Consider the following 60,948-nt stretch of genomic DNA (forward strand, 5'->3'; position numbering starts at 1 on the left):
CATATTTGGAACAACCACATCATGTTTGGCACATAGTGAAGAAACTTTAGTCAGAAGACTATCCCATCCATCATCTTTCATCGCCTGTAAGCGTACCTTTGTTATTTTAACAAGAGCCATGGCATTGACAATGTCTTGGTCTTCACGCTGCAAAGCCTTTGACAAATCATTGCTAATTCCTAGTATCGTTTTCATCAAATGCAAATTGAAGATAAATTCAAAAGATTGCACTGAATCCAATAATCCGTAAGCCTCACCTCTTTGTTCCGAGCTTGAACCATTTTCTGCTACATTATCAAGCACATCAACTACTGAACCACAAGTGGTTATCATGCCAAGAAGTGTATAATAGTGTGAGCCCCATCGAGTGTCACCAGATCGTTTAAGACTAGTCTCTTGATTCAACCCTTTGCCACTTGAAATTTCTCCGCTTTGTAATGTTGCAACAACTCTAGCCTTCATTGCATCGCGCAACATATCTCGTCGCTTACATGATGCTCCAATAGTATTTACCACATTAGAGAGAATACTAAAAAGGTTAGCGATTGACTCATGGTTCTTTGCAACTGATATAAGGGCTCTGAAGCTGATGAGCAAAACAATGAACATAAAATGCAGACTCATTCTCCTTCATTACAAGTGCTTTTAGGCCATTCAAATCACCTTGCATATTGCTGGCCCCATCATACCCTTGTCCACGCAGTCTAGATATGCTCAACTCATGCTTGGAGAACAACTCATCGATTGCCTTTTTAAGTGTTACTGCACTAGTTTCCTTAACATGCACAACTCCAAAAAATCTCTCAATCACGCAACCTTTCTTGTCGACATAACGTAAAACAACTGCCATTTTCTCCTTAATTGATATATCACGTGCTTCATAAACTAAAATAGCAAATAATGAATTTCCATAATCTTTTAGAATAGTATTTGTAGTTTCCACAGTAGCCGAATTCACTATATCTTTTTGGATATCAGGTGAGGTCAATTTCCGATTTTTAGAAGCATTATCAAGAACTTTCTTAATGACTTTGTTATGATATTTCAGAAACTATATAAGTTCAAGAAAAATACCTTTATTGATCTACTCATCTGATTCATCATGGCCACGGAAAGCTAAACCTTGTCTCAAAAGAAACCTAATGCAATCAGTTATTGCAGTTAGGTGTATTCGATAATCCCTTTGAACTTGGTCAGATTGTCTGTGAAGAAATGTCTCGATATGCTGCTCTTGATTTAACAAAGCTTGTGCTGCCCTGTAAGCAATATTATGAGCACTATTTGGTCCTCCAATGTGCTCTTTTAATTTGGTTTTCCTTTCCCAATTAGTAAATCCCCTGTGAGAAAAAACATCCCCACCTCCTTGTGCCCCCTTATTAGGTTTAAAGAGATAACAATATAGACAAAACGCGGCATCCTCGTGAATACTATATTCCAACCAACTAAACTCCTCATACCACTCTTTTCAAAGCGCCGGATTTTCTTGCCTCTTGTTCTTGGAGGAAAAGCATGATTAGGCTGGCAAGGACCCCTAAGCAAATACGCTCTTCTCATCGAGTCTTGATCATTAGGATGATAATCTGAAATTTTTTTCCTCAAGATGGGGGTCTCCCCGAAGACTAGACAAGTCAAGTTCTTCACGTTGAACCCTCTTTTTGACGGGGTTGTTCAACACCACCATCCTCGTTTCTTGGTGACTTCGGCTTTGAGGAGGATCCTACTTCAACACTAGCAACATCATTTGTGTTATTAGGTGGCTGAGTAGGTTGAGCGGGCAACGACTTTCCTTTGATAAAAAACTTTAACATATCTGTTTAAATAATTAAAATAAACCATTAATCAATTGAATTGAAATTGCACTAATTAAAATAAACCACCAATGTTATTATGATATTCACAAAATAAAATTAAATAAAAATATGTGGTTTAATGAATTTACAAAAAGAATATAAAAAAATTAAAAAAACATGATTTAGGAATCAACATGAAAAGATTAAAAATAAGACAAGAAGTTTAATAATATTAGATTTACCTAGAAGACTTTAGAATAAAAAGGCTTTAAAATAAAAAAGCAAAGAGTCAAAATTGAGTACCGGGATTTTTGTTTCGTTATTTATCTTGGAGTACTGGAGTTTTTTGTTTCGGTGTATGCTATGCTTTTTTTTTGTCTTTTTGTGGGTTATGGGTTTGGGTTTGGGTTTTTATTTCGAGGCAATTATGCAAATACTGTTGAGTGATAATATTTTTAAATTTGTCCTGACTCGTGAGAAAGTGAAGAGTACGATGGGATTTCGTCTTTTATACTGTTTTTGGGTTACCGGTTTTTAGTTTCCGCCAAACACTCAAAGTACAACTTTTTTTTTTTTTTTGTTTACCGAAAGTTGAGGGTGAGCCAGGGCGTACCCTGCCCCCCTGGCTCCGCCATGCATGGTGTATCTCTTTTGGGCACGAGCTTGAATTGTTAATCAAGCTTTTTTCAGCTGTAAGTTCTAAGTTCGATCTAACAAATGGGTGTTATGTCATCCATTTAAACGGGTATCAAGATAGCATAAGGTCTATTGCTTAAGAGACCAGATCTGCTGATCTTCAAAAAAGATATTCTTCTAACTCGGGGCAGTGATCCAGTATATCTCTGTTGTTAATCGAGAAATGCTAATAATTAAATGACACTTCAGAATGAGTACTCCTTCAGAATATTCAATGTTGGATGTGAATTTGAGTTCTCGAGTTCACAGACACAGGTGATCTCTATGCAATTCATTGAAGACTTAATTTGTCTAAATTCCTTTTGACAATATATACATATCTTTAGGCTACATTCATTCCTCTTGTATTAGGATCTAACTTCTGGAAAGGGTGAAACTGTTAGTGCAGTGTTGAGGTGTATGGTGCTGTACTAGTTTACCCTTCACTCCTTCAGGAGGATTTGGTTACTAAGGTCGGCCTCATTGATGAATCAAATAGATGTAAGGAATTTGCAACATGACTCCTAGGTGCAGAGTGATACTCCTACCAACCAAGTTTGGCATTTTAAGAGTACGTGAAAGTGTGAAACTATGTATGACACTCTGACACCATGCCTGGTAGACTGGTTGGTTACTATTTGGTTGGTGTAGTGTATGCTTCACGACCAAGAGCACTATGGGGGGTGGCTGATTGATGGTGTTTGGGCATGAGTGACTTGCCCCAAGGTACTTAGGTAGTGACCTTGTTCCGGCAACCGCACCAGATAGAAGAACGGCATGTACCAAAAAAAAAAAAGCGCCATCATGCATTGGCGCATGGCTGCACTATGGCTACGTCCACATACATAAATTACATACGGAGTTAACATACGCAATCGTACTTACCTACATATATAATTATTTTTTGCGACCTAAGTGGAAATTGTATTAAAAAAAATAAGAGGAAAAAACTGTACAAACTGGATTAGGACAGCTCATAGCTAATCCTTTGACAAAACGTCAACTAAATATCAAATAAACTAGATCATACAATATGGGACCAGAAATATATCATTTAGATTCGCATCAAGTGAATCCAAAGACATTTTCCATCAGTATGATGTATATGGTAGATACAAGTATATTTAACAGCATTTTCTCATCATTATTCTTAGAAGTAAGGTACAGGGAGTATGATGTATATGGTAGATATATACTATATTTAACAGTATTTTCTCATCATTATTCTTAGAAGTAAGGTACATCCCTGTGGAGGTTATAGTGCCTTAATGTTGACAACAATGAGCAACTGAAACTCTTCAAATCAACACATTTTGTCAGAAAATTAAAGATCAATATGTGGTTGGTCGGCAGTTCTAATTACCAATCTTCATCCATATCCTATTGAAGTATTGAAGTTAATGCCCATAGACAAATAAAACAACACACATGTTTTCATTATGTTTTCGTAAATGATCAGCAGAAAAAAATCTTTATAACCATAAACTCCTGCGACCGCCTACTTATACGGAGTACAAACAATTTGATCTTCTTTTGGGACCAGCAGGGTTTGGAAAAACTACGTACTGCATTAGTACTTGCTACAAAAATGGCCAGACTTAACAGATCTTCATTGATTTTGGGACCAGCAGAATAGGAAATCAAGTAAACAAGTGAGCAAAATCCTCCCAACACTTACAGAAATTGGATTACAGAGGTAGGGATTCAGTCTTGAAGTTACATTAAACAAACCCAAAAGGATATGTATATATAAAAACAGAATGCTAACACTCATAACTTCACCTTATTCTACACTAAAAACTGTAAAAGGACATTGTATATTTGCAGTAACTACATTATATCTCCATTATCTATGCGACTATGGATTCATTCGAGCCTGCTGATTCATCCTGGCAGCTGCTGCCATAGAATCAGCCACGCCACCAGGATATGTAGACATATTTGGATTGTTCCTCAGTTCCGTGCCTATCACTCCTTCAGCGTCTTCCCTTGTCACCTCTTTGTCAGCTGGAAGCTTTGTTCTTGCATACGAGAGTACATCACCGAGCTTAGTCTTGACCTCGTCTTGCATCAACTTGCATTAACATCTGCTGTAGTCTGCAGATTGAGCACTAGCAGCCACACCTCCTGCTCCTGCTCCTGGTGTGATGATGTTGATGCCTGTTACTTCAGCTGCTTGTATTGCTGCGGCATCACTTTGATCAACTGGTTTATTTCTGGCTGTAAAAGCTGTTGCTTCCAAAGCTTCTCCAATAGTGACTGCGTCTCCGTCTAGAGCAGATGCTGGGGCTGTAGCTCGAATTGGAGCTGTCGCTGAGTAATCTGCTACAACCTACGTACCGAAAGTTTTGATTAAGCAATAAGCTTCTTAAGTTGCAAACTAGCATATTATTACTAATTATTGAGTACCTGTGGCCAATGTTTTGAAAACCGAACCGGTAATCGAACCGATTTTTTGTTAAAATGGTTCAACCAGATTCACCCATGGTTCGACTCGGTTGGACCGATTGATGTTTATTTAGCAAATTTTTTAATAATTATAATAATAAAATAAATAAATACATGTTTTAATTCAATATTAATTAATATTATATATCAAAATAAATTTCTTATACAAGAAATACATAGTAGTATGTTGGTTTGGAGTTTAGATTATCTTGTTTAGGTGTTAGGTTCAACTCCCCACATTATCAATTTTTCAAAAAAAAAAAAATTTACCAGTTCCGATCGGACCCCAGTCCAACCACCGGTCTGGTCCGGTTTTCTAAACACTGCCTGTGGCACTATTTTTAAAATTTTTAAATAGCTTCAGTATATATTCAAAACATGCAAGTATGCGAACGGTGCTACATATTGGTGTTGTGTCGATTTTATGAATTCTAGTTCTAATTTTAAAAACAATATAAAAATATTCGGAGGAGTTGAATATAATTTTAGTGTCGTAAAAGAAGTTTTCTAAATTATTTTAAATAATATGAAACTAATTCTAATTTTAATAAAATAAAAGAGTTTTTTTGTAAATTATTAAAAAAATTAGAAATTGATTAGAATAATTAAAAAAAATGGTTTTAAAATCTTAAAATAGAGAGATTAAAAATGCACTGTTCGGTTGAGAAGTATACCTCCTAAATACCCGGCTATTATATAGTGTAGAGATTATAAGACGAGTTAAGACGTTGAAATATCATAAGCTTATATCACCTATCGAATTTCATAAAATCGGTATAGTCTACACTACCGCTAGTTCTTTGAAATGTTTAATACCTGTCCAGCAACGAACTCAGTAATTATCCGTCTATCAGCAACCTCGGTTTCAGTGACAGTAACACCTTGATCAGCTCATCAGCAGCAGCAACCTCAGTTTCTGTATGGGCCATAAGCCCAGCCCTTTCATTAAGTGTTGCAGACTTGCAGTAGATTGCATTGTTGCAGCAGGCCCACCTTTTTGGGTTTGCCCAAGAACCATATTCTCAGCGGCTTGCATCATGCTGCAACTCTTGGTGCTACGGGCTTCTCTGCAAGATCGCCAGATATGTCAAACACTTGACCATATTTGATGGGCTCTGCTTTCTCAGCATCTTCAGGCCTTCTTGGTTGTTCTTGACTCATTTTTGAAGATATAGTGAGTCGGTTTCGAATCTCTGGCAAAGATAAGTTTGAGATTGCCATTTGAAAATGAGGTTTTTATGGGTGGACTGATGGAAGTGAGAAATGGACACCTGGGTTGTGAAGTGAAATGTGGAAGTGTCTATGTAGGACAGTTTCACTGATTTTTCATGTGGCAGCTTGTTTGGATGTTGTGTGAGCATTGCTACTATTATGGCGCGTAGTGGATTCCTTATGCAATTTTGTCAATTTTATTTTTTATTTTTTTTTATTGACAAATCTGTTTTAAATTAGATCAGTAACTCTTTAATGTTTACGGGTTTGAGCCCCAGGTATCATCACCTGGCCAAAGATTTTACTGACTTTGCTAGTCAGTACCTGCCAATTTTACCTATTCCCTAGTCTCTACATGAATCTTTGTTTTCCTATCTATTTTAGGGTTCTAAAACAAAATCAAAATGCTATAGGGCCTCTTCAGGGGCTGCTTCCAAAGAAGGGGCAGATCTAGGGTGGGGCGCACACCCAATTTTTCCGTTGAAAAAAAAAAATATTAGTTATAATAGTATAATTCTTCCAAAAAAATATTTGTAGTGTATGCTAGTTGTAGCCGCCCGTCTTGAGTGGCAATCCTGAATATTTGTGGTATATGTTAGTTGTAGCAGCCCCCTTGAGTGGCAATCCTGGATCCGCCCCTGCTTCCAGCTTGTATTTTTTGAAACTACTATGAGAGGTTCACCGAAAACCCTTGCGACTCAACTCCAAATCTCTAATGGCAGACTCTATTATCCATGTTGCCTATCTTAAAAAAACTTTATTTTAAAAGTTGCGGGTAACAAGTATATGGGGCGCGGTATTTACACCCCAACTAATGGGATTGACACCCTTTTGACAAATTCCTTGGCACCCCTCCATTAATCATATAAGTTGACGTACACCTCCTACATCTCTCCATTCTCATGACAACAAACTTTTGCAATCTTTATATACTCGTTGCAGCGTATTATCGTGGTTTTGGAGATATCATGGTATTTGTATGTCGTGAGTATTCAAAACTATAGGAAAAAAAAAGAAAAAAAGTCGTTATTTGCAACAAAGATTTGCCATAAGATGTGAGAACCCACGACAACTCACTGTCGTGAATGTGAGAACTCACACCAATTCGGTGACGTGGGACTATCGAGCATATTGGGTGTAAAAGGACATATAGGAAATAACTATTATTCTTCTACCATTTTGCCAAAGGAGTATCAATCCCATAAAGTGGGTGTAAATACCACCGCCTAAGTCTCTACACTATATAGTTGACTTTCTTGGAAGCACCCCTCAACTAGGAAATTTTTTATTTCCTACATCTTACAATTTAGAAGCACCTCCCTCAATTATTATAATCAGCTTCCCCCTTTTAAAAATTATTTTTAAAAAAAAACTCCCTCACTTCACTAAAATTAGAAAAACGTCCCTCCCAAAATTAAAATCAACTCTTTTTTTTTTAAAATAATTTCGAAGAGTCTCTCTCATGTCACAAAAATCCTTAGATATATATTATAGCTGTACCCTCTTGGCTCTATTTTTTGAGCCTTTAGAGAGTGTCCACATCATACAACTAAATTACTAAAAATCAGAGCGAAAAACCAAAAGTTTCGAAAACGTATGAGACCAAAATAAGAAATATGGGTTTCCTTCTTTACGAGTGGGTTCTTTCTACTTCATATACAAAAACTCTCTTCTGCAGCTTTGTTAAAAAGAACTTTACACCACTCCTATCTAGGACTTACCTGAAAAACTCTGTTGTATAGTACCAAATCAAATGAAGGATCATGTGAAATATGTCATATTTCACAGGCTTTGGGTTCCAAAGAAAATGTCGCTGCACCCTCCTCACTCTCAATTGTAGTTTTTTACACTTCTCCTCTAGTATTGAAAGGAAAATATTTTTCAAGTTTGGAATGTCTTTCTCAGGGATGAATACTGCAAGTGCCTCCCAGTTCAAAACCTCAAAGAAGCGAGGCACGAAATTGTCTGATATAATCACAAGGACACATTCATAAAAGATGGCCTCAACCACTCTTGGGATGTTCACCTCAAAACCCTTTGCGCAGATACAATACTTGCTGTTCTTCATGTGCTTCCAGCCAGGGGCAGATCTAGGGGTGGGGGGCACACCCAATTTTTCCGTCGAAAAAAAAAATACTAGTTATAATAATGTATATAATTCCTCCAAAAAAATATTTGTAGTGTATGTTAGTTGTAGCAACCCCTCTTGAGTGGAAATCCTAGATATTTGTGGTGTATGTTAGTTGTAGACTTGTAGCATCCCCCTTGAGTGGCAATCCTGGATCCACCCCTGCTTCCAGCTTGTATTTTTTGAAACTACTATGAGAGGTTCACCGGAAACCCTTGCGACTCAACTCCAAATCTCCAATGGCAGACTCTATTATCCATGTTGCCTATCTTAAAAAAACTTTATTTTAAAAGTTGTGGGTAATAAGTATATGGGGTGTGGTATTTACACCCTAACTAATGGGATTGACACCCTTTTGACAAATTCCTTGGCACCCCTCCATTAATCATATAAGTTGACGTACACCTCCTACATCTCTCCATTCTCACGGCAACAAACTTTTGCAATCTTTATATACTCATTGCAGCGTATTACCGTGGTTTTGGAGATATCACAGTATCCATTTGCTGTGGGTTTTGGGATATCATGGTATTTGTATGTCGTGAGTGATAAGTGCTCAAAAAGTGCTATTTAACCCTCGATTATGCCTCATGTTTAGTTATCTTAGTGGACTAATAGTGTTTGTAAGTTATGTTTTATGATTCTACAGGTCAAAGAGAGAGTTTTGTGGAATATTAGAGAAAAAGGGATAAAACGGAGCAATTCGGAGCATTAAGGATCACATGAGAAGCCCGTGGACAATCATGGAGAAGGCCAAGGAATTGGAGCTATTAAAGATGCGACTTGGACCTATTTTAAAGCCTATTTGGAAGCCCAAGGCCAAATAATTCGTTGCTTGGACCAAAGCCCACAAAAGAGGATAGAAGGATAGAGCAGAAGAGATAAAATAGGCTTACGCGTCTGGGACGCATTGATCGCGTTTGAGACGCATGAATAGTGCGTTCAGACGCATGGATCGATACTGTAGCCAATTCCTTCTCAATTTTGGAGACGAAGTTGGACTCGGAAAGAAGTCTATTTGTATTAGGAAACAAATGACGGTTTGGAATGCTTCTAGAGCTCATTGTAACCCCTATAAATAGAGGATCTAAGTGCCTCATGTAATTGACCAATTCACTTATATTCTTGTCTCCTAACTTTGAGGCGAGAGAGATTAATAATAAAAGATCGGTTTTAACTAGCTGAGTCTTAATAAATTAGTCTTTCTAGTCTTATGTTCTTCGACTCTTCTTCTTCTTCTCGTTCTTCGTGTTCTTCCTTCTTTATGGAAGGCTAATTTTCTCCTTCAAGGGAGAAGATGAAGCCGGTGCTTAGGGTTTGTTGATTCTTATGGTTTATGGTGTTCTTCAATCAGGTTAGTTCTTTATGTTTTTAGTTATTAGTTCTATTGCCCAGACCAGGGGATGGAAGTATAGATTAAAGTTTTTATTTATTGCAATCGAATATCATGCTAGTTTAGGATTTTATTTATTGCAATTAAATATTTGCTAGTGACATGCTTTTATTTATTGCAATTGAATATAATACTAGAATAGAATTTTATTTATTGTAATTGAATATTATACTATTATTCTCTACTTTTCTTCTAGTTGTGTAATGTTTTAGAGTAAGGGAAGTATTCCTTGTGTTTGCCTTAGATGGTGATTCATTGAATAGCTACCCAAGCTCACATAAAAGGAAAGAAGATACTAATAACATGAACATAAGAACAACCTTGTCACGCCCCGAGACCCATCACACATCCCGAGGACGTGGAATGAATCTTGAGGCAAACACCTATCCCGATTCTACCGAAATTTCGGCAGAGTTTCCTTTGTTTGATCGACATTCATAAACCCTAAAACCTGTCATAAACCTGTCATAAACCTGTCATAACCTGTCATAAACCTGGAAATCCTAACTACAACCTTCCAACCACATCAAATCCCATCCACCAACTATGTAAGTATAACTGCTACTTAAATACATCAAATATTACATCAAAATGGCCTAGCTCACCATATATACAACCAAATGAACTAGCCTCTTACTATACAACCAAAAGAAAAAGAGCTATGCTCATTATATACAAAGACAAAAGAATAACCTAGCTTATCTCTATACAGCCCAAAAATATAAACTTGACTCGCTCTCGTCAAGCCGTAAGGGAATCCTTCCAAATCCCCATAACCCTCATCGCTAGGGTTAGGAAAAGCCTCCTCTGCAACTGGCTCGTCTGAAATGTTAAGTAGGATGAGCAAACAACTATGCCCAGTAGAAACGCACATAGCCAATAAATAGTCTACTTATAGAAAACATTTGAAACATGCAGGGTTTCTATAATAGTATTCAAATATTGTGACTATGTATATATACATCACTAACTAGCTGAAATCATCTCGACATGCTTCATTGATATTTAAAATAGAGTTTTCACAATCATCATACAACTATTGTGACCGCTGCATCCTATTAGAATGGTGAGGGTACGACTGGTACTCAGCCCCAGTCACAGGCAATCTCGGTTCAGTACTTCCCAGTGTGAACCATGCACCGTTGTTTTCCTGATTTTACCGGCAGGGAGATGAAATGCCGTTGTTGTGTTCGTACACACAAAATCCCCAAAGCTTTTAGGGCTCAGGTGGGCCCTGTGACCACGACCCCCATACGGGCTGTCACCTAACTTACGGTGGTCAACCGTTCGACGACTGCAGACTGCTCAGGATCCTGACACACATCCAGGAGTGGACTAAACTCTCACTCCTCGCATCTAAACCTCATCGAGGTAACATGTAACCCCACACAAGCTAATCACCATACAAATGACACGCATAAGCATGGTTATCTAGAAAAGTAGAAAAGGAATTCCCGACTACATCCAGTGATGCATCCCTTTAAAGGTGGCCCACCACCTCGAAAGGTGTACACCACATTGAATCCTAGAGCGAATCATTGCCTCCTCGAAATGCGACGGCCAGCCCTTCTTTATAGAATTCACGCCCTTTTCTACATTCCCCGTGATAAACATAGTAATATCTATATATATATATATACTCATATTACCGATTGTTTTCAAATACTCTAGTTACATATCTAGTTTTTCTTTTAAAACTGTTGAATATATAGGTGTGAGTTCATGGATTTCCAAATCGAGTAGAACAACCTATGACTCCCAAACGGGCGGTCACCATAAATAACAACCGATGATTCCCAAACGGCGAATCATCGTAAATAACACGACCATCCCTAAACAATCGAACCCGCGCACCTAGTTACACACAACCGGGTAATCCTTACCCGCATTACAAAATCCATCTCTCTGTCTCCTTACTGAGACAAGAGACGCGAACCTTTCCCAAAACCAGTTTTTTTCTCTTTTAACCAAGAAAACAAATCCCCGTTACCCCGATTTTACCAAAACCCTTTTCACACGAAAGCTATCTATATATATAATTTATAGCGAAGAAATACAGTGCAAAACATGAATATCATATATACATGCATGGTTGATATACAAACTATCTATTTCCAATTTAACAATTCAAATCATGCATGAAAATAAGCATGCTATATATTGGTATGTAGGTTCCTACCTTAGCAAGCTCCGTTCTCCTCAAGCCCACTTAACTGAATCAATCCCGCTTAACCCAATCCACTCGAATTCATTCCTATAATAGCATATACAAATACGTCGATTATTAGAATTGATCGAACAACGAGGAATTCTTATCTAGTGTAAGTCGAGAAGAATTCTCGACGTTAAGAATTTGGTTTCGGATAACTTTGCATCTAACTACCGTTAACAGAGCTACAGCCATTTCGCATCAGTAACTCGACGGTCTCTCACGGCCGTTTTTCGCCATGGCAGGCCCTCATATCGACGCCAATCCTATTCTATCCCAATTCCCAGTCCAAATTTCAACTACAACCCATTCTCCACCTCTCAATTCACATTTAATCCAATAATACTAAGTGGGTGTTCTTTCTCACTCACTCGATACTCGACGTGATTTTAAACAAGTGCGAACTAGCATCAATGCTCTAAAATAGATTGAATATTTAAATTCTTACCGAGTCAGCAACCAAAATCGCTCCTAGCTTGCTGCTCCACCGATATCGCTCAACTCACTCCTCTCCAAACCAGCTACTGCCGACATTCAACAACCAATTCCAATTATTATTATCTTTTTTTCTTTCCAATACCACTAATGAACTTCGAAATCGAGTTTACACTATCGATTTGTAGGCTTAAATTCACTAACCTTTTCATGAGAACCCGACGCACTCCAAGAATTTTCGGCTCCACCACTGTTTCCCTCCACTTTAGCTCCTCCAACTGCCACTGCCGACCTTCAACACCCCTAATACAATCCATTTCAGCATCACGCCCTCAAGAAATCGAAATTGAAGCTAACTATTAATTGAAACGAATTCAAACTTACCTTTCGCGGAACTACGCTGAAATTCAACTCAATTTTCGAAGCTGTACACTTGGTTTTATAGTTTCTAAGGATTGGGTGTTCTAATTCTTGGTTTGAATTGATTGGAGAGGAACTAACCCAACTGCCGCCGCGATTTGGCTTCGGTATGCTCGAATTTCCAAGAGATTTTGAATTCTCTCACTTCAGTTTAGTGTTCCTAGTGATTGGGGGTTTAAATTTTTGGGTGGAATCGGTTGAATTTGGGCGATTTGAGATTTCTCTCTCCTAGGGTTTGAGAGATGCGAATTGGGGAAGATGGGTGCGATTTGGATTTCGCGATTTCTTTTTTCTATTTTGGGCCGCGATATATTTAGGCCCAAGCCCAATATATCCTACTTAGATTTAACGTCCTACTTAGACTCCTAACCACTAACGAATTTGACGTCGCGCCGTAATTATTTTTCCGGCTCATCCCGCTAAATTTAATCTTCTATATTCTATCTCACCGCATGCTATAATGATGACCCAATCATGCGTGTAAGCTGTTAACTCGTGCCAGCGTCGCACGCAGAAAACCGCTAACCGCCATTTTTGGTCAAATTTTCGCCTATGGTCGCTTACCTAACGTGACTTATGAGTCGGAGTTAAGTTCCAGTAAGTTACGTATGGGTGAAAAATAAACCCGACGACCAATTTACAGAACGGCCCTAGAGTTGATATGAAATTTACAAAAATACCCTTAATAATAATTCAGGACTTTACATCCTACCCTCCTTAAAAGAAAATTTCGTCCTCGAAATTAAATCATACCTTATTGCTCGAACAATTCTGGATGTTGTTGTCTCATATCGGCTTCTTTCTCCCATGTTGCTTCCTCTACATTGTGATTTCTCCATAAGACCTTTACCAATGGAATGACCTTGGACCTCAATCTCTTCTCTCTCGCATCTAGGATCTGGACTGGCCCTTCCGGATAGGTAATGTCTTCTTCCAACTCCAACGATTCCAAATCGACAACATGTAGTGGATCCGGCTCATACTTGCGTAGCATCGAGATATGGAACACGTTATGGACACGTGATAGCCTTTCTGGTAGCTCGAGCTTATAAGCTAGCTCAGAGATCTTCTGAATAATCAGGAATGGTCCCACATATCTAGGTGCAAGTTTCCCTTTCATTCCGAACCTCTGAATGCCCTTCTTCGAGATACTTTCAGAAATACCACGCCACCTTCATAAAATTCCAAGGACGCGTCACGCCTATCTGCATAGCTTTCCGACGACTCGGGCTGTGAGCAACCGATTCCAGATCACTCTAATATTCTCGGTGGTGTCACTAACCATCTCTCGCCCCAACATAATACTATCTCCGTTTCACCCAACAGAGGGTGTTCGCAAGGTCTGTCCGCCATACAACGCTTCAAACGGAGCCATACCAATACTAGATTGGTAATCGTATTGTAGGCAAACTCGGTCCAATGCCAAATGAGTCTTCCAACTACCCCCAAAATCAAGCACGCAAGCCCAAGCATATCCTCTATGATTTGATGACTCTTCCGATTGCCCATCGGTTCATGGGATGAAATGTCAGATCAATTTCAGTTTGGTCCCCAATTCCTTTGAAGACTTCTCCAAAATGAACCGGTAAATTGAGTACCTCTATCTGAAATTATAGATAATGGTGCCCCATGCAACCTCAGTACATCTGACATGTAGATCCTACTTAGCTTTTCAGCAGAGTAAGTAGTCTTAACAGGTATGAAATGGGCAGACTTGGTTAGTCTATCAACAATGACCCATATAGAATCCATTCCCTCACTGGTCCTCGGTAACCCGGATACAAAATCCATAGTTATATTCTCCCACTTCCATTCCGGAATCTCCAGAGGTTTAAGAAGACCAGGTGGTCTATGGTGTTCAGCTTTCACCTGTTGGCATGTGGCACATTTCTTCACATATTCCGCAATGTGCCGCTTCATTCCCGGCCACTAAAACTGACGACGCAGATCTCTGTACATTTTGGTACCACCAGGATGAATGGTATACTTCGATCTATGTGCCTCCTTCAAGATACTATTCCGCAAGGAGTGATCAAAAGGCACCCAAATTCTTCCTCTGAATCTGATGCTTCCATCTCCGGATTTTTCCCAATCAACGCCCTCGATTATCCACATATCCTCGGTACCTAGGTCCATCCCTCGATGTATTCTCGAAAGCATCCACAATCTCCCCGAACCAAGGTGTTTTCTGCCACATCGTCATCCGTGCTAGATAACAAAGACTTCTTAGAATCTCCACTTCCATTTCCGTGATTTCAAAACCATAAGAAGCAAAGAAACTCCAAAGAATTGCCACTCCTTCATCATCATCTGAGCACAAACATGTTCTCGCTTCCTACTCAATGCATCGGCCACTACATTTGCTTTACCCGGATGGTATTGCAATGTGAATGTATAGTCCTCCATGTACTCAACCCATCTCCTCTGCCTCATATTCAAATCTTTCTCATGAGAACAAGTACTTGAGACTCTTGTGATCAGAGAATATCTCAAACTTCTCACCATACACATAATGCCTCCATATCTTTAGAGCATGAATGATCGCCACTAACTCCAAGTCATGAGTAGGATAATTCTTCTCATGGGCATTCAATTGTCTAGACGCATACGCTATCACTTGGCCTTCTTGCATTAAGACACATCCTAACCCAAAGTTAGAGGCATCGATTATAAATCACATAACTTCTTCTCCGGATCTGGAATAGTCAAAACTGGTGCTGTTATCAATCGCGTCTTTAGCTCTTGGAAAGCTTTCTCACATGCCTCCGTCCATTCAAACTTCACATCCTTCTGTGTCAATCTAGTTAAGGACGACGCTATGCTAGTGAATCCTTCTACAAAACGACGGTAATAACCTGCCAATCCCAAGAAACTTCTGATTTCCGTCATCGACGCCGGTCTCGCCAATTATTCATCTGCTTCTATCTTTGAACGATCAACTTTGATTCCATTCTCCGATACAACATGCCCTAAGAACCTCATTTCATTCAACCGAACTCACACTTGCTGAACTTGGCATAAAGTCGATGATCAACTAATGTTTGGAAGACAATCCTCAAGTGTTCCTTGTGTTCAAATTTCTAGTCTTGAATAAATCAAGATGTCATCTATGAATACGATAACAAATTGATCTAAGTATTTCCACATCACTTTCGGTGCATGAGATCCATAAATGCAGCCGAGCATTTGTCAATCCAAATGGTAACACCAAAACTCAAAATGCCCTAGCCGTGCGGAAAGTCGTCTTCTCAGATATCTTCTTCTCGATTCTCATCCGATGGTAGCCGCTCGAGATCTATCTTCGAGAAATACTTGGCACCCCTTAAACCGATCGAATGTGTCATTAATCCTAGGCAACGGATATTTGTTCTTGATAGTCACATTATTCAAATTCGATAATCCACACATAGCCGAAATGACCCATCCTTCTTCTTCACAAATAACACCGTGCTCCCCAAGGTGACCGACTTTCCTTATAAACCCCAATCTTTTCAATTCATCTAATTGGGACTTGAGTTCTCTCATTTCGAGAGGAGCCATTCGATAAGAAATCATCGAAATAGGCGGCGCTCCCAGCATTAGATCTATTACAAAATCTATCTCACGCCAGGGAGGGCAATCCCGCAATGCATCCGGGAACACCGCCAAGAAACTCACTAACTACAGAACAAGCTCTCAAGATTCAACTTCGCCCTTGAGACTAAGACCAGCTAACAATCCATTATCTATCATACTTGAAGTCGACTTGGCCTTCACCACTGTGATACCGTGTATTTCTAATCCCTCAAACACAACCTCAGTCGTCCCAGCTTCTAAAGCGCCACCGCCTTGGCAAAACAATCTACATGGGCATGATACTTCCCTAACAAATCCATCCCTACGATGACATCGAAATCTTTTAGGTCCATCACCGTTAGATCGACTATCATCTCCCTATCACCTATCTTTATCACACAATGGTGACAAACTTCAAAGAACATAGTTTTCTTTCCTAGAGGAGTAGATAGAATAAGCTTCCTCCCGTATAACTACATCCAAACCAAGAATCTCCACCATATTTTTAGCAATGAAAGAATGAGTAGCACCCAGATCAAACAGACATGCACATTATGAGTAAACAAACATATCATACCTTCCACCACTTGATCGGTAGCACTCGATATCTGCCCCCAACATTATTATATACCGTGGCTTCCTCTTGGACTGATGCAGATCCACAACTTCTTCCTCCTCGCACTAGATAATACACCTTGGCCTCGTGGTCTCGCTCCACCCTCCTCGGGTGGACTTGGGACAAAACCGCTTGATATGCCCAAATTTCACCGCATTATAGCAAACCACACTCTTTTCCCCGACCGTACTCGTGGTATTACAGATTGCAATCTAGCTCTCTCGACCTCGAGGCCTCAAATTCTGCACCGTGCTCGTCCGAGAAGGAGCAGGTAATTCCCTCGGTGGCCTCTGTCATCCACTCATCGGTCTCATGAATCGGTAGACTCAGGCCGGCCTAACCACATTCAAACCCCTGTGTACCGCTGGTGCCCTCCACTGTGGTGCCTGCTGAATAACTGGCCTATACATCTGTTGCGACCCTGAACCACTACCTTGGTAAACCTGCCTCTTTCCCGTATCCCGCCTACCCCGAGATGCCGAATGCCTTACCCTTCCAACCTCTTTGCCTCTCAAGCAATAACCCGATCATCCACTCTTTCAATACCTTGAGCTCTTCTCACAGCCTCAGCATAGGAATCGATCCGAAGGACCGACATCTTGCTCTGCATATACGATTTCAGCCCGTCAATGAACTTCCTCGCCTTAGCTTTTTCCGTGGAAATCCACTCCTTCCCATATCGCGGAAAGAACAAGAATTTCTCTTCATAATCTTGCCCCACTCGTCATGTTTCCTTGTTCTAACTTGAGGAATTCCATTCGCTTCTTATCTCTCCCTCCAGAACATACCTCAAAAGAAAGAGTTCCTCAAACTTAGCCCAACTCATAGGAACGCGTCTCCACGCCCTTAACACTGATCCACTGTTTGTTTGGCTTCACCTCTAGATGAAGGCAGCCAAAGTAACCCGCTCCGCGATCAAGACATCATGGAGTCCAAAGATACTAGACATGTCTAACAACCCAGCCTTCTTGACTACTTTAACCTCAGAAGACCCCACAAATTCAGGTGGACGTAGCCTGATGAAATTTGCAAGCAGGAAACCTGATTGACTTTGCACTGGTGGCCTGAACTCCTCAACCCTCACTGTGGTCGGGGATGCTACCTCTGGTGCTACACCAGGTGGAATAACAGTGGATGTCAGAAGAGTTTGGGGCTCGTTCCGACTAGCCCTCAAACTTTCGATCTCAGCTCTCATCTCATTTTGTGCTTGAGCCATTTGATTCATCATAGCGAGGAGCCTATCCATTCGGTCCTCCCGACCACGATCCGTAGCATCATCACCACTAGTACTTTCCGGATCCATGGTGACTATTCTGCACATACACAAAGAGCCAACTCAGTGTATGATAAATTAGAGAGAGAGAGTTCTCAAAATTATGCAAGAAGCATAGGCCGCGCCCTATGGAATTCACATGCACAGAATGAGCGCGAGTAGAATTTCAAGAGATGAGCGCAGGTGCGCTCCAACAGAGGGAAGGTTGCGCCTTCCACCTCGAAATGAAAATTCACTCCGACCTTATAGTGTCCGATTCGTCAAATTTTTTTGACTCGTGTCCGCGCTCTCCGCTGTGACAAGACGACTAACCGTACGACGTCTCTACATTGCTAAGCTATTATTAACGCTTAACGCATTTAACTAGGGGTAGTGTATCTAGGGTTTATCGGGTTCCGATGAAACTTTAGAAACGCGTCATGACCGAAGTCCCCCTACACTCCCCCTGACGGATCTAATAGTGGACGCTCTGATACCACGTTTTCTGTCACGCCCCGAGACCCATCACACATCCCGAGGACGTGGAATGAATCTCGAGGCAGACACCTATCCCGATTCTACCGAAATTTCGGCAGAGTTTCCTTTGTTTGATCGACATTCATAAACCCTAAAACCTGTCATAAACCTGTCATAACCTGTCATAAACCTGGAAATCCTAACTACAACCTTCCAACCACATCAAATCCCATCCACCAACTATGTAAGTATAACTGCTACTTAAATACATCAAATATTACATCAAAATGGCCTAGCTCACCATATATACAACCAAATGAACTAGCCTCTTACTATACAACCAAAAGAAAAGAGCTATGCTCATTATATACAGCAAAAGAATAACCTAGCTTATCTCTATACAACCCAAAATATAAACTTGACTCGCTCTCTCGCAAGCGTAAGGGAATCCTCCTCCCAAATCCCCATAACCCCTCATCGCTAGGGTTAGGAAAAGCCCTCCTCAAGAATCGCTCGTCTCGAAATGTTAAGTAGGATGAGCAAACAACTATGCCCAGTAGAAACGCACATAGCCAATAAATAGTCTACTTATAGAAAACATTTGAAACATGCAGGGTTTCTATAATAGTATTCAAATATTGTGAATATGTATATATACATCACTAATTAGCTGAAATCATCTCGACATGCTTCATTGATATTTAAAATAGAGTTTTCACAATCATCATACAACTATTGTGACCATTTGCATCCTATTAGAATGGTGAGGGTACGACCGGTACTTTCACCCCCCGCAAGCAATCTCGGTTCAAGATTTCCCAAAGGTGTGAACCATGCAATCAAGGTTTTTCCTGATTTTACCGGCAGGAGATGAAATGCCGTTGTTGTGTTCATTACACACAAAAATCCCCAAAGCTTTTAGGGCTCGGGTGGGCCTCGGACCCACGACCCCCATAATGCCGTCACCTAACTTACGGTGGTCAACCGCTCGGCGATCGCAGACCGCCAGATCCTCGACATCCAGAGTGGACTAAACTCTCACTCCTCCGGCGTCTAAACCTCATCGAGGTAACATGTAACCCCACACAAGCTAATCACCATACAAATGACACGCATAAGCATGGTTATCTAGAAAAGTAGAAAAGGAATTCCCGGACTACATCCAAATGATGCATCCCTTTAAAGGTGGCCCACCACCTCCAAAGGTGTACACCACAGTTGGAATCCTAGAGTGAACTGCCGTCTCCGGAAATGCGACAGCAGTTCCTTCTTTATAGGAATTCACAGTTCCTTTTCTACATTCCCCCGTGATAAACATAGTAATATCTATATATATATACTCATATTACCGATTGTTTTCAAATACTCTAGTTACATATCTAGTTTTTCTTTTAAAACTGTTGAATATATAGGTGTGAGTTCATGGATTTCCCGAAATCGAGTAGAACAACCTATGACTCCCAAACGGGCCAGTCATAGTAAATAACAACCGATGATTCCCAAACGGCGAATCATCGTAAATAACACGACCATCCCGGAAACAATCCAGAACCTCGCACCTAGTTACACACAACCGGGTAATCCTTACCCGCATTACAAAATCCATCTCTCTGTCTCCTTACTGAGACAAGAGACGCGAACCTTTCCCAAAACCAGTTTTTTTCTCTTTTAACCAAGAAAACAAATCCCCGTTACCCCGATTTTACCAAAACCCTTTTCACACGAAAGCTATCTATATATATAATTTATAGCGAAGAAATACAAAGGTAAAACATGAATATCATATATACATGCATGGTTGATATACAAACTATCTATTTCCAATTTAACAATTCAAATCATGCATGAAAATAAGCATGCTATATATTGGTATGTAGGTTCCTACCTTAGCAAGCTCCGTTCTCCTCAAGCCCACTTAACTGAATCAATCCCGCTTAACCCAATCCACTCGAATTCATTCCTATAATAGCATATACAAATACGTCAATTATTAGAATTGATCGAACAACGAGGAATTCTTATCTAGTGTAAGTCGAGAAGAATTCTCGACGTTAAGAATTTGGTTTCGGATAACTTTGCATCTAACTACCGTTAACAGAGCTACAGGCCATTTCTGGCACTGTAACTCTGACGGTCTCTACGGCTGTTTCGGCCATGGCAGGCCCTCATATCGACGCCAATCCTATTCTATCCCAATTCCCAGTCCAAATTTCAACTACAACCCATTCTCCACCTCTCAATTCACATTTAATCCAATAATACTAAGTGGGTGTTCTTTCTCACTCACTCGATACTCGACGGATTTTAAACAAGTCGCGAACTAGCATCAATGCTCTAAAATAGATTGAATATTTAAATTCTTACCGAGTCAGCAACCAAAATCGCTCCTAGCTTGCTGCTCCACCGATATCGCTCAACTCACTCCTCTCCAAACCAGCTACTGCCGACATTCAACAACCAATTCCAATTATTATTATCATTTTTTCTTTCCAATACCACTAATGAACTCGAAATCGAGTTTACACTATCGATTTGTAGGCGAAATTCACTAACCTTTCGCGAGAACCCGACGCACTCCAAGAATTTTCGGCTCCACCACTGTTTCCCTCCACTTTAGCTCCTCCAACTGCCACTGCCGACCTTCAACACCCCTAATACAATCCATTTCAGCATCACGCCCTCAAGAAATCGAAATTGAAGCTAACTATTAATTGAAACGAATTCAAACTTACCTTTCGCGGAACTACGCTGAAATTCAACTCAATTTTCGAAGCTGTACACTTGGTTTTATAGTTTCTAAGGATTGGATGTTCTAATTCTTGGTTTGAATTGATTGGAGAGGAACTAACCCAACTGCCGCCGCGATTTGGCTTCGGTATGCTCGAATTTCCAAGAGATTTTGAATTCTCTCACTTCAGTTTAGTGTTCCTAGTGATTGGGGGTTTAAATTTTTGGGTGGAATCGGTTGAATTTGGGCGATTTGAGATTTCTCTCTCCTAGGGTTTGAGAGATGCGAATTGGGGAAGATGGGTGCGATTTGGATTTCGCGATTTCTGTTTTTCTATTTTTGGGCCGCGATATATTTAGGCCCAAGCCCAATATATCCTACTTAGATTTAACGTCCTACTTAGACTCCTAACCACTAACGAATTTGACGTCGCGCCGTAATTATTTTTCCGGCTCATCCCGCTAAATTTAATCTTCTATATTCTATCTCACCGCATGCTATAATGATGACCCAATCATGCGTGTAAGCTGTTAACTCGTGCCAGCGTCGCACGCAGAAAACCGCTAACCGCCATTTTTGGTCAAATTTTCGCCTATGGTCGCTTACCTAACGTGACTTATGAGTCGGAGTTAAGTTCCAGTAAGTTACGTATGGGTGAAAAATAAACCCGACGACCAATTTACAGAACGGCCCTAGAGTTGATATGAAATTTACAAAAATACCCTTAATAATAATTCAGGACTTTACAAACCTTAAGTAGAGTTAATTGTTAACGATGTTTCATCCAATATGGCATCGACACTCGGTCGATTGCCTAATTGTAGTCTATTTGTGAGAACAATCATGAAGCAAAAAGTCATTGAATCAAAAGTATTGGTGGATTTTAATATCTTGAATTCCCTTTCTTATAAATTCTCAATAGTTTAGTTTAGTTTAGCATTAGAATCTATAATATCTATAATCATAGTTTTTAATCCCTCAAACCCCCTTTCCAGTCCTGTCCTTCATATAAACATACACTTAAAAGTATAACAATACCCTACTCATCCTTTACTTATTGAGGGATAATTAGGTTTTGATACGCTTCTATTTTATTCAACGACCATCATCTATCTACATCATCCATATACTCATCTACATACACAAAAAAAGAAGATTGTCAAATGGCGCCACTGCCATTTTAAGTTGTTTATGTTTAACGTTTTCTGTCAAGATTAGAATTTTGGATCTTGATGTAATTTTAGCCGCATCATCCATCCTTTTGAGAAAGAAAGAAGCTTGAAGGACATCTCGAAGACAAGATCTACCATCCAGGTTAGTCGAATCTTCATTCTTTTTATTTCATTATTAGTATAGTTGCATCGTAGTTTAGTTTTATTGCTTTCTTAGTATAGTTGCATTGTAGTTTAGTTTTATTGCTTTCTAGTATAATTGCATTTAGGACCTTTTCAACAATTGAAGTTGTAAGCTAACACAGCGAAACATCAAACTCTAGTGTTTCTTGTCTGAATCTTAACGAACGGACTATCGTCTGTGGGCCGTGGTACTTAAGCAATTCAAGTGATTCACCATAACCCTAGAAGAGACAACTTTAGACAACGGGCGAGATACTAGCTGCAAAGCCCAACCCAGTTGAAGGAAAGTAGTTTTGCATATTAGTATAATTTAGAATAGTTGTATATTAGTTTAATTGCATTCAAGCATAGTAGGATAGTTTTCATCATCTTCGTGATAGCAAGAATACTAGACAGATTGATACAATGGTCGCGACGAATGATGGAGGTGTTGTGGACACCAATAATCCCGAATCCCACCCATGCAAGCAATAACAGAGGAAGAAGCCGAAAGTGATTTCTATTCACCAATCATTGGAGACCCACCCAGCCAGTATTGTTTTTCCGAGACGTAAGCTAACCAGTTTGAACTTAGATCATCAAGAATCTCTATGCTTCCAAAGTTCAATGGTTCGCATAATGTTCACCTTTATGTTCACATGAACAAATTTCTATCACCCTCGAACTTTCAAGAACCGAATATCGGGGATGAGAGTATCAAGTTAATTCTTTTTTCACTCTCACCGGGCGGTAAAGCATCCGAAATGGTTAACTGCCCGGTACCGATCAATTCAATCAACAACTGGAAGAAGTTGAGAACAAAGTTTATGAACAAGTTCTACCCACCCCAGAAGACAGATGCCATGCAGCAAGCCATCAACAATTTCAAAGGGAAAGTGACTGAAGAATATCATCAAAGTTGGGAGAAATTCAATAATCTTCTAGTCTTATGTCCACATCATGGATACGACAAGAACACACTGGCTCATTTTTCTATCGAGGACTCTCGATGATGAACAAGCAGATGATACAGTCAATGAACAAAGGCAAGTCTACATCAATGGATGGAGAGGAAGCTTACAACTTTCTCGAGAATTTAGCTGAAGAAACAAAACAATGGACTACTAGCAACGAGAATGTAGCTAGAATGGAGAGGGAGCCAAAGCAATTTGGTTACCAAGCACATGCACAATTAGATCAAGAACTGAAGTCTACATTGGCATTGGCCACCGCCACCAAAGATTGAAACTTTGAGTAAGAAATTCAATCAGTTCTCCATGAATCCCTCCAAGATCAACAAGTCTCAAGCTAAATCTCTCCCAATCATGCTAGCTAGCCGATACTGTGAAGTTTGTTCAGACACTTCCCATGCAACTCTAGAATGTCCTGGTTACTATCAACATGCATCAGTTGGAGAGTACAATATAAACTCATTTCAGAGGCCCAACCAAGGTGGTAATAACTTTCAAGGCAATTATTGGAGATAGAACACTGGACCCCCAGGTTCTTAAGATCAAAGTTATATTCCACAGACAAGTCAAGCTTCACAGTTGGTTCCTCAACAACAATTTTACTCTCAGCAAAATTCCAATACAAGTGAAGAGTTAGTGCCAGATCCTAGGAGAAATTATGCCGCACCTGCCAACCAGGAGAATGCAATTACCTTGCTATCACAGAAAAATCAGAAGTTTGAAAGTGTTCTAGAGCTTCTTGTACAGTCTCAGCTCAATCTCCAACAATCTCAGGCAAGTCAATGTTCTAGAATGGAGTCTCTAGAGGCTAAGGTCGACCAACTCACTACTGCTTTGTCTGTAAAGACACAAGCAACTCAACCTAGCTTATTGGAACCAATATTGAAGAGTGAAGATGTATGCCACATTGGGACAACTTTTAGTACTGATCACCTCCATGATCATGTCAGCTCAGTTAATACTCTTAGATCAGGATTGAAGATAGACAACAAGGTTGACTTACCTTCTCATGATGACATTGCTACAAAGCAATCGGTTAAGATTTCAAATGAAGTTCAAAAGGAAGTGGGGGAAATCCTTTCCACTCCCATTTGTCAAGATGACCAAGACAAGATATACAAGAATGCCAAAGAGAAAGAAGAGCAGACACATGCTGATGTGTTTGTACCAAAGGCACCTTTTCCTATGTTTTTTGCTCAAAACAAAAAGGACAAGCAATTTTTAGAGATGAAGGAGGCATTTGAGAAAGATAACATCAATATCCCATTTCTTAAAGCGATCAAGCAGTTGCCATCATATGCCAAATTCTTGAAGGATGCATGTAACATAAAGAGAAGTACTCATGTTCCAAAGCGAGCGTTTCTAGCTAGACAAACAGCATCTGTTATCCATCAGCAAGCTCCAGTTAAGCTCAAAGATCCAGGAAGTCCTACAATATCATGCAAGATAGGAGAAAAATTCACGGGTAATGCTCTTTTAGACCTTGGTGTTAGTGTTAATCTCTTGCCATATCATGTGTACTAAGCGTTAGGCCTAGAGAACCTAAAGCCTACAAAAGTCAAATTGAAGTTAGTTGACCGTTCTACCAAGATTCCCAGAGGCATAGTTGAGGATGTTCTTATTCAAGTAGCTGATTTCTACTATCCAATGGATTTCATTGTGATAGACACCCAGGAGGTCTTTGATAAAATTCCAATTATTCTAGGCCGACCTTTCCTCCCTACCGCAAAAGCTTTGATAAATTGTCACAATGGTGAAATGAAGATCAACTTTGGTAAGATGTCCATGGATATAAATATCTTTCATCTGTTGCATAAGGATTATGATGACACCGAAGGTGGAGAGGTGTACTTCCTTGGTAGCATGATACAAGAATCCTTCCCATTCGAAGATACAATTGAGAGTGCTCAATCTACGTAAAAACGTGGATGAACCCGAGAACCCAACCACAGAGGCGCTTGCTAGACATGTTCTTGGAATCTCTGCAGAAAATTCAGGATTTAAGTGAGCGAATGGAAAATTAACAGAGAGAGTATCATATCTTGAGAAGATGAACTCTACATTTTAGGATGAACAAATGGACTTACGCCTTAAAAAAATCGGGTTACTAGAGAATCAAATTTTAAAGAAGTTTTGGAAAAACAAATGTAATCTAGAAACCGAAATGAGTCTTCAAGCGAAAGTGGACCATATTGATAAGAAGCATTGCACTGTTGAAGCCTTTTTCTACACCATCATTGTTTGAACGAGAGAAGTATGTGAACCAGTCTACCGCCCACCCTGAGCACAGTCAGCCAGACATCCATTATCATCACTGTGGTGGTAAAGGGCACATCAGATATTATTGTCCTGTTAGAAAGAAAGATTTTTGTCAATCTTCTACACGGAGGAACCCACAAGGCCTATCACACAATCATCGACCTGAAATAGTTCAAGGTAGAGAAGCAACTTCACCAAAGAATCTTTCGGGATATCAAGGAGTATTTTTGACAACCCACAAGGTGAGACCTCCTCGTCCTCCAAACATTTGTCAGATTTGGGTAAGAAAATATGATCTCCTCACTCCAAATTGATAATGCATGATATATAGTCTTAGGAATCTGACTTAAAAAGACCTAACAAAAAAAAAAAAAAAATCTTGGTAAAAGGAAACGTTCTTATTTTTGGGATTAATTTTGATATTCGGCATCAATGGTAACATCTTCCCTTTTTCTTATTCATTTCATTTACTTAATTTCTATACATTGAGGACAATGCATATGTTAAGTTGGGGGAGGGTGTACTTAAGAAGTACTTGAGAAATGAATTTCGAAAATTAGTTTTCAAAAACAAAAATATTTTTGTTTCTATATCAGTAGCATGAGAAAAATGAATTTTAATGATCGGACATAGTTCTTGTTGATAGAATTCTTTATCAAGGCACCACCATAGTACTTGGTCAGTTTTGTGTACTTTTGTTAGAAGAGAGATTTAAACCCCTAGTAAACTGGAAGTAGAATTTTTAGACTTAGCTTGTGAGACTTGAGCTTTATACCTATTCTTTGGAGAGTTCTTACGAAAAATCCGAGTCTTAGTGACTCAACATCTTTCAGTTCTTTATGTCGTTGTAATATAGTCTCATTATTTGTTGATTTGGTTAATCACGAAGTGACATCAACTGGGAGATAGCCATTAGGACTTGTAGTCTATTCAAAAAGCAGTATCATACCGATAAGTCAAGTAGTGAACCCATTCAAAATTTTTTATCCCACCTAGTATGACCATCATGTTAATCCCTTTTGAGCCTTACAATAAGCCATTTTCTTTTTATAAAACCTTTACCCTTTTACCCAACTCCGCATACAAGGAGTATAGCCAAAATCTTTATCACCATACCCATATGTTTTACGAATACGAGGGGCACAAAGCGGAAAAATAGCACAAAAAAGGAAGATTACAAGGAAATATCGTAGAGATACAATGAAGACCATCATTCTGTTTCTAAGTGAAAGAAGCTAGTGGAAAACAAGCATATCCAAGTACTAATCAAGGATATACCACCGAAGTTAAAAAAAAAAAAAAAATGTTGAAACGTAATGGATGGAAAAGCTAAGACAAAGGAAGAATTTTCTCTCAATAATACGAAATTTGAAGAAATCTTCCAAAGAATGAAGCAAAACCCTTAGTGTTTTTCAGAAACAACCTTAGAATCCTTTTTACCTTTCCTTCATAAACTAATACCCAAGCCAAGCTACAATCCATGACTTATCACTACAGTATGATACGAAGTCTAGAATAAGTGAGAGGATGCTAAAGTGAAGGTCCCAACACTTCATATGTGATTGACATTCTTTCCATGATACTACTTTTATTCAAGTCCGTTTTCAAGGTAGTATGTGGGATGTTCAGATGCATTATTTTTTTTTTCCCCACATACATGAGGTAAAAATAGTATACCATCTTCCGAGAGATTTTTTTTTTGAGTATGACCGTGAGGATTGAAAGTCGAGATTATCTACCTATGGTAAACTAGGGATTCCGTTTCTTGGATAGGAGAGTATAGGAGATTGACTAAGTACACACATAAGCCTTGATTAAGAATTTTGTCAATTTTACTATCTCCCATCATAATTTATGAGTCTTTGCAAAGAATGTAGTTAACAATGGAGACCGCCCTCATTTGGAGTAAGCACTAAGTGGGTAAGGAATTTCTCTCTCTGAAAAATACTATCATTCTCGAACATGTTATTGATTGATTTTGTGGGTATATCACCTGAAACCCTCACGAGACTATAACTTGTCCTTTTTGGGGAACTTAAAGGTTTAAAGCCTTGTTGCATATGGTAAATGCAATCGCGATGCCTGCGAAAATGAGTTAGAATTTTATTTTTGTTATTAGGATGTGATTTTGATTACTTATCTATTTTTTTTATCTTATTTGCTAAGAGACTAGTAAAAGACTAGTTGGGAGTTGTGATAAGTGCTCAAAAAGTGCTATTTAACTCTCGATTATGCCTCTTGTTTAGCCATCTTAGTGGACTAATAGTGTTTGTAAGTTATGTTTTATGATTCTACAGGTCAAAGAGAGAGTTTTGTGGAATATTAGAGAAAAAGGGGTAAAACGGAGCAATTCGGAGCATTAAGGATCACATGGGAAGCCCGTGGACAATCATGGAGAAGGCCAAGGAATTGGAGCTATTAAAGATGCAACTTGGACCTATTTTAAAGTCTATTTGGAAGCCCAAGGCCAAAGGATTCGTTACTTGGACCAAAGCCCACAAAAGAGGATAGAAGGATAGAGCAAAAGAGATAAAATAGGCTTACACGTCTGGGACATATGGATCGAAAGGCCCAGACGATTGATCGCTGGCCCGAGACGATGAATAGTCGCCCGCACGCATGTATTGACAATCAGAGCCAATTCCTTCTCAGTTTTGGAGACGAAGTTGGACTCTGAAAGAAGTCTATTTGTATTAGGAAACAAATGACGGTTTGGAATGCTTCTAGAGCTCATTGTAACCTCTATAAATAGAGGACCTAAGTAATTGGCCAATTCACTTATATTCTTGTCTCCAGAACTTGAGTTAGAGAGAGATTAATAATAAAAGATTGGTTTTAATTAGCTGAGTCTTAATAAATTAGTCTTTCTAGTCTTATGTTCTTTGACTCTTCTTCTTCTCATTCTTCGTGTTCTTCCTTCTTTTTAGAAGGCTAATTTTCTCCTTCAAAGGAGAAGATGAAGCCGGTGCTTAGGGTTTGTTGATTCTTATGGTTTATGGTATTCTTCAATCAGGTTAGTTCTTTATGTTTTTAGTTATTAGTTCTATTGCCCAGACCAGGGGATGGAAGTATAAATTAAAGTTTTTATTTATTGCAATCGAATATCATGCTAGTTTAGGGTTTTATTTATTGCAATTGAATATTTGCTAGTGACATGCTTTTATTTATTGCAATTGAATATAATGCTAGAATAGGATTTTATTTATTGTATTTGAATATTATACTATTATTCTCTACTTTTCTTCTAGTTGTGTAATGTTTTAGAGTAAGGGAAGTATTCCTTATGTTTGCCTTAGATGGTGATTCATTTAATAGCTACCCAAGCTCACATAAAAGGAAAGAAGATACTAGTATCATGAACATATGAACAACCTTAAGTAGAGTTAATTGTTAACGATGTTTCATCTAAGAGGGCATCGACACTCGCTCGATTGCCTAATTGTAGTCTATTTGTGAGAACAACCATGAAGCAAAAAGTCATTGAATCAAAAGTATTGGTGGATTCTAATCTCTTGAATTCCCTTTCTTATAAATTCTCAATAGTTTAGTTTAGTTTAGTTTAGTTTAGCATTATAATCTATAATATCTATAATCATAGTTTTTAATCCCTCAAACTCCCTTTCTAGTCATGTCCTTCATATAAACATACACTTAAAAGTGGAACGATATCCTACTCATCCTTTACTTATTGAGGGATAATTAGGTTTTGATACGCTTCTATTTTGTTCAACGACCATCATCTATCTACATCATCCATATACTCATCTACATACACAAAAAAAGAAGATTGTCAGTGAGTATTCAAAACTATAGGAAATTAAAAAAAGAAAAAAAGTCGTTATTTGCAACAAAGATTTGTCGTAAGATGTGAGAACCCAGGACAACTCACTGTCGTGAATGTGAGAACTCACACCAATTTGGTGACGTGGGACTATCGGGCATATTGGGTGTAAAAAGACATATAGGGAATAACTATTATTCTTCTACCATTTTGCCAAAGGAGTGTCAATCCCATAAAGTGGGTGTAAATACCACCGCCTAAGTCTCTACACTATATAGTCGACTTTCTTGGAAGCACCCCCTAACTAGGAAATTTTTTATTTCCTATATCTTACAATTTAGAAGCACCTCCCTCAATTATTATAATAAGCTTCCCCCTTTTAAAAATTCTTTTAAAAAAAAAACTCCCTCACTTCACTAAAATTAGAAAAACATCCCTCATAAAATTAAAATCAGCTCTCTCTTTTTAAAATAATTTGGAAGAGTCTCTCTCACGTCACAAAAATCCTTAGATATATATTATAGCTGTACCCTCCTGGCTCTATTTTTTGAGCCTTTAGAGAGTGTCCAAGTCATACAACTAAATTACTAAAAATCAAAGCGAAAAACCGGAAGTTTCGAAAACGTATGAGACCAAAATAAGAAATATGGGTTTCCTTATTTAGGAGTGGGTTTCCTTCTGCAGCTTTGTCAAAAAGAACTTTACACCACTCCTGTCATGGACTTACCTGAAAAACTCTGTTGTACCAAATCAAATGAAGGATCATGTGAAATATGTCATATTTCACAGGCTTTGGGTTCCAAAGAAAATGTCGCTGCACCCTCCCCACTCTCAATTGCAGTTTTTTTATACTTCTCCTCTGGTATTGAAAGGAGAATATTCTTCAAGTTTGGAATGTCTTTCTCAGGGATGAATACTGCAAATGCCTCCCAGTTCAAAACCTCAAAGAAGCGAGGCACGAAATTGTCTGATATAATCACAGGGACACATTCATAAAAGATGGCCTCAACCACTCTTGGGCTGTTCACCTCAAAACCCTGTGTGTAGATACAATACTTGTTGTTCTTCATGTGCTGGACATAATTTGCCTTGCTTTTGGTTCCATAACCCATATGGCTAGAGATTTTCATATTAGGGTCTTTGTTTTCCCACCCATATTGCTAGAGATTTTCATATCAGGGTCTTTGTTTTCCCAGTACTGTAGTAGGATAGGACGGAGATACCCATGCATGCCCTCTTGGGTTGTTCACCTCAAAACCCTTTGCGCAGATACAATACTTGCTGTTCTTCATGTGCTGGACATAATTTGCCTTGCTTTTGGTTCCATGACCCATATGGCTAGAGATTTTCATATCAGGGTCTTTGTTTTCCCAGTACTGTAGTAGGATAGGACGGAGATACCCATGCATGCCCCCAGCAAAAAACGCGAGAATCTGCCTTTTAGAAGGAGGTTTTCCACCAAGATCTCTGAGAGGATTAGTTGCTCTACGCACATTAGTCTCTGGAAGAGACACATCTTTGCCAATTACAAAGCCTTCATTAACATCAGCATTGCAGAGTGCTCTAATGCACCTACTCATATGTCTCACCGTTTCATGCGGGGCCTGGGAAATACACAATTTATTAGAGACTACACATGAAATTGGAGTCTCAACTAAAAAATGGTGAAATTTAAGTCTGAAGGAGGCATGAGAAGTGTACCCAATCATGACAAGCAATAAGAAAATGTTCAGCTCCACCAGTTCTGTTCCAAAGAACTGAAAGAAGGTACATGAAAATCCAAAGTCTGCAGTTAAACTACAGGCTGTGACTTAGAGGGTAGTCAACTTTACAGTGAAATATTTGAATGCAAAATGTGAGTCCGCTTATAACCGCAAGTCCGTCATGGTTCAAGTTCAACTGAATGTTAACAAAACAAAGGTCAAAGTGACTGTGAAAATCAGATTCCAACTCTAGCATTGAAGCTTCAAAGGACTCTAATATGCATTCATTCTATACAATAATGCTGAGCATCTTATCAAAAAACTTTTTCATTGTCTATCCTTAAGCACCAAATTGCAATCACCAGAAAGAATCAATGAGCTTTATCTTTATAACAAAACTCTCTAAAAACTGTAGCCAAACAACTTAATTTTATAAAATAAGAAAGGATGATTGATGTGAAATCCAAAAGACAAAAACTGACTTGGTCCTAACCAAAGTGCGATAAAAAAAACGAGAAAAAATATTTCCTAGAGTGCCACGTCAATTTCCTAAACACACCCAATTTGCACTTATATAGTGTCCACTTTTTCCTAAACTCTTACACCGATAGAAGTTTAAAAACTTAGAATCTTCATCACATTCTTCATCTTTATCCCTCTCTTCCTCCATGTCCATCATGAAGCGTTGGACACCAAAACCAATTCAAAAAAGAATTTTGAATGAAATTTTTGATGGAGAGACCTGCAATCCAAGTAAAGATATAATACAAAATATTACCAATGATCTCATACAACATGGTTCTATTTCTGAAAAACAAATAAATAATTGGTTAAAAAACAAGAGAACTAATTTGAAAAGAAAACAAAAAGATATTGTCACATGCCCAAACAAGCGAAGTATGTATTCTATTTTGAAGATTAAACAAATTGTTTCTGCATTTATTGGGCTGCAGACTCCTGTTTTGATCAAGTAATTTTAATTTTTTTTTGTACAGCAACGAAGGAAAAGGCCGGAAAGAAGACGAAAATAAATCCATCTGGCAAGATTAATCCAAAAAAAAAATAGAGGTATGATCAAAATATCACATAATTTACATTTTAGTTTATTATTTGTAACTGATTAAAATTTTTAAACAGTTATTACTAAAGAAAGAGCTAGAGAACGACGGTTTAAACGAAGTCAAATATTAAGAAATAAGAGACTTGGTATTTCTCCAAATCAGTTCCATTCATATCAACCGGATGATGTTGATATAAATGATGACGATTACCTCTCACAGAATTAGTGGGACTGATTCTGAAGATGACGATGTCAATTAATTGAATCCAGAAGTGCCACGTATTTGTGATTTGGAAGTTTCACATACAAGTAAGTGTTCTGACACTAAATTATACCGTATTGCTATTTTAGTGTATGCAATAAAATAATCTAATAATTGTTTTGCAGGAAGATGTTTTGAGCCTTTAGATATTGGTTGTCCAACTTCAATATGTTCTCATTGTGGAGCTATTGTCTGGTATGAAGAAAGGAATGATATGAGCAAAAAACCTACGAATCCTAAATTCTCAATATGTTGTCAGAACGGCAAGGTTCAATTGCCTCTTCTAAAAGAAACTCTTGAATTTTTGAGAAATCTATTGGATTGCAAAGGTGGACAGAAATCTTCAAATTACATGGAAAACATCAGCATCTACAACTCCATGCTTGCGTTCACATCCACTGGTGGTGTAGTACAGAGTTCAATTAATGATGGAAAGGGGCCCTTTGTTTATAAAATAAAAGGACAAAATCACCATAAAATAGGAACTTTGCTTCCACCAAAAGGAATGCGTCCAAGGTTGGCACAATTGTACATACATGATACTGAAAATGAAGTCTCACACAAGTTGAACTCACTCAGTAAGAAAATTGTAAAGAATAGGGCAAGAGACGACTTAGATCCTAGCATTGTTCAAGGACTGATAGATATGTTGAATGTTACCAACAAACTCACTGAGACTTACAGAATGGCAAGGGATAGATTTAAAGAATGCCATGTAGCAGACATCGTCATAAAACTGATTAATAGAAGACAAAAAGATGGAAGACTTTATAATTTACCATCATCAACAGAGGTTGCTGGTTTAATTGTTGGTAATGGTGATGAATTTAATGAGCACAGAGATGTTATTGTGAACAAGAAAGGATTTGGATTGAAGAGAATCAATGAATTACTTCCAAGTTTCATGGCAATGCAATGTCCACTTTTGTTCACCCATACTGAAGATGGATATAGAATTGACATTCCATATAGAAACAATAAAGTAGTTGAAAAAAGAAAAAATATTAGCATGAGAGAATTTTATGCTTTTAGATTTCAACTGAGACACAATGAAGGCCAAACTGTGGTTCATGGAAAGAAGTTGAGACAACAGTTTTGTGTAGATTCTTATACAGCTACTGAACAAAGTATAATGGAATGGGTTTGAAATAATCAACAAACAATTCGTGTATAATTGTATCAAAGATTAGTAGATGTTGTTGTTGCTGGCGACGCGAAGCCTGGTTGTGTAGGGAAACGATTAGTTCTTCCTTCATCTTTCATAGGAGGACCCCGTTATATGGTACAAAACTATCAAGATGGCATTGCAATATGCAGACACACTGGTGCACCAGATCTTTTCATTACTTTTACATACAACCCCAAATGGCCAGAAATTCAAAGATGTATAGACATGAAAGCTCCTGGTTATAAACCCGATGATTTTTCCGATATTGTTGCAAGATTTTTTGAGATTAAATTGCATGAACTGATGACAGACTTACAAAAGCGCAAACGATTTGGAAAAGCTTGGGCAGGTATCCTAGATTTACTTTTTTTTTTAATAAGTAAAATTATACTTAACAAAATAGTACTCATTTTACTTGGATATAATTTTATTAATGTTTTGCAGCATTATACACTATTGAATTCTAGAAGAGAGGTTTACCACATGCTCACATTTTACTCTTTTTGGACAACGCTTCGAAGCCTACTACTCCTTCTCAAATCAATAAGCTTATATCTGCTGAGTTACCTGACCCAATTGAGGACAAAATTGCATATGAATCAGTTGTAGAATTCATGAATCACGGACCGTGTGGTGATGAAAACCTAGTTTCCCCTTGCGTGGATGAGAAGAAGTGTACTAAGTTTTATCCAAAACCTTTTAGTGAAGAGACAACTATTGATGACAATGAATTCACAATTTACAGGAGGCAGAATAACAATCGGAAGGCAATGAAAAAGAAAATAGAAGTTGATAACAGATGGGTTGTTCCACACAATGTAGATTTGATAGTAAAGTACCAAGCTCATATTAATGTCGAACACTGCAACAAGGCCAGATCAATCAAGTACCTATTCAAATACATTAACAAGGGAAGGGACAGAGCTACTGCAATTATTGTTGAAAACTTGGTTACAGACAATGACAATAATCATCAAATAGTAAAGGATGTTGATGAAGTAGCAAATTTTTTAGACTGTCGTTTCTTATCTGCTTCGGAAGCGGTTTGGAGACTATTGAAATTTGATATTCAATATAGAAATCCAAGCGTTGAAAGGTTATCATTCCATCTTGAAGGTCAGCATTTGGTTTATTATAGTGAAAGAGTTATCCAAAAGATGTAATAAATCGGGATAATGCTTCAAAAACAAAGTTCACGGAGTGGTTTACAGCAAATGTTGAGTATCCAGAATTAGCCAGGAATCTTATGTATGTTGATTTTCCTACTAAATTTGTATGGAATAAAAAAGAAAGGAAGTGGAAGCCAAGGAAAAAAGGGAAGAAAGTTGGACGTGTGTACTACGCACATCCCACATCAGGAGAGAGATTCTATTTGAGGCTATTGCTGAATATTGTCAAAGGTCCTTTGAATTATGAGGATATTCGAACTGTTAATGGAAAAGTTTATCCAACTTTCAAAGCAACATGTCAGGTATGTTTTTAATGACATTTTATCTTTAATTTATATTGGTTTCTAACATAAATCTGTTGTACATAATCTATAAGTTAAAAATAATAAGGACAGGATAAATCTGTTGTACATGCTTTCACTGCAACTTTTCTGATATTCCAGATTTTTAAAAGAGACCTAATATTGATGACTTCTACTCCTACACTGTACTGACAGTAGTAATTTTAGTCTTTTAGAAATGTTCATCCACATGCTTTCACTGCAGCTTGGGAAGCTTTTCTGATATTCCAGATTTTTTAAATAGAATTAATACTGACTTCTACTCCTACACTATACTGACAGAAGTCATTTTAGTCTTTTAGCAATGTTTATCCAAATTTGATTTGTTATATCACTTGAAGGAAAGTCATGCATAGAGCCTACGTTCATATCACACTAAGATAAGCATTCATTTCTATTAACGAGTCCAGAAATAGATGATTTTATGATAGCTAAAGTTCACTTTATGGGATAGATACAAACCTGACAATTTCTAACTTGATGACGACATCCGGCCGTTTGAGACGTTCAAGGTTCAAAAACTGGAAAAAGTAACCATCAAGTATCAAATATATAGTTTTTATAGGATTTCCCTTGCAAAGATAAAGAGGCATTCACTTACCATATTCGTCCAAGAAAAACTACAGTTCATGAATAAGGTGGATTACCTGAAAAATAAAAAACCAAGTTTATCAAGGTAATAATTAGCCAAAAAAATTAGTATCAAAGATATTCACTGTATCAAAATAAAAAATTGAAATTACCGACTAATTTATATTTTTTATATTCAAATTCTAATGTTTCATTTTGTTAAATTCTTATATCAAGGAGCATGGATTACTAGAGGACAACAGCGAATGGGATGATGCTATGGAGGAAGCAAGCCATTGGCAACTTCCAAAATCTTTAAGACAATTGTTCGTCCGGGTTTGATAATTGTTTTTTTGGGGGTGACTTATCCTGATAAACTTTTTGAGAAACATCAAAAGCACCTCGGAGATGATATTTTGTTTCGATACAGAAAGAAAAACAATAATGAGAAGCTCCAACTAACTGAAGACCAAATTAGAAATGAGACTCTCTGTGAAATTGAACAAATTATGGCTGAAAAAGGATTATCTCTCACAAACATTCCTGATTTCCCAAAATTTGATGTCTTCAAGGATCTCCACAGAAAACAGATTGATTGCTGAATAATTAGACTACAACTGCAATGAGTTGCAAAAGGAATACGAGATTCTTCATAATGGAATGAATACTAAGCAGCGTGAGGTATTCAACTTTGTTACTGATGCAGTTTAGTCTTAATCAGGAGGTGTTTTTTTGTATACGGATGCGGAGGAACTGGTAAAACATATCTTTACAAAACAATAATTTCTAAACTTCGGTCTAAAGGAAAAATTGTTCTTGCTGTTGCATCCTCTGGGATAGCTGCACTTCTACTTCCAGGTAGAAGGACAGCTCACTCTAGGTTTAAGATTGTTATTTCGACTAGTGAAAACACCAATTGTGACATCTCTCATGAGACATTATTACACAACCTTATCAAGCGGGCTGATCTAATAGTGTGGGATGAAGCACCGTACCAATGACTCACATACATGGATTTGAGGCTGTAAACCGTACACTTGAGGATCTTTTGAAACCACAAGGCAAAGATTTTGGTGGTAAAACATTCCTGATGGGTGGAGATTTCAGACAAATATTGCCAGTCATTCCAAGGGGCACAAGAACTGATGTTGTTGATGCTTCTATCAACAAGTCAAAATTATGGAAAAACTGCAAAGTTTTTCACTTAACTAATAACATGCGACTGAAGATTGGAAATATAGACTCAGATACAACAAACTCTATTGAAGAGTTTAGCAAATGGGTTTTAGACCTTGGAGATGGAAATCTGCTTGCTTCTAGATTGAGTGATGAAGTGGAATCAACTTGGATCAAAATTCCTGAAGACTTGATTATTCTTGAGAGTGATGACCCAGTAGAAGATATTGTGTCATGCATATATCCGGATTTGGTCAACAAATATACAGATGTTCAGTATCTCAAAGAAAGAAGCATTCTATCCCCGAGGAACGAAACGGTTGAAGAAATTAACTCTACAATAATTTTAGAACTCCCGACAGAATTGAAGACATACTTAAGTGCATACTCACTAAGTCCAATTGAAGGTAAACGTGCTGAACAAGATGTTCTATACCCGACAAAATTCTTAAACACTCTAGAATTTTCCTGCATACCAAACCGCAAACTGGATTTAAAAGTTGGTGTTCTTATTATGTTAATGAGAAACATTAATCAGAGTCAAGGACTATGCAATGGTACTAGGATGATCGTCACAAAATTGGCTTCGAAAGTGATATATACAAATATTATTACAGGGAACAAAGTAGGAGATCCAGTTTTCATTCCAAGAACAGTATTGTCACCAAGCGATACGAAATGGTCGTTTGTATTCAGAAGGAAGCAATTCCCTGTAAAAGTTTGTTTTGCTATGACCATAAACAAAAGCCAAGGGAAAACTTTTGAAAAAGTTGGAATATATTTGCCAACACCAGTTTCCACGCATGGACAGTTATATGTTGTAGTTTCAAGAACAACATCACGAGAGGGACTGAAGTTTTTGATCAAAAGGAATGGGAACGAGCCTGAAGGACACACACAGAACATTGTCTATAAAGAAGTGTTCAATTCCATCTGAAGGTTTTGACACTAAAGGTATTTTCTAAAACTAATGACTATTATATTTTTGTTATTTTAGACACTGATGTTTTTTTTTAACATTGTTTACTAGGAAAAGATGGTGCACTGACTAAGCAAAGAGACTGCGTATATGATTTTTAGAATAGCAGGGCATAGCTCAGCAAGACCGGTTCTCATTTGATTGTGCAGACCAAGTCATAGCTGAGAAAGCAACAGCAATGCATAGCTGAAAAAACCGATTCTCATTCAACTGTTAAATTTAATTATGGATTTTATATTTATATATTATCTTATTAAATTTATTAAACATAGCTTTGATAGACATTATTTGTTTATTTCAAGTCAAATAGACCTGACACAGGTCTAATTATGTTGGTTTGTGTCGTACTAAGTTAAACATAGTCATAGGAACCAAGCTGTCATCACATTGCTATACATATTAGTTTTTTATTTTTGAAAATTGAAAATGGGATTTTTGTTAAGAAAGAGAAGTCCACTCTGGATCTATCTAATTTCTTGCAGGGCCTTATCCTTCGAGTCAGTAATAGAAAATCAAATCGATTTTTCCCGATGTGAAGAAGCCCATTTTGGAATTTGGCTAAATGCCACTCTTCAATTGGGCTAAGTTATGTATTGAATGGGAAGGGGTTCTTTTTAGACTTCAGTACTTAGCTGGTGCCTATGTTGTTAGGGGGAAGGCGAGGCACTGTTCTTCCCAAGTGGGAACCTTGCCACCCCCTCCAGAAACAACACTTAACTGTTTTTTTTTTTTTTTTAAAAAAAAAAAAAAAAAAAAAAAAAAAAAAAAAAAAAAAAAAAAAAAAAAAAAAAATTGTCCCCTCGGGTACCTTTGGCACAGTCTTGATAAATTATTGGTGGGTCGAGTGCCACGAAAATGCTTTTGACAACATATGTCAGAGGATTCTATTTGTTTAAGTTAAGTGTGGGATGTGGTTTGTAATTTTCTCTGTTCTATTTCTGTTTTTTCTTTCTATGAGATAGGCTCCCTCAACCTACATTTACTTACCCATACCTTACTACAACTGACCCAATCACTATCAAATCAACCTTGATTTTCTAATCAAAACCAATTGGCCTTCCAAACTTTGCTACACCAACAGATGTACAAGCTTCATTAATGGTAGGAGTAAACATATTAGATTCCAGCATCGAGAAAAACCCGGTTCTCAGACGTGGTTGTGGAGTCAACAACTGCTTCCCTCCTGATTGCAGATAATCGCAAGTATATAGTAAGAAAATGCTCAAGAGTTTTCTTATAAGAAATTAGACCAATTGGCAAATGAACAAATTCTCATTCCTAATGTTGCAACATAAAAGTGATACATCAGAATTACAGCTTAAGCTCCTGGGATCACTTTATCCACTAAAACAATATAATTAACATAAAAGATTATGAAGTACCCTTTGTATGTCAACAAGCATCCCCTCTCCATCCAAACACCCCCGACACGACCACACTCCACACTTAAGTTAGACATTTTGTAAGTTGAACAAAAGCATCTCCAATGAAATAAACATAGGAATGTCCAGAGCTCCAACTATACATTCAAATATTCAGTGTATTAGCCTAAGTTGTACTATACAATGCCCAAAAGAGGTACCAGCTGGTGGCGAAGGCTATGCTAGACAACCCTCAATTACAATATTTTGCCGCAATGAGGCATAATCTATGTTTGCCCATTATGTGTTTGGTTAGCCATTTGCGAGCTTGCCCAAATATAAACAATTGTGCAAAACTATAATGTAAACAAATTTGTACAGCATTGAATGTGCAGAAAACCAAAATCAACAGAGATATTATAGCTATCCCACATCATTACAGAATTCCCCATGAACAATATCATACTAAGTAACAAGGCAAACAAAACAACTAACCTGAAATTGTAAGGAACCGAACCTGCTTCTGTGGTGAATCCGGGTTCACCTTCACACACTTAACTCCCTTAAACACTTCCAATCCACGTAACTTTCCACATCCAACAACAACAAACAAACGCACATCAGACAAAGCTAATGCAGCAGTAAGTGAGTCAGCAAGGAGAGAAACTTACGTTTTGAGCAGCAGAAGCAGCACCAACGAAGTTAGGAATACGATGATGAACAGGGCGAGGATTTTGTGCTATCTTTTCACGTTCCATTAAATCACATACCCTTTTCCTTATTCTCCATTTCCATGCCTTATCCTCAACTTCTTCTTCTAGGTGTCTCATCCTGATCAAGAACCTATACCAGCAGTTAGTGAACAAACAATAATACAAGCCGAGAAAGCAAAAGCAGGACACACCTGAAAAAACAAATTCTCATTCGACTGTTTATTTTAATTATGGATTTTATATTTATATATTGTCTTATTAAATTTATTAAACATAGCTTTGATAGACATCAAAATTGTGAGTATACACATACTTTATATGTCTATATGTATGAATTTGCTATTTGTTTTACTGCTTAATTCTCAACTTGGATTGGATAAAATTGCATGACTTTGTGATTTTGTCGTATTTGTCACAAGCTGAATTGTAATTGTGAATGTGTGATAGAGAGGCAAAGCACATTAATATTGTGTGATGATTTTTCCTAATCAAGAAACACAAATATTTTGTTGATGATCAAAGAACAACTAGAAGTATTGAATCAATAAGAAGAAGAGATTTAGAAGATGATGAGTTGAACCACGTTCTTTAATGGTCGCCCTCACGATCCCGTGTATAGGAATCAAACTCAAAGCGTAGTTCAACTATTCTATTTATAAGAATAGATGAGATTTCCCAATTAGTGTTTAACTAGGAAACTGTCTCTTGTTAAGTATCACCTTGATGAATAGATGAGGTTTCCCAATTAGTGTTTAACTAGGAGACCGTATCTTGTTAAGTCTCATCTTGACTCTTCTAGAAGCCCCATGTTTCCCAAGTCAAATAGGTCTCCTTTATTGACTTAAACAACAAAAAACATGTTTAGGTTCGAGTCGTAGTTAGAGCTCCGAGCCTAGTAGTTGAGCTCCGGATTTGGAGTTCATAGTTAGGAGTTGGTTATACGAACCTACAACTCCAACTAGTTCCAAAGCCCACTTAACCTCGCTTTCAACCTATTAGTTGAGTTCGGATTTAGAGTTCATAATTAGGAGTTGGTTATACGAACCTACAACTCTAACTAGTTCCAAAGTCCACGAACCTCTTCTTCTTGTCTCACTTCCGAACCTAGGAAGTAAGAGGATTTGGACTTGAAGTGTGTTATGGTACTTTCTACCCACACCAAGACCATATCCGAGCCTTACGAAGATGCTACCACGTGTTACATATCTATTTGCTAAAATATGCACACACAGATGCCCCCCTTTTTTATTCATGGGTTGTGAATCAAACCCTTAAGGAAAAAGGCCGGGTAAAAATGTACGCGACATCTTATGCCTCGATTTTCTTTGTGGAATATATCGGCAAAATTTCGCATTACTTTAGTGCAAGGAACTGTAAATTCGGACCTGCCATGACCATACCCCGAACCTTGTATATTAGGCCTAACCTGGTGAAAACCGGTCCTACCATGCCTTGTGATGATCCGGACTTGAACATTAGGAACCTGGTGAAATCCGGACATACAATGCCTTGTGATGACCCGGACTTGAACTCCTGCAAGTGCAACCTGGAACCGAGCCTTGCGAAACGTTAATTGTTGAACAGGAAACTCATTTAGGTTCGGACACGTTCATATTATATAACCCGTAAGTGTAACTCTTTTTTTTTTTTTTTTTTTAAGGTCCGGACATGGACCCTTGAACTTGGGCTCACATCCCATAAGCCCATAACCGAACTCAGAACTTGTTTATGTTCTTTCTTCACTTGGTTTCGAGGTGGAAATCAAATCGCAGCTTACAAATCCGAATTGACAACAAAAAGTCAAAGTGTCAAAACAAAAAAACCACACTCATTGCCTTTGTATTATCTTCAAAAGAGCAAAAGATTATGGTGGTGGGGTATTCTCACTTGCAGCAACCGTCATGAGCTTAACTCATTCATAAAGATCCTACTCGATTTCTGTCTTAGATGCTACCGATTTGCAATGGCTCGGGATCGGGATGAAGGGGCTTGGAACCTTGCAATGGCTGGAGGAACTTGCTTGGGTTTGGTTGCACGGACTGTGGGAGACGATATTGTCCCACTTGTCATGCCATTTATTGAGGAGAACATAACAAAAGCAGATTGGAGGCAAAGGGAAGCAGCTACATATGCATTTGGTTCGATCATGGAGGGACCATCTCCCGACAAGCTCACTTCTATTGTGAATGTCGCCTAAGTTTCATGCTTAGCGCTTTGATGAAAGATCCTAATAACCATGTGAAGGACACTACTGCCTGGACACTTGGAAGGATATTTGAATTCCTTCATGGCTCAACGATGGAAAGTGCCATAGTTACCCCGCGCTGAAACCGACAAAATTGTTGTCACAGCTTCTTGTCCGAGTATGAAAGATGCTCCAAATGTTGCTTTGAGAAAGCCTGCGGTGCTCTTTATTTTCTTGCCCAATGTTATGAGGATTCAGGCTCGTTGTCCTCCCCTTGACTCCTTTTTCCAGGGACATTGTCCAAGCACTTCTCGATGTGTCCCACAGAGAAGATGCCGGAGAGTCACGCCCGAACCGGCGCTTATGAGGCATTAAATGAAGTTGTGAGGTCTGCTATCGATGAGATCGCTCCCATGGTTTTGCAACTTGTTCCTCTCATAATGATGGAGCTTCACAAAACGCTCGAGGCAATGAATCGGCATCTAATGAGAAGGAGAGACAGCAGAGTTGCAAGGTCTTCTCTGGCTTTGTTTGCGGTGTTCATACAGTAAATTAGGAGCATCCGATGCAACAAAATATTTATTTATGCAAAGATGCGCTGACCAGATGATGACCCTATTCCTTAGGGTCTTTGATTGCGAAGTGCCACACGGTGCATGAAGAAGCCATGCTTGCCATTGGAGCTCTTGCTTACACCTGTGGGCCCACTTTTGCAAAATACATGCCCGAAGTTTTATAAATATCTTGAGATGGGCCTTCAGAATTTTGAAGAGTATTAGGTTTGTGCCATCACAGTTGGTGTTGTTGGCGATATATGCAGGGCCACGGAGGATAAAATTTTACCTTCTTGTGATGGTATCATGACACAACTTCTTAAGGACTTGTCCAACAACCGGTTGCATCGATCAGTAAAGCCTCCGATCTTTTCATGCTTTGGTGACGAATCCTCGGGATCTTCCGTGGTTTCAAGAATTCTCCAAAGACACGCGATCGATGCCATATGCACCCGGCAACGCTCAAGTACATGCATCCGTCGTTAGTTCATGAAACTCAAGAAGATCTTGTTGCAAACTACTCATCCGTGTTTAACAATATCACGTAATATGCAAGAACATAGGCGAGAGCGACAACAAGCTAGTAGCAACTCCAAAGAGAACACCTTGAGCAGTTTTCAGGAGTCCGTTGACCATCCTCTCAAATATGTTAGATGAATTGACATCACAATCATAATTTATGAAAATATCCACCAAGATCTGTGAATCAACACAAAGCTTTTCCAAAAACTTGAGTACTATCATCTTCTGCTGAAAATTTGGTAGAGCAACATTTTCTAAGACTCTGAGAACTATCATAGGAAAGAATACACCAATTTCTGCCTTCAATCCAGCTCTAAATCTTGATACCAAGCTAATAAATATGGAACACGAAAGCTGAAAAACGATCATAAGGGTAGAAGCACCGTTTCTTCAACAAGGATAGACATAAGTACCGCTTAACAAGACCCAAAAACCTGTCACTAGTCCTAAAGATAGCTCCAAAGATTCTCTAATAAAATCTTCAAAAGCTCCAACAATCTTCCCACGCATCAACGTAGGATCGGTCAACGCCTCTTTTCGAGGCGCCTTCATAGACGACTTACAAAGAGCTCTAAACGCCAAGAACGATCCCTCCTCGGTTTATTCCCAATCTGAATTTTCAAATCATCATCTCTATCCATCTCTCCATCCGCCAACTCCCCTTTCCTCCCTTCTAAAGCAGCCTTTATACATACTAATCTCCTAATACTTAGCATCCAACATATCCTTATCTCGTTTAATCCAACAAATCCGCCAGATTCGTAGTCTCAACCGTAGTAGTCTTAAACGCCCCATCATCGGGATTACTCTAATAGCTTGTTGCAAACTACTCATCCGAATTGAGTCATCGGATTCTAATAGCTTGTTGCAAACTACTCATCCGAATTGAGTCATCGAGATGTGAAGCCCACTACTTATCCGAATTGAGTCATCCGAATTGAGTCATCGAGATGATGTGAAACCCACTACTTATCCGAATTGAGTCATCCGGAAGAGAGAATAAAGAGAATCTTTATACTTGTTGAAGCCTTCCTTGAATTCGTTTCCCTCTGAACTCCTTTTCTCTTTCTATTTGTATAACCCCTTTTAGAGTTCTCAACACTATATAAACCTCCTCAGTGAGCCTCCATTACCACCTCAAATTTATAGTTAGACTTTTCTCGTGATAATTTCTCCATTAGCGGACTACCGCACACAAGGTGTTGAACCTGTACTTTCTTTGATTGATTGAGAGATTGAGTTCAAAGTGTGCTAAGGTTTGTGTAGAAGAACTTGAAGCTTTGGGTGTCAAGGTGTCAACAGCCACGTTTTTCTGTCTAAAGTTTTACTTTCAATGTCTCACCCATCAGCTTCGGGTCCTTTAAATAGCAATGCAGTTTTGGATTCAGTACTAGGGCAATGCCGTTTCAGGTTCAATTGCTATAGCAGTTCCAGGTTATAAAGCAATTACCGATGTTTCTCTTTCGTCCGCGCCGAAAACTAAAATCCCCACTTTTGACTGGAATATTATCCCATTCGGTGATATTTCGGATTTGGAAAAGATCCGTAACACATTTGCAATTCCAAAAGAAATCAAAATTGAATATCCATGGACTGCCGACCTTGGAACCGATGAAAATCCCTTGATATTCCTTGGACTATTGAAAGTTTGGACTCCGACTCCCTTGCCTTCGTTTATGGCAGATGCCCTTGAGTACTTCCAAGTCTCGATCAACAGAGTAATGCCTTGGTTTGTTCGCAATGTAAAAAACATCCACTTTTTGGGCCAAAAGCACAATATATTGGTGACTTGCGGAGTGATATCATACTTCTATAAACTGATGATCCTAAATAATGGAGATTGCACTCTTTCGCTAAACCAGAGTTGAACGCTGTCATATTATAATGAAGGTAAAACAACGATGACTACTTGGCGTAAATATGCTATCTCGTGGTAACCGATGGTGAATGGGGTGATGTCACCTTTGATAATAATCGAAAGAGGATCCGGTCCGCTTTTCTTTGTCAAAGGAGAGAGTGGACGTGGGACTCCGCCTCTAACTACGTGGGAACGAGATCTTTGTGATAGCCCTTATTGCACTCCCAAACTCCGAAACGCCTGCGTCCATAGTTCCGGACCCATTATTAATCTCGAGTATCGACTATGTCACCAATGGAGTTGCAAGCTTTGGAGCCCGGAGTTGGGTATGTGGGTGGAACCCCGAAACTGCTACAACTTCGCACCCAAGGGAGGCCTTTATGGCAAAGAAGGTCCTTGGTCTTATTTCCAAGTCAAATTCTATCATAAAAAGGGAGCTCCGAAAGCAAATCAAATAAACCTCCTCCCGAGGTTGTCGCCGTTCTTGAAGGGGTAAGTAAGGCTATAAGAAAAAAACATACCGAATCGAGGAATTGGGCAAGCTTCCAACGCTATCATTCTCGATGAAGATGAAAATCCCATTAGAACCGAAAGTCTAGAGTGCGTTCAATCCTCGGGGAATCAAGAGTACAAAGTGGAAACACCGAACCTTCAACTTTCGTTTATGATACAAATAAGTCAAATGTTGAAGTGGGTGGTGACACTATGGGGTAGATAGTAATGTCGAAGTTCCCTTTGACCGATATTGAAAATGTGGACTTCATGCAATCCGATCCGAATTGATAACTAACCTCGAAAATGTGGAGCAAACCTACTCTACCAGTATTGTATCTGACAATAACCGTGTTCCATCCATTGAGTCGAATAAAAGGAAATCTCCTTCTCCAATTTCCCAAGATGAGGACATTCGCTTAAGGAAAAAGACTAAATCGACATCTTTGAACTCTAAACTTACTCCAAACCCATTTGTTCCAGTTCCGAGAGTGCTTGGATTACCAGATAATCCCTTGATTACTGACCAAGATACGCTTAAGGACCCTGGAGTTGCTTTGGGATTGGTTGAATCTATGAGGCTTCCCAAAGAGAAAGCAAAACATAAAAGAGTACTTTCGCGAACGGGCAGCTGGAACGAATGTGTTGACATATGTTGAAGGTAACCATTTTGTACTTCAATTCCTGACATCGTTTCCGGTTGTCTTTTTGTTTATATACACTAGCTCCTCGATACATAAATTGTAATTCTTCCGCACTTTGCTAGCATGGCATGGATCGTCCACGACTTATGCTCATTGTGTAAGAATCAGGATAAAGTGGATAAATTCACAAGAGAGAAAGGTGACTTGACGAAGCAACTCCTCATATCCAACCAAAAGATTAAAAGATTAGAATGTGATTATGATATAAGCAAGAGGAAGAATGAAAGCCTAGCCGATGAGATTGAGTAGGTCAGAGCCGTTCAGAGAGATCTTAGAAAGACTAGAGAGAAGAACAAGAATCTTGAAAGAGACCTTGAATTCACCAAACTTGAGCATCAAGAAGTTCTTAAAGTAAAAAACAACTTAGCCGAACGAGCTTCCCACTATGACGGCTGTCGTGAGGCATGGCAAGCTGATCGAAACCGTTTGAATGGCGAGTTTGCAACGTTGAAGAATCGAAGATGTATTATGAGGATAAAGCCACGGCTTTACAAAAAGAACCTGGACCCTTTAAAATCCGAGCTATCCGGAGTTAACAAAAGTGCCGCGTTGACAGAACTAGAGTTGATAGGCTCTCAGTTGATAAATAGGGAATTGGGAGAATCACTAAGCAAAGCTAACGCAGAGCTTGAGCTACTGAGAGATCAACTTGCATCTCCTTCCAATTCCTTGCTTGCCCCAGTTCTGATTCTCGAAGTTCCTGAAAGGAGTGTAAAGGAGGTGAACGAATTCTACACCGAGCTAGTTGATGTGGTCAGTTCTGAAGCATACAAGAATGGTATCTCCACCGCTTGTCGCGTGCTTGACATTCTTGAACCAGAGTACGACAAGCGATATGGTGAGAAACTCGATCAAGCTTGGGCATCTGGAACCTTCCCTCATGATGATGACGTCCTGTATCCCGATCTTGAGATTGATGTTGACAAACTTCAAGAGAAGTTAAAGGATGATTTGGCCTCACAAAAGTATCAACAAGGTTCCGAGGGGGAAGGTTTGGAAGTAGGTTCTGAAGAAGACCATGATGATGATGTGCATGAGGCGGGAGGAATTGACCGATAACTCGCGCAGAAGTAGCTCTGAAGAAACCGATTACGTCCCGATAAGTAAATCCTTAAAATGCTATTAAGTTGCAATTTACTTATCTATTAGTAATTGACTTTTGATTAGCTATACTTGAGTATTTATTTTGAGTGAAACTTTGCTAAATTTGATTCAAAATAATCAAGTATGCGTGCTATCAAACGTGGAGTTCCTGACTAGCTAGGAAATGAAATTCCGAACTTGGACAAGTTCCGAACGTGGAGTTCCAGACTAGTTAGGAAGTAGAGTTTCGAACGTGGAGTTCCTAACTAGCTAGGAAGTGGAGTTTGGAACTTGGACAAGTTCCAAACGTGAAGTTCCAGGCTAGCTAGGAAGTGGTGTTCTTTTCTCCTTATTTGCATAAATATGTATACACAGATGCCCTACTTTTCTGTCATACGATGGTTGCACATTCGACCATTGAGGGAAAATGACAAAAGTGTTGAATTATATTTTATACAAATTCATATTCCGAATCTTAGAAAAACAAGGTTTTGTAGGAAAATAGGGTTTGTCCCTGTGTCAATTCCTGTAAATACCTTTAGTTTTGTTAAGAAATAAGACTTTGTAGGAACGTAGGGTGTGCCCCTGTATTATTTCCTGTAGAGTCCTTAAATGATCTGATATCTAATGCATAAAACGACACTTATAAGCATAAGGCATTAGAATTGCGCTTAGCTAGATAAAATCCAAGCTAAGTGTAAACTTTCTTAAGTACACACATGGAACAACATATGAGATCTTTCACTCATTACCCAAAGAAAGCTTTCTTAAGGTTCTGGTACAAGTGTGGCCAACATATGGGATCTCGTACCCAACATCCAAAAAGTATCCCAACATAAAAATAATAAATTAAAAGAAACAACACTCTGAAAAGAGAAAGATAACTTTTATTAAAAATACTTGCGGAAATTCGCAGTGTTCCATGGGTAACACTCTAACAAAGAGAAAGATAACTACTATTGAAAATACTTGCGCAAGTTTGCAGTATTCCAAGGTTTAACAAAAACTTCACCATCCATGGATTTAAGATAGTAACTACCATTGCCAACTATCCTATCAACGACATATGGACCTTCCCAATTAGCTCCTAATTTCTTAGGCACGGGGTCCATACGGAGGACCAAATCCCCTTCCTTGAAAGATCGAGGTCGTACTCTTTTATCAAAAGACCTTTTCAGCTGGTGCTGATAAGATGCCAGTCGTAAGGCTGCAGATTCTCTTTTTTCATCCAACAAGTCTAATTCCCGACAAAGAATTTCCTCATTGTCGAGGCTGAGTACTAAATCTGACTTCTGGGTAGTGACCCTCATCTCAGTAGGAAGGACAGCTTCGGTACCATAAGTGAGAGTGAAAGGTGATTCTCCAATCGAACATCGAGGAGTTGTTCGGTAGGCCCAAAGTACTTTAGGCAACTCCTTAACCCACAATCCGCTTCTCTCCATGAGTTTCCATTTTAAATTATCCAAAATAACGCGGTTAGAGGCTTCCGCCTGACCGTTACCTTGAGGATATCCAGGAGAAGAGAAAAGTTGCACAATGCCCCAATCTCGGCAAAAAGCGTGTGTTTTGGTGCCCCGAAATTGTGTCCCATTATCAGAAAGAATGACTTTAGGTAATCCGAACCTGCAAATGATATTGTTCCAGATGAACTTCATGACATCAACCTCCCTGATATTCGCTAAAGGGACTGCCTCTATCCACTTAGTAAAATAATCTGTTGCAACTAAAAGGAACTTCATGTTACCAGGAGCTATAGGTAGAGGACCAACAATGTCCATTCCCCATTGAGCGAATGGCCACGGAGATGCCAGAGGATGGAGTTCTTCGGCTGGAACATGGATGTAGTTAGCATGTCTTTGGCAAGCATCACACTTCCGGACATAAGCGTCCGCATCTTTAAGCATATAAGGCCAAAAGTACCCCTGCCGGAGTATCTTGAGTACCAAAGATCTGCCCCCAGCATGATTTCCACATTCGCCCGAGTGTATCTCTTCAAGTAAAGTATGAGCCTCGGCATGAGTAACACATCGCAGGTGAGGTCCTAAGTAAGACTTCTTATACAAGTTCTCACCAACAAGTAAATAACGTCCCACTTTGGCTAACAACTTCTGTGCTTCTGTCTTCTCTACCGGAAGAGTGTCATCTAAAAGATAAGAACGATACGGATCCATCCAGGTCCTCACTGGAAGTTGCAAAATTGGAGCCACAAGACAAACTAATTCTTTTTCAATACTAGGCGCTGACTGATATTCGACGGGAATGGAACGAGCTTCAATATCCCCAAGCAAAGAAGCTAAGTAGGCAAGTGAATCGGCATGCCTGTTGTCCAGTCTAGGCAAATTAATGAATTTAGATCTTCAAAATGAGAAGTAAGAGATCTAACCAACTCCAAGTATTGAGCCATACGAGGGTCTCGAGCTTCGTAACCACCCTCAATCTGTTGCACAACTAATTGAGAGTCGCTGAATACTGTGAGATGTCGTACTCCTAAGTTTAATGTCATAGACAAGCCCGCTAGCATAACTTCATACTCAGTTTCGTTGTTAGATGCCTTGAACCCCAAATGCACTGATTTTTCTAACTTAGTGTTATCTGGAGTCAAGAGTACCGCACCAATACCTGCTCCTTGGTCATTGGAAGATCCATCTATGAACAACTTCCAACCTGGGATATGACTCCAAGGTCGAACCTGACTATGAGGAAGTGAGTTAGGTTCGTCTAACTCCATAAAAGCAGGAGGTGACTTTTCTGAATCTGCTACCGTTGCCGAGGCTGAGGTATCTAGAGGAAAATCGATCAAGAACTCAGCCAAAGCTTGCCCCTTCTCAGAAATTCTCGGCACATAAATAATGTCAAATTCCCCTAATTGAATGGACTATTTCAAGAGACATCCTGCCCTATCTGGTCTTGCCAAGACCGACTTCAAAGGATACTCAGTGATGACTCTGATGGTGTGTGCTTGGAAGTATGGTCGTAGCTTCTCAGCAGCAAAGATTAGAGCTAGTGCTATTCTCTCAATCTTCGGATATCGTGTTTCGGCATCTAGGAGGGCTCTACTAACAAAGTAGACAGGCTTTTCGATATTCCTCTCATCAATTCGTACTAATACAGCGCTGATGCCATGCTCGGAAGAGGCTAAGTATAATCCTAAAACGTCTCCTTGCTTCGGGGTAGTGAGCACGGGAGGGGAGGACAAATAACTTTTTAAGTCCCTAAAAGCCATCTCACATTCGTCACCCAATAAAAGCGTTATATTCTTCCTTAGTAACTTGTACGGAACCGACACTTATCCGAACTTCTACTAATGAACCTGTTAAGTGCGGCAAGACGCCCAGCCAACCGCTGTACCTCTTTCGGAGACCTTGGAGAAGGCATATCAAGAATAGCTTTGATCTGGTCCGGGTTAGCTTCAATTCCACGTTTAGTAACCAGATGTCCTAAGAATTTCCCGGAGGTAACACCGAAGGTACATTTAACTGGGTTAAGTTTCATCCGATACTTCCTCAGGATCTGGAAAGACGCACGAAGGTGTATAAGATGATCAGACTTCTGTTTACTTTTGATCAGGAGGTCGTCAACATAGACTTCGACAAAATCACCGATATGATCTTTGAACATCGTTGTGACCAAGCGTTGGTACGTTGCCCCCTGCATTTTTAAACCAAAGGCATAACCCGATAACAATATGTTCCCCGTGCGTGATGAAAGTAGTATGCTCTTGATCGGGGGTACATGAGAGTATCTGTTGTAACCGAAAAGCCGTCCACAAAGAGAAGATCTCATGTCCTGCGGTGGCATCGACCAATGTGTCAATACGAGGAAGAGGAAAACAATCCTTTTACGGTGCTTGTTCACATCCGTTATAATCGACACACGTTAAGCCAGTTCCCATTCTTTTTCTTAACAGCTACAACGTTAGAGATCCAAGTAGGGTATGTGATCTTTCGATGTACTTAGCCTTAAGCAATTTATCCACCTCTTTGTCGATAGCCTCGACGCGTTCGAGACCCATCTTTCTAAGTTTACGCTTAACGCACGACGATCGGATCCAAATTGAGCTTATGGCGGCGGAGGGGATCAATTCCGGCATATCCTCATAACTCCAAGCAAATACATCTCGAATTCTTGTAAGAAATTTATCAACTCTTCTCTAGTCTTCGGTCCAACATGGTGCCAATTGAGACTTCGTCAAGGTTCGAACCATCTCCTATGTCGAAACCGTCAACCGGTTCTAATGTTGGGGAGTCCTCCTCTCATCCGCCCTATAGAATCTAATGGAATTATATCCAAAGCTGCCAACACTATGTCTTGAGAGGGAGACTCGTTCTGTAATTGCTATTTGGCAGGTACCGAACCTGCCCCCAGTGTTATTGGAGCAGTTCCTGAACCATTTTTTAGAAGAGCTGCATAGCATCGCTTGGAAGCTTGTTGATCTCCTTTGATCACCCGCGATATTGCCTTGGTGAGGGAACTTCAAGGTTTGGTGGTAAGTACTTGGAACCGCTTTCAAGCGATGAAGCCAACTCCTACCAAGAATAGCATTATATTGCGTAACTCCCCTGACAATCGTGAAGTTGACATTTAGAGCGACGTCAGCAGCTTTGACTGTCAATTCAATCTCTCCTACTGCATCGGCCATGTCACCATTAAATCCATACAAAGAAGATTTCACGGGATGAAGTTCCGTTTCTAGAATCGGAATTTGTTTGAAAGCATGATAGTAAAGTATATCTCTGCAGAACTCCTGTGGTCGATGAGGATCCTATGCATATCACACCCAAAGAACTTCTAAGGACGTAACCAACGATCCGAGTGTGGAAAAGAAAACCCTTTTTGGCGTCGTCATCGGTGAAAACAACCGCTGGAGTTAGATTCCTTGGTCGGTTTGGAAGTGACATTGTTAATGCTTCGCAAATGCTTCACTGTCTTTTCCCCGGGTACCTTTGCCTTTGCCTACTACTCAACTCTTCAAATGGGCGTTTAGAATTGCCCCGGCGATCGTGTGAATCACTACCTTATTCGTTCCTGTCTCTACATTGTGTACATTGGTGTCGAAATTGCGGTAGTATTCTGAATCGAGTACCCTTATATTCATCTAGTAACCCTCGGTCTCATTTAGATCCTGAATTCCATGTTTAAGAGACCTACAATTCTTAGTTCCATGACCGGCCTGTTTATGGAACTTACAGTATACGTTTGTATTCCTAGCTCCAATAGCACCGGGTTTCATCTTTGGAGGGTTCTTTAACATGTTCTTGTTCTTGATGGCATCGAAGATGTCCTCATAAGGATGAGTTAAAGTGGTAAAGTCCCTATCCAGCGGGGGTAGTTGCTCACTTCCTGACGTGTCACTAACCTTTTGCCTCTTGGACTTATCTGGATAGGAATTCCTGTCGACTGACTTGTGGTCCGACTGTGGTTCCTCGGACTTCCTATTATCATAATGACTATCAGAACTCCTACCAACAGGAGCGGAGGTGACACTGGTTATCACTCTTTTATGAGAAGAGTCCCTGTCCAATAGGTCTTCTTCCAGTTCCGCATACTTATCAATCCGAGCCTGCAACTCTGTCATGTTTGTAGGCTTCTTTTTCTTCAAAGACGTGTATAGACCAGAAGCGGGATCTAATCCTTTTCTAAAGGCCACAATGGCGAGGGTCTCATCAACGTTGTCAACATGCAATTGAACCTCGTTAAATCTTTTGGTGAAATCCCCGATCGCTTCGTCCTTTCGGATTTTCATATCAAAAAAGATGCATCGGGTTTTAATGTAGGGTCGGTTGCAACTGAATTTCGCAATGGAATTGATGGATAGCACCTTAAACTCGTGAATGCTGCCCCTGGGTAGCTTCGTGTACCAGATGAGTGTCGAGTCTGTCAAACTTGAAGCAAAATACCGGCACAAATAATGATCTTTCGTAGAAAGACCCACCATTACTTGACGATAACCGAGCACATGAGAGACTGGATCTCCTTTGCCATTAAATTTAGAGAACTTCGGTGGTTTATAATCATGGGGGATGTATCCACTCATAACATGTCGTGAAAAAGGGGTTCCAATGTCACCCTCGATTGCTGACCGAACAACTGACTCATCCATCTTGGTTGGTTTCGAACCTCGTAGTTCCTCTAATATTTGCGCCTTGAGTTGTGCAAGAGTAGTCGGTTCATGAATTTGAGTTCTCTCATTGTTGTACCTCAGACCTAGACTCTCATAGTTCTCATCTTGATGATAACGTGGTTCCGGTTCTCGAGATCGAGTGGAGGAGTTTGCAAAACTGGATCGGGGAACTGAGGGATTCCGAGGCAATGAAGGTTCCCTTGAAACTGAAAGTCTTCTTCGTGCCGAGGTTGACCTTAATAGTTGTGGATTCTGGCAAACACATTCGACGTCCATCCTCGCACCTTGAGAACTTGAATACCAAGAAGTCAGTTCCGTGTGAGCTCGAGTGTTGGGTGGGATCCAATTCTGGATTATAATTCGAATCTGGTTGGTCGCTATGATACCCAGTGAAGTAAGGTATATAAGGTGTAGGGACGTAACCCTCACCAGGGTCGAGACTCGGTGGACGGAACTGCCCCCTCGCGTTTCCATCAGTAGGCAACACTCTTGGAGGTGAACGACCCTCCTGCGTGTGGTAGTAGTCTTGTAAGAAACGCAAACGAGCCTCCTGTCGACCACGTTCAGCCATCACAGCATCCATGATGGCTTGGTTGGTTATGGCAGATTGGGGAGTATCGTTGTTAGGCTCATTTTCTTCACGACCCTGTCCAAAACGACGATCTCCTCTACGTTCAGATTGTCTTTGAGAAGTAACATGTGGGTTATTGATCTCGTTATTCCCCTCGTTACTTTGATTCACATTGGCTCTTGTAGTAACCATGATTTTGAATCAGAGTGAAGAAAAAATATATATATTTTTTAAAGAACAACCAACCCAAAAAATAATCGGTGGGTAGGAGAACTTAGAACTGAAAAAATTTCGACCAAGAAATCAAATCAATTCTGTATAGTTTCCCACAGACGGCGCCAATTGTGTGATGATTTTTCCTAATCAAGAAACACAAATATTTTGTTGATGATCAAAGAACAACTAGAAGTATTGAATCAATAAGAAGAAGAGATTTAGAAGATGATGAGTTGAACCACGTTCTTTAATGGCTGCCTACGTATCCTGTGTATAGGAATCAAACTCAAAGCGTAGTTCAACTATTCTATTTATAAGAATAGATGAGATTTCCCAATTAGTGTTTAACTAGGAAACTGTCTCTTGTTAAGTATCACCTTGATGAATAGATGAGGTTTCCCAATTAGTGTTTAACTAGGAGACCGTATCTTGTTAAGTCTCATCTTGACTCTTCTAGAAGCCCCATGTTTCCCAAGTCAAATAGGTCTCCTTTATTGACTTAAATAACAGAAAAACATGTTTAGGTTCGGAGTCGTAGTTAGAGCTCCGAGCCTAGTAGTTGAGCTCCGGATTTGGAGTTCATAGTTAGGAGTTGGTTATACGAACCTACAACTCCAACTAGTTCCAAAGCCCACTTAACCTGCTCGAACCTAGTAGTTGAGTTTGGTTTAGAGTTCATAGTTAGGAGTTGGTTATACGAACCTACAACTCTAACTAGTTCCAAAGTCCACGAACCTCTTCTTCTTGTCTCACTTCCGAACCTAGGAAGTAAGAGGATTTGGACTTGAAGTGTGTTCTGGTACTTTCTACCCACACCAAGACCATATCCGAGCCTTACGAAGATGCTACCACGTGTTACATATCTATTTGCTAAAATATGCACACACAAATATAGAGTCAGAGTGACTAAATAGCTAACTTTGATTTACTTTGCTAAATCATTTTTGAAGCTAACTAGCTGATAGGCTAGCCACTGGTTGCTCACAGTATTGTGGTTTCTTATTGTCTTTATAGCTAAATTTTCTACTTTTACGCAACTCCTACACCTAGCTTGAAATCCTTTTATTTTACCAGTTCTCTGTTGCATCGGGTGTGTGCCTGTGTGGACCTTATTTATGCACTCCAAAATAGTGTTTATGCATGTCATAACCGGTCTAGGTCTGCGCAGTGAGCTAACCAACATACTGTGCAGTGAGCAGTCACATTTCTGGCAGAATACCTAAAGGAATGTATGTATTCATGCTCATGAACTCGGCCAATAACAGTCAGAGATATTTTCTGTTTTGACTTTATTTAGGATTGTTTAAAGGGTCTTTAAACCAAGGTTCTACTCTTTGGAAGCTCGCTCGCCAACATCCATATAACAATCTTAAACTTCTCGCAGTTCCAACTTTGCTCCACCTATTTGTCTATTTAAGGAGTTGGAACATATGGCTTATTTGTATCAAGTTGAACTTCGGAAAATCAAGAATTGGAACTCTTAAAAGCATAGAAATCTGTTAGAAACCACGATTCAATCCAATATGACCCTGAATGAAAATGAGTGGAACTTCCATACATTTAAACTTTTGATTACAAACAGGCCCTAAACTTCTGACTTCAGGGCTCACCTGTTTTTTTTTGTGCAAATGATCTTTAACATGGTAAGGTGGGGCTAATAGATATTGCCAAACATAGAGCACTTTCAAAGTAGTGGTATGTCCTCTGTTCTGGTGTTTATCAGTGTTATTTCCAGACATGGTCATCATCGTGATCTAAACGTGCTACTGGCTGTGGGCTGATGAAATCAATTGATTTTTGCCAGCTCATGAAGGAAATGATGTTTACTAGAACCGAAAGAATAAGGATTGATAAAAGAAAGAAGTAATGTGTATTAAAGGTATCTCGACCTCTCTCCCATTTTCTTTCTTTTTTTTTTGACCAAAAACATAATTTGTTAGCTTATAGCAAGGAGTTCATATAATGAGTGCTGGACTCGACTGAAAGAGATTTGAACTGTCATGGGAACAGCCAAATTACAACCCATATCAATATTAGACTTCCATAAGTCAGTTAGCAAGTGTGCATGCTGAATCATTTCTCTGGGACTAAAGACAACTTTACAAGACTCAAAACATTGTTGCATAGTGACCAACTCTAACAAAAGACTCTAATTGCCATGAAGTATCTTCGGTAGACCCATTTACACCTTTCACCAAAGACTACATATCAAATGGACTCCTACTTAGAGTTTTCATAAAAGAGAAACACAATAAAGATGAGTTTAACTAAACTTCTAAAACCATATCACAATAGATCCTTATAAATTTAACAACACAACTTCCCGTATACCACAATGCAGTAGCAGAAGGTAAAAAAAAAAACTTTTTATACTGACAAGTTTTATACAGGCTTATCATAAGTATCGTAGTGATTTTTTTTTAAACTTACACAATTTTTATTTTCTTTTCCAGATTATTAATAAGAGATAAGATCATCTATGAGGTAATTTCATAATCTACTGTGGTATTTATTCGCTGTATTTGCTCTTAGCAATAGAAATAATAAAGCATGTTTTACAAGCTAATACGGTTAAAAAACTAATTTGAATAATAGGAAAAAGATAGTTCAGTATCATATTCATATTTTATGTTATATATTAATCAAATTTTATACCATTTGTGACTGTTTTAAAATGGTATTTGTGACTGTTCTGTTCGAAACAGTCACAAATGGCAGAAAAGGGCTTTTGTGACTGTTTTAAAAAGTTTTTAGTGACGTGCGTTTTCGAAACGGTCACAAATGGTTTTTTTCTAAAGAAGGTGTATATGTGTGGAGAACTATTTGTGACTATTTCACTAAAATAGTTACGTATTATCCGACTCGTAAGTGACCGTTTGACCATTATATGACCTAGGTAGTTTTTGGTCTACGCCCACAACTCCACTAAAAACAAAAAACACGACACACCCACGTTCACTCAACTCCCGCTTCGTTCAAACTCTTCAAATTCTCTGAGTACAGACACACGGAAAAAAAAACACTTTCGCGAGCTTTTTTCAATTTAAACTCTCATAGGTACAGACACTTCGCGACTCTATCTTCACTCTCTCAACTTAAATCAATTCCTCACGACTCTCTCAACCTAAATCAATACCTCACGACTCTCTCTTCACTCATTACCGATCTAAAATTTATTACCTCTCCAAAATTCAGTGCGGTAATTGAAGACGGACAAGGTTAGTTCTTTATCTCTCTTCGATTTTGAACTTGTTGCAGTAAAAAGTTTTGGGTTTTGAGTTTTATACCAATATTTTTTTTTGGAACAGGGGAATTTCAATTGATTGTGATTAGGATTTCTACGTGTATCAAACAACAATATCCAGGTATGGGTTTTCATTTGATTTGATTTTTTTTTTACAATTTGTGTTTTATTCCTGATTTGAGGTGGTCGTTAGTGTTTTTTTTTTGTTTATGAAAAGAAGGTTTACTTTAGGGGCTATACAGGGTTTCACAAATGGTTATCTAACATGATTTTTTGTTTTTTCATTTTAAACTAGACTATATTTTTTAGTTAAGTCTATTTTCGTATTTGCTTGTTTGTCGACGATAAGGACTTATCGTATTTTGTTTTGGTAGTCTGAGATGGACAAGTCATGGATGTCGAGAGATATATTTTCTACTGAATATGTAGAAGGCGTTAAATAGTTTCTTACATTTGCTTTTGATAATGCAAAACGTAAGAATTGTATACCCTGTCCATGCATTGAATGTGGGAATATGTACAAATTTGATATAGTGGAGGTGGGACGTCATCTGAGAACGAAAAGGATTGAACAGACGTATTGCACATGGGTGTGGCATGGGGAAGATGCTCCAAAAGAGTCAACATCGAGTAGGGAGTCAGAGGAAGGTTTTGATGAGGGTGGACTAGATGAGGCCGCAAACATCGCAAAAATGTTTGAGGCCACTCAGGAGACTTTCATGGGGAACCCTGAAAAACTTTGTGAACTGATTGAAGAAGCTGATTTACCTTTGTACGACGGGTGTAAAAAATACACCAAGTTATCATCTCTGGTTAAGCTTTTCAATGTGAAGGCAATGAGTGGGTGGTCTGATAAAAGCTTCTCTATGGTGTTGGCTCTGTTTAAGGATATGCTCCCAGATTGCAATGAGCTGCCTTTGACCATGAGAGAGGCGAAGGAAACTTTGTCTATTTTTGGAATAAAGCATGAGAAGATTCACGCATGTCTCAATGATTGTATTATCTATAGAGGTTTAATAAACAAGGATAGAACTACTTGTCCTACATGTGGAGCGTCAAGGTATAAGGTGAAAAAGAATAATCCTGACCAAAATTATAGTGTTCCAGCAAAAGTACTATGGTATTTCCCAATAATCCCTAGACTTAAAAAAATGTTTCAATCTGTTGAAATGGGGAAGAATTTGGTATGGCATGCGAATGAAAGAGAGGTAGTTGATGGTCAAATGAGTCACCCAGCTGATTCCCAAGCATGGAGACATGTCGATCAATCTTGGCCAGAGTTTGCAGCTGATTCGAGAAGTCTTCGATTTGCACTTTCAGCCGATGGCTTCAATCCACACAGTTCTCTTAGCAGCAGGCATAGTTGTTGGCCTGTTATATTGGCGACTTACAACTTGCCACCATGGCTGTGCATGAAGAGAAAGTTCTTAATGTTAACATTGTTGATATCAGGTCCGCACCAACCTGGTAACAACATTGATGTTTATCTTGCACCTTTGATTGAAGATCTTCAGTTGTTATGGCAGCCCGGTGTTGAGGCATATGATGCCTATAAGCAAGAATCCTTTATACTTAGGGCTGTGCTATTATGGACAATCAGTGATTTTCCCGCCTTTGGAAACGTAGTTGGTTGTACTGTCAAGGGGTATCTTGCTTGTCCAGTATGCGGCGAAAATACAGATTCTATTGGATTGAAACACGGCAAGAAGAATGTATACCAAGCGCACAGGAGATGGCTTCTAGAAAACCATCGGTACCGGAAGGAGAAAAGACCATTTAATGGTAAGCAAGAGCTGCGATCAAGTCCAGAATCATTGAACGGGGTGCAAATCTTCTCAAAAGTTGAGCATTTCAAAAACTCATGGGGAAAGTCACCAGAAAGTGCTAGAAAGTAAAAAAAAATCAAAGAAGGAGAAGGCGCGAATTAGGCCCAAAGATTCAAAGAAAAGAAAAAGGGGAAAGGAGCAAATAAGTTCTAAGGATACAGAAACACCAAAACGGAGGAAAAATGATGGTGTACACAAAAATCATGAGGAAGGTCACTGGAAAAAGAGATCTATATTTTTTGAGTTGCCTTACTGGAGACATTTGCTTTTGAGACATAGCTTGGATGTCATGCATATTGAGAAAAATGTGTGTGATAGCATCATTGGGACTTTGCTTAACATTCCATTGAAAACAAAGGATTCACTTCAAAGCTGACTTGACCTTGTAGAGATGCACTTAAGGGAAGAACTAGCACCAGAGAAGAGAGGGACAAGATTCTACCTACCGCCAGCATGTTATACATTATCTAGAGAAGAGAAAGAGGAAGTTTGTAACACAATTGCTTTTGAACCGAAGGTCCCGGATGGATATTGTTCTAATTTCAAATCTTGTGTTTCAATGAAAGATTTGAAATTATATGGTCTTAAATCTCATGATTGCCACCGACTAATGCAACAACTTCTTCCTATGGCGATACGATCGGTGTTGCCAAAGCATGTGAGGTATACCATTATTCGGTTATGCTTCTTCTTTAATGCTCTTTGCACAAAAATAGTTGATGTGTCGAAATTGGATAATAGTCAGAAAGATTTGGTGGAAACTTTGTGTTTGTTAGAAAAGTTTTTCCCACCATCATTTTTCGACATCATGGTGCATTTGACAGTTCATCTTGTAAGGGAGATCGAGCTATGTGGTCCAGTTTTTTTCCGATGGATGTATCCCTTTGAGAGGTAAGTGAATGTTTTTTTTAATTTATTTATTAAATGTCTCACAATGCACGTATCAAAGGTTTAAAGCTTTAAAAAACTTTCTAGGTACATGATGGTGTTAAAGGGATATGTTAGGAATCGAAACCGTCCAGAAGGATGTATGGCAGAGAATTATATTGCAAAAGAAGCTGTTGAGTTTTGTGCTGAATTCTTGAGTGAAGTAGATGCAATTGGAGTTCCTTTCACAAGAAACATGACAGACAATGATTTGGAAGATGGAGATACAATTTGCAGTGGAAGACCGATTGGGGGTTCTCATGTTGTTGAAGTTGATGAGAAGTTCTGGCAACAAGCACATCTTTATGTGTTGGAAAACATGAAAGAAGTTCAGCCTTATATCAAGTAAGTAGATAAACGCACAATAGTTCAATTTAACTAGATATTTATCTCCAATGTTTCCATAAGGGAGTTGGTAGTTAATACTTGTATTCTTTTAATTCTTAACATAAAAGGGAGC

General features: G+C 39.0%; 6 protein-coding genes, 2 long non-coding RNA genes and 2 pseudogenes across 11 annotated transcripts; 3 read left to right on the forward strand and 7 right to left on the reverse strand.

The window, feature by feature from the left end:
- Positions 1 to 4,118: 4,118 nt before the first annotated feature.
- On the reverse strand, positions 4,119 to 6,213 carry LOC147518167 (late embryogenesis abundant protein D-34-like; annotated as a pseudogene). Its single transcript, XR_015214009.1, has 2 exons — positions 5,730 to 6,213; positions 4,119 to 4,797 (listed from the first exon to the last, which is right to left on the reverse strand). The product of XR_015214009.1 is annotated as a late embryogenesis abundant protein D-34-like (transcript).
- A 4,180-nt stretch (positions 6,214 to 10,393) lies between these two features.
- LOC147518168 (uncharacterized) lies at positions 10,394 to 12,381 on the reverse strand. The gene is made up of 3 exons (XR_015214010.1): positions 12,304 to 12,381; positions 11,826 to 11,900; positions 10,394 to 10,468 (listed from the first exon to the last, which is right to left on the reverse strand). It is a non-coding gene; the product is annotated as an uncharacterized LOC147518168 (long non-coding RNA).
- Positions 12,382 to 13,464: 1,083 nt separating this feature from the next.
- LOC147518169 (uncharacterized) lies at positions 13,465 to 13,830 on the reverse strand. Its single transcript, XM_086593848.1, has one exon. The coding sequence runs from the start codon at positions 13,828 to 13,830 to the stop codon at positions 13,465 to 13,467; it is 366 nt and encodes a 121-aa protein (XP_086449974.1).
- Positions 13,831 to 20,483: 6,653 nt separating this feature from the next.
- On the reverse strand, positions 20,484 to 22,036 carry LOC147518170 (uncharacterized). 2 transcript variants are annotated; one of them, XR_015214012.1, is made up of 4 exons: positions 21,343 to 22,036; positions 21,164 to 21,261; positions 20,975 to 21,050; positions 20,484 to 20,570 (listed from the first exon to the last, which is right to left on the reverse strand). It is a non-coding gene; the product is annotated as an uncharacterized LOC147518170 (long non-coding RNA). The 2 variants fall into 2 exon arrangements; XR_015214011.1 differs by having other exon boundaries at positions 21,164 to 21,250; positions 21,343 to 22,035.
- Positions 22,037 to 30,658: 8,622 nt separating this feature from the next.
- LOC147518171 (putative glycosyltransferase At5g03795) lies at positions 30,659 to 31,462 on the reverse strand. The gene is made up of 2 exons (XM_086594738.1): positions 31,385 to 31,462; positions 30,659 to 31,287 (listed from the first exon to the last, which is right to left on the reverse strand). The coding sequence occupies exons 1-2, from the start codon at positions 31,454 to 31,456 to the stop codon at positions 30,859 to 30,861; spliced, it is 501 nt and encodes a 166-aa protein (XP_086450864.1). The 5' UTR covers positions 31,457 to 31,462; the 3' UTR covers positions 30,659 to 30,858.
- Positions 31,463 to 31,806: 344 nt separating this feature from the next.
- On the reverse strand, positions 31,807 to 40,474 carry LOC147518172 (5-formyltetrahydrofolate cyclo-ligase-like protein COG0212). Of its 2 annotated transcripts, XR_015214013.1 has the most exons (5): positions 40,144 to 40,474; positions 39,968 to 40,058; positions 35,988 to 36,033; positions 35,849 to 35,907; positions 31,807 to 32,128 (listed from the first exon to the last, which is right to left on the reverse strand). XR_015214013.1 is itself a non-coding variant. In XM_086594739.1 (3 exons), the coding sequence occupies exons 1-3, from the start codon at positions 40,300 to 40,302 to the stop codon at positions 39,149 to 39,151; spliced, it is 396 nt and encodes a 131-aa protein (XP_086450865.1). In that variant the 5' UTR covers positions 40,303 to 40,474; the 3' UTR covers positions 39,059 to 39,148. The 2 variants fall into 2 exon arrangements, 1 of the variants encoding a protein (XP_086450865.1); XM_086594739.1 differs by lacking the exons at positions 31,807 to 32,128; positions 35,849 to 35,907; positions 35,988 to 36,033 and adding an exon at positions 39,059 to 39,294.
- On the forward strand, positions 34,102 to 35,539 carry LOC147518173 (uncharacterized). Its single transcript, XM_086593849.1, has 4 exons — positions 34,102 to 34,221; positions 34,344 to 34,992; positions 35,088 to 35,347; positions 35,441 to 35,539. Exons 1-4 carry the CDS (start codon positions 34,102 to 34,104, stop codon positions 35,537 to 35,539), a joined length of 1,128 nt encoding a protein of 375 aa, XP_086449975.1.
- A 1,674-nt stretch (positions 40,475 to 42,148) lies between the features above and the next one.
- LOC147518174 (importin subunit beta-1 pseudogene) lies at positions 42,149 to 43,410 on the forward strand (annotated as a pseudogene).
- Positions 43,411 to 52,678: 9,268 nt separating this feature from the next.
- LOC147518175 (uncharacterized) lies at positions 52,679 to 53,518 on the reverse strand. The gene has a single exon (XM_086593850.1). It carries the CDS (start codon positions 53,516 to 53,518, stop codon positions 52,679 to 52,681), a length of 840 nt encoding a protein of 279 aa, XP_086449976.1.
- Positions 53,519 to 58,250: 4,732 nt separating this feature from the next.
- Positions 58,251 to 59,630, forward strand: LOC147518176 (uncharacterized). Its single transcript, XM_086593851.1, has one exon. The coding sequence runs from the start codon at positions 58,251 to 58,253 to the stop codon at positions 59,628 to 59,630; it is 1,380 nt and encodes a 459-aa protein (XP_086449977.1).
- The last annotated feature ends 1,318 nt before the right edge of the window (positions 59,631 to 60,948 follow it).

The sequence above is a fragment of the Coptis chinensis genome, chromosome 2 (assembly GCF_015680905.1).
Source record: "Coptis chinensis isolate HL-2020 chromosome 2, ASM1568090v1, whole genome shotgun sequence".
Lineage (NCBI taxonomy): Eukaryota > Viridiplantae > Streptophyta > Magnoliopsida > Ranunculales > Ranunculaceae > Coptis > Coptis chinensis.

What these genes read in the sequence shown, in the direction of transcription:
- LOC147518169 (XM_086593848.1), bottom strand. Translation starts at nt 13,830, where the DNA reads ATGAAAGGGAAACTTGCACCTAGATATGTGGGACCATTCCTGATTATT.
- LOC147518171 (XM_086594738.1), bottom strand. Translation starts at nt 31,456, where the DNA reads ATGTACCTTCTTTCAGTTCTTTGGAACAGAACTGGTGGAGCTGAACAT. An exon ending in TTATTGCTTGTCATGATTGG is followed by an intron (nt 31,288 to 31,384) that starts GTACACTTCTCA and finishes TGTATTTCCCAG; the next exon opens with GCCCCGCATGAAACGGTGAG.
- LOC147518173 (XM_086593849.1), top strand. Translation starts at nt 34,102, where the DNA reads ATGAAAGCTCCTGGTTATAAACCCGATGATTTTTCCGATATTGTTGCA. An exon ending in GTTATCATTCCATCTTGAAG is followed by an intron (nt 34,993 to 35,087) that starts GTCAGCATTTGG and finishes AGTGGTTTACAG; the next exon opens with CAAATGTTGAGTATCCAGAA. An exon ending in CTTTCAAAGCAACATGTCAG is followed by an intron (nt 35,348 to 35,440) that starts GTATGTTTTTAA and finishes TAATAAGGACAG; the next exon opens with GATAAATCTGTTGTACATGC.
- LOC147518172 (XM_086594739.1), bottom strand. Translation starts at nt 40,302, where the DNA reads ATGAGACACCTAGAAGAAGAAGTTGAGGATAAGGCATGGAAATGGAGA. An exon ending in CTGCTTCTGCTGCTCAAAAC is followed by an intron (nt 40,059 to 40,143) that starts GTAAGTTTCTCT and finishes GGATGTGGAAAG; the next exon opens with TTACGTGGATTGGAAGTGTT. An exon ending in TCGGTTCCTTACAATTTCAG is followed by an intron (nt 39,295 to 39,967) that starts GTTAGTTGTTTT and finishes ATCTGCAATCAG; the next exon opens with GAGGGAAGCAGTTGTTGACT.
- LOC147518175 (XM_086593850.1), bottom strand. Translation starts at nt 53,518, where the DNA reads ATGGTGGGTCTTTCTACGAAAGATCATTATTTGTGCCGGTATTTTGCT.
- LOC147518176 (XM_086593851.1), top strand. Translation starts at nt 58,251, where the DNA reads ATGTACAAATTTGATATAGTGGAGGTGGGACGTCATCTGAGAACGAAA.